We start from the raw sequence: 72,089 nt of genomic DNA, 5'->3' as shown, positions 1-72,089 counted from the left end.
ACATTGTCATCGTCGATAGCACTGCGAGCGTGCCTGTATAGCAACACTGAATTTGTCTCGACGTATAGGATGTAGACACTTAAGTTCTCATGACTTTACTTCTCAAACTTATGTCATAGGATAGCTGCTGACTGACACATGCGCTATTTGCACATTTTCCTGAAAGAGGTCATTAGTTTGTTATATCGTCCGTGTAATACAAGTTACACAACGGTCCTTAATGTGTGCGAAATGATATCTGTCAAATTATACTCATTTTGATCCCATGATAGTCATGTTTTACGGCTTTGTTGGCAGGAAGCGCAGAGAAAAAAATAAAACAATTAAATATGAAATGAGGCAAACGTATCTTGTGCAGAGATAGAAATATTGAGCCGGGTAGCCCTTGTATAACATGCATAACAAATCGCTACAATAGCCACCACTTCCCCCTCCCCCATGCAATATAAAGGACAAGTCCACCTTCCTAGACATGTGGATTGAGTGAATGCCGTAATACTAGTAGAACGCAACAGTGAGAGTTTGAGGAAAATCGTACAATCCATTCAAAAGTTCTGAATTTTTAAGTTTTTGCTCAGTCACTGCTGGACGACAAGACTACTATAGCTTGTGATGTCACGTGTGTACAACTATACTAAAGAAAACATAAGGAAATTCTGTCACTTTTCTCGGATAATAAAAGAACGCTGGACTTTCCTCCTTCAGAAGGCAGGGGGGGGGGGGGAATAATACCCATAACGTACGTCAGTGACAAGTCGAGGAAATGTGAACTTTTTTTTCAAAAAATAAAATTTTGTAAAATTCTCTTTATTTTTTCCTTTATATCGTTCTAACATCATACACTGCAGTAGTCTTCTCACCAAGCAGTGACTGCGCAGATACTTTAAAAATTCATAACTTTTGAACGGATTGTACGATTTTCCCCAAACTTCAGTGATGACCTGTGTTCTACTAAGTTTGCTGCATTCACTCAATTCACATGTGTATGAAGGTGAACTTATCCTTAATTACATTTCGTCATAATCATCATGGAGTACAGTTCTCAATCAGGCCTTCTCAGATGACTTTATCCGAATGGCTTCGTACAAGAGTTGTTTTAAACAGTTACTGTTGTTTGTCCTTAAAAAAAGACAAAAGAGAAAAAGAAAGAATGGAATAATATATAGATATTATTATATTCTTTCTTTTTTCTCTTTTTTCTTTTTTTTAAGAACATCAACTCCTGTTCTTAGGTTTTATCATTTGTTTTCATTTGCCTATTTCGATGTATGACCTGATTAAAAAGAGGGCACAAAATAAAGCAATGTTTTATCCTGTGACTGTAGGCTAGTGGCTGATTGGTCCTGCGCAAATCATACCAATATTTCAAACTCGAGCATTCATTGCATATCCGCTTTGGATGCTAAAAAGTTAGTTTTTTTGTGCAATGTTTTGTTTCCTTTTTTGTTTTTGTTTTTGTTTTCTGCTGCTGTTGCGTTTACACTTGTTGTTGTTGTTGTTGTCGTCATTGTTATGTTTTTGCTGTCAAATAAATGTTATTTTAATCCATCCTTTATTCTTACTGTATCGTATAGATTGTTGGAATTGAGGCAGAGAAACCAATATGGTGAGCGGGGACGGACAGTGTACGAAGTATCTACTCGTCGCCTTTAATGTCCTTTTCTTCGTAAGTAGACTTGGTTTAGTTAGTTAGTTAGTTAGTTAGTTAGCTCTGATCAGGACCATTAAGAGCTGTGTGTATTGGGTTCCTTTTTGAAGCAGATATTATGTTAAGAATGTTTCCATGTCTATTCAAAAACTTGCCAAAGAAATTGCTCCTGTAAGGATTTTCACAGATGTTTCAGGAAGCTCCCAAAAATGTGTCTGTTTCAATGAATACATGTGTTTGACGTACGTGGTACACGTGTATTTTTCTTTGTCATTAATACACTTTAAAGGGATCATATAGATTTGGTTGAGACTTAACTTCAGGTTTTATCATTTTTTGGTGAAATAGTGAGAAACCTCTTATGAAAATATGAAAGAGCATGTAATTCCATGAGGATTTCAATGTTTATTTGATGAAATTTGATTTTGAAATGGCTGAAATATCCGAAACAGAGTGATCCTTATAAAGTGTGGGACCCACATTCTATTACAATTGTTTTGTTTAACTTTTTTTTTGGATGTTTCAGCTATTCCAAACCCAATTTCCATCAAATAAACTTTGAATTCCTCTTAAAATGGTATGCTCTGTACTATTTCATAAGTGTTTTCTTGGTATCTCGCAAAAAAAAGTTAAAGTCCAATTTTCCATCTCCACCAATACTGTACCATCCCTTTAAAGTACGATTATGTCAGATTTTGTTTTTTGTTTACATTGATGGTAGTTGCGTTCCAGATATTTGTGATCTGTCTTACATAACACTAAAACTTTCTGTCTTTTCTTTCCGGGGTTTTTCCCTCTTCATTTTTAACCGTCACACCTTATTTCACCCTCTGAGGCAACCCTGAATTGTCGATGTAATGATATTCATCATAAAGAATAGCAGGATGATACATGTATGTGTCTGTGTATATGTGTGTGTGTTTGTGTGTGTTTGTGTGTGTGTGTGTGTGTGTGTGTGTGTGTGTGTGTGTGTGTGTTTATGCTTGTGAGCATGTGCATGATGATTATGATTGAAAGAATGACTATGTAATGTTCACATTGTGTATCATAATCTGCTTCGTTTTGATTTCGACAGCTGTGTGGAGCGGTGCTGCTGGGTACTGGGGCACACCTGCACATTAAGGAGGGGCCCTTCATGACCCTCCTTCCCAGCATGCCTTTCATGAACGCCGCCAACATACTCATCATCGTCGGAGTCATTGTCCTGGTCGTGTCTTTCGTCGGGGCCTACGGCGCGATCAAGGAGCACTCAAGTCTTCTTTTAGCGGTATAACACGCTACAAAAAAGAAACCTTCAAAACAAAGCTACACAAAAGCTCAACAGAACAAGATACACACTCGACCTCATGCAAACAACCGTGTACATAAGAAAAACACGCACAAAATACACTTCAACAGTATAGATGGACAATTAAAAGATGAATTAAAGACATGCTTGGCAATAAGAAGGAAGGAGAAAAAACAGAAAAATTAAGTTAAGTAGAGTATCTTGTATGGATCACGATGTTAACTATACAATCAAGACTGAGACATAATGACGTCTTAAGGAATGTTTCACGTATGCGTCTCGCAAACGATGTCGTCAGTGAAGTTGAGTGTGTTAATAATAATAATAATAATAATGATAATAATAATAGTAGTAGTAGTAATAATAATGATAATGTTAATAATAATAATGATGATGATAATAATGATAACGATAATAATAATGATAATAATAATAATAATAGTAATAATAATAATGATAACAATAATAATAACAATAATACGTTAAATTAGGTCTTATTTACCCAGGGTAGCCTCTTCAGTGTTGCCACTGCTCTACCAGTGGGCCCTGCCATTATTATTACCCTGGCATTGCTAGGAACCCATTTATACACCTGGGTCGAGAGGAACATGGAGGGTAAAAACATTTTGCACTGGGCGGGATTCGAATTCGAATCCTCCGATTGGGAGTCTAGAGTCTTATCCACTATGCCACAGTTAATAATAACAATGATAATAATAACAATGATAATGATAGTATATAGTAATAATAATAATATTACTACTAATAATAACAATAATAATAGTAATAGTAATGATAATAATAATAATAATAATAATAATAATAATAATAATAATAATATGAAATATTTATATAGCGCTTAATACAAACATGTTTGGAAGTGCTTTTTAGCCGCCATTTAGTTTACAGTACGAATTATGGGAGCACCACGCAAGCATGACGTGATATTCTGAAGTTTGAAACTTTTTAAATAAATTCCCAATGTAAAGTGCAATCACAACAGCCTCGAAACATGTTGCATGTATTTTGGAATAAAAAAAACACCACATATCGTATAAGCTAGAACGTGCACTGGCTGGATGACAAAACAGCTTTGGGATAAGATTGTGAAAATTATCTAGATCTATTGTCTGATAGAGGGGTTTTTTTTTTAAATAACTGTAATACACGAACGTCAGCTTGTCGACAGGGAGAAATTTCCCTTTAACAAGGGTCGAAAGTGTCAAGGTAAGGCAGACCGATACGAAACGTGAAACTAGGAAAAAGTCGAAGGATATAACACTTTGGTTTGCTCTTGTTGCAAACAAATGGTCTGAACTGAATTTTATATCGCATCACTGGAAGTTTCTCTAACCCGTTGCCCACGAAATCTTGAAATTTCTACAGGCTTTGAACAACACATATTCAGTTTCTATAGATAATGAATACATATAGGGGATGAAACATACAATAATGATACACAAACTGATAGGAAATAGCGTGATTAAAACTTTTTCAATCTGATAAGACATGTAAGAGAATGAGAAAGTATAATTAAGACGAATGCACAATCTAAATATTCCTTTTTGTGTTCCTTTTTTTTTTTCTCACAGTATTTCGTTGTCATGGTTGGGGTGTTCATCCTGGGGGTCACAGCTGGCGGTCTCGGCTTCGCTTACCGATGGCAGGTAGCTAAGTACGTGGCTAACGAGCTCCGAGCAGGCGGACTGAACAAGTACAACTCCCCGGGAGAGGCCGGTCTGACCAAGGCTTGGGATAGGATGCAGTCCACGGTAAGACGTACTGCAATCAGCAGTTCAGGATTTCAAGTATTCTATTCATCAAAACAAACTAACACTTAAAACTGAAACTGAAGAAAAGAGTCCAACCAAAGTCAAATCTAGGTTGTTAAAGGGATCGAATAGTTTTGGTCGAGACCTAACATCAGGTTTATAACATTTTTTTTTTTTGGTGAGATAAAGAGAAACATCTTATGAAATATGAAATAGCATGTAATTTTAAGAAGGATTCAACGTTTATTTAATGAAAATTGGTCTTGAAATGGCTGAGATATCCAAAAAAGGAATCCTAATTAAATTGACAGGCCACGACTTTTATGAGGATCTCTTTGTTTTACCTTGTTTTTAGATATCTCAGTCATTTCAAAACCGAAATTCATCAAATAAATTTTTGATTCCCCCTAGAATTGTATACTCTTTAACATTTCATAGAGTGTTTTTTACATATCTCGCAAAACGTTACAAGCTGAATCCTCACCTCAACCAGTACTGTACAGTCCCTATAAAGGGAGAACGAGATGTTGCACAGACTCACGCTGGCTGTTACGGTGTCATCCAATCCAATTGACACACATCTTTGAATTTACTAAATTACGCATTTTTCATGTTTTGAGCGTCCCGATAGAAGCGTTTCCGGTACGCCGAAAATGGTTAAAATAAAATCTTAGCCCGTCTCTTGAATAGGCCGGAATGTGAACTACGAATAATGAGGGAATTGTGAACGACCATTGAACCTATAAAAAAAAAGATCGTACGCACTATGGAATACGACCTTTGCAGACTTTGACTGACGGTTATCAAGTACTCGTATATCAGCTTTAATTACATCTTTGGTCTTTGTAAATGGAGATGGCACATTATGCAACAGCGCCCTCTTCAATCGCTAGTCCACGTTTTGTGCCATGGACTTTCGACAGTGTAGATAATCCATGGTAGTCCGCCATACACTCTACAACTCACGACTATACGACTGACAGACTTTGGATCCAAACTAAACAAGCACGTTAATTCTGAAGCCACTGTGATTCATTTCGGATCCAAAGCCTGCCAGTCGTACAGTCGTCCATGAAAGCGTGTTACCAAGACGCTTCGGTTACTCTCTACGAAAAAATAACTATCTTTGGTGTTACCGTTAGCTGGTTAGTGCGCAGCGGGCTTTACGTTCATCATGCGATCACCTCACCATCCGATACGTTTCTATGTCAGGGACTAAAAATGCACAAAGCAATGTTTTGTTCTTGTTGCTGTTGTTTTCTATAGGCCTACCAATTGGCACTGTAAGAACTCAAAGCATTAATCCAATTAAAGTATAGTGTCAAATGTATTGACAACACGATGAATAACCTTTCCACATAGATCAATTAATTTGTGAAATACATTCATAATAAAATGCGGAGTTATAAATTGCACCCGACTAGAAACAAATATAAAAGGATCTCCATTTTAAAGGACATTGCTTAGTCTTGATAGAAGCCTCTTCTGATGGAGAAGTTTTTACTTGAATATTTGAGTTTTACTCTTTTCGTATCACCTGGACCAAACACAGAAAGGAACGAGCAACAATATGTAGACAAATGGACCTATACATAGCATACTTTCAACATTAAATGCTTTTATAGGCTAATAAACGTGTACAAACTTTTTGCACAAGAGATTTGCAAACTACTTGTTTTGCGATATATTCTGTACAACTTCTCGTTGTATTCCGTTAACTTTACAAAAATCAAGCGGTTGGTTTGGCTGGCATTACTTGTGCAAAGTATTTGATCTATAACTAAACGGTTGTTGGTTTTAACATACAGATAAAACGTCAAGTGCATGTTGTCTACAATGACCAGTTAAGAAAAATGATGTAATTATGATTTATTTTACACTTGACAGGTGGTCATTAGAGCAGGTTTTACTGCATGTCTTTTTTTAGTCAAAACGTGATTAATTCAGGAGGCTAGTGCGTGACATTTTTAAAAAGTACGCAGTTGCAAACACGTTATCAAAAATACGGAACAAAGTCTCCATAAAATTATCATCCTACGTTCATTTCATTTTTTGCCTGTTTTCTCTTTCTGAAATGTCTTTCAAGGAAATGCACTTCGACTTTTATAGTTTCCACTCAAAACTTCAAGTAAAACAAAACCAAAAGTTGATGGTGGTTAATGTCTTTCTCCTTCAGTAACCTACACAATCCCCGAAAAAAAGTTTTAGCTAGCAATGTGACAAATCATACTTTCTTTTCTCTTTTTTTTTTTGTCTTCATTTATCTGATTTATCACGGGACCTGCGGCTGTACAAGCTTGCTTTCACGCAGGCCCCATCATATTTCTCGCATTATGACCGTAGTTCAACTCTTATGTTTACAGACCTTGTGTTCATATCACCTCAAGACTTTTGTACATTCCAGTGAATTTTCATCTAATCTATGGTTTATATAATTTTCGTAGTAATATACTTTATTCCCTTCCCAACAATATTACAACAGCTCAATCTCTGAATTCCTTCAAGAATAAATTAAAATCATTTTTATTGAAATTTTATAATATCCAACCGAGTTAGTTTCCCTTTATATCTCAGTCAAGTCATCATTCTTTTTTACATAAGTCCTCCTTCTAATCAAGTCCCTGTCTGTGTTCTAAATATAACGATGTGTTAATTCTCTTTTTCTCCTGCATTCTTATCAACATAATTACGTATAAAAAATGTTTTGCATTACATCAAATCCAGCTTGTATTTCATCACTTATTTTGAATTATGGAATCTAGATTGCCTGCGTCCACGATGGCACGTGCTGTAGTTTTTCCCCTTTCCCCTTTTTTTCTCTTTTTTCTCTCTTTTTTTTTCCTTTTCTTTCTTTTTCCCTTCCCAATCATCTTGATGTCAGCTGACATCGGTTCGTTTATTTTGTTTTACATTGCTGTCTTGTGTATTTTCTGAGGGTCCCATATCGTAAAAGCTCTGCTTCTTAGTGGGACCCTCCACTTCCATCCTCATCCTTAGTTGACTTGTATAATACGCTTTATGTATATCAACAAAGATGTAATCGCATCTACTTCTCATTTTCATATTAATGTACCTTGTCAAATTATGTTCTGCAAGTATTACAAATATCCTGTACATATGCAATGTATATAGTTTCTTTGTTTATTTGATGGAAGTGAAAATGAAGATGAATTGAATTGAATTGTAATATATGTGAGAAATACTAAAATAAATTGAAATGAAGTAAAATTGATATTATTTGATGTGGTTCTCAATAAAAAAAAAAAAAAGTGCCATAACTACCATGAACGTCTTTCTCCATTTTTCCATCAATGTTGCAGCTGGGATGCTGCGGCGTGTTCAACCACACGGACTGGTGGACGTCGACCGCAAACTACCGGCCGCAGCAGACCCCGGACTCTTGTTGTCTCTTCTACGCCCCAGAGTGCGGCCGAGACCTGGCGTCAGAGAAATTCGTCCGAGTAGGTTGCTCCCGTCTTTAGATCTCTGGATTCCCTCTATCTTCGTTTCCTTTTCTTCTGCCGTCCTCTTGTATGAAAACAGTCTCATGAAATCTACAAAAAGTCCATCAAGTTGGTTTACTGCAAGCCTTCATCTCCGCCTCATAAAGCCTATAGCCTAGTCGAGAGTTATTGAATTTATATTTTGTCAGTGAAAGGTGTCCTGGGTGTTACTTGTCCTTGTGGTGATTGCATCCCAGGCAAGATTGTCCGGGCTTGACGGCGTAAACACAATTCCCTTTTCACTTAGCATATTGCGAAGATTATTCGTAACGTGAATTATAATCAATTATTGAATACGAAATGTCAGATCTCCCTCTCCCCCCCCCCCCCCACCGAGTATCCCCTTTAATTAGGACTAGTTACTCACTTGTCTGCCCCCTCTTGTCGATGGTTGTAGTCTTTTTACGTCTTCTTTGTTCTCCTTGCTATTTTTCTTCTTCATTCTTATTCTCTCTCCTCTCGATCTCTCGATCTCTTCATTTTCTTCTTTTTTAATCTGATCATATATCTTTTCTTTTTTTGTGTGTGTCTTATGTCAAATTTTCTTTTGCCGCATTTTCTTCCATCTTCTTTTCCATTTTCAATGTTCTTGTCCGTGTTCTTTTCCTTTTGTTGCGTTCTTAGGCATCAGATTCTTCTTTATTGTAAACTAAGTCCTTGCGCTTTTAATCTTCCACTTCCTCTATCTATTTTTTCCTCATATTCCTTTCCAGCTTACAGTTTTCTAAATATTTGTCCTTCTTTTGGATTCTTTGGATTTCATCATTATCACCATCATCACCATCAACGATCATCATCACCATCATTATCACCACCACCACCATCACCATCATCACCATCACCATCACCACCACCATCACCATCAACGATCATCATCACCATCATCACCACCACCACCACCATCACCATCATCACCATCATCACCACCACCATCACCATCACCATCACCATCACCATCACCATCACCATCACCATCACCATCATCATCACCATCACCATCATCATCATCATCGTCATCATCATCATCATCGTCGTCATCATCATCACCATCACCATCACCATCACCATCACCATCATCATCATCGTCATCGTCATCATCATCATCATCATCATCATCGTCGTCATCATCATCATCATATTATATAATTTTTTTCTTGAGCTATTCTATCTCCCCTCTTTCTTCTTTCTTTCTTCTCGTTCCTCCTCCTCAAATCCTGATAACATGCATGGATTCATTAATGTTTTTATGCCAATCCATGAAATGAAAGGCACGTACCTACCGACATGATTATTTTGTGATTATCGTTTTTCTCAAGGGATGCAAAGGGGCGGTGATTATGGAGCTGGAATCCAAGGCACACATCATGGGCATCGTTGCCATCATCGTCGCTATTTTCCAGGTGAGACCAGAGGACTAGGGGTGGAATTAGCCATGTGGCTAAAGCACCATTTTAGCGGGTGCTGTTCGTTATTCCGAAGATTCGTTATTCCGAAGGTTCGTTAATCCGAAACACACATTTCCTATACCTAGAGGTTCGTTAATCCGAAAATGAAAAAGGGTTCGTTAATAAGAACATTTGTGGCGTTATTCCGAAGGTTCGTTATTCCGAAGGTTCGTTAATCCGAAAATGAAATAGGGTTGTGTTCTCCGGACGTTGTCGCGACGTTGCCGCGGTAAGGTCCGTTGAAACGGGATTCTAGTCTCACAATGTGACTGACAGGCCAAGGGTGACAAGGGGTAAGAGCGTGGGAGCACCCGGTGGACGGTTCACCCGGGGAACCGTGATTTAAACTCTGCACACTGTGGGAACCCCTTCACTATCTTTATACAGAATTCACTGATGATGAGAATAATCATCAGCGCAAAATATACACGGACTATACAATTTTCTTCTTCTCCGCAAGTGCTTCTGATATGCTTCATTTTCAAAAAGCTACTTCATATCTGAAACGGTGATCAGTAACAATGTTATTTGAAATATACTTTATTCATGGCAAACGTGCGATCTTCTGAATATACCTTTATTATGTGATGGGGTCTGTAGTAGTAGAAGTAACCATGGTAACGCGTCTTGCGACCTACGGAGATCCTGAAGACCTTGAATACGGAGTATGAAGTAAATGGCTATATTTTATTATGATGATTTAGTAACAGCAATAGCTACACCAAGTGTAAATAATAATAGCGACGGCACTACCACTATGACTGCTACATTACTACCTCAGCAACTACTAGTAGTGGTAATGGTTATAAGAAGAATGATCATAACCTATAACAAGTACATGACTTCTTGTTGTTTTGACAACCACATTTTGCTCATTGATGTATCATTTTTGTTTTTGTTATTGTAGCATTGTATTCAAGGACTCTATGAAAAACAGCCCTACTTAGATGATCGAGAACATTAATGTCCCGTGATCGCATAGAGTAGAATGAAACAAAACAAAACAAAAAACAAACAAATACATGAGGTATCATGTAAATTCTTTGTGGTCAGTTGAAATGATAGCTCCTTTCTTTTTTATTGTATTTCAGCTTTTCGGCATTGGTCTAGCCTACTCCATGTGGAAGAGAACGAGTCAGGCAGGAGGGAACTTTGTCTAATACGCCTATATGTTTTCCTTTTTTACGAAAATGTACATAGAATATATTATATATGTCTTCACCCCTTGGCCATCGAGAATGATCAGCTTGTAGCACAGTTAGCAGCAATGATAGCAAAGGGCGCCCTCTCTCACCACTCCTTGTGAAGTTGGCGAAAGATTGCGAAATCGGTTTTCTCGTCCACTATAGATTGTCTAGAAAAAATGATATACCGATATACCCACTTTGTAACCAGACAATGGTACGATTATCCTCCTTTCCAATAAAAGGGATGCGAATAGAAATGGTATCGATGGAAAGGCGACAGTATTTCATGTACAATGTGTATACATATTTTCAATTTGTAGAACTTCCTTAAAAAAAATAATAATTTTAAGTTCCATCTATAATCGATAAATACGAACAGATATTGATTTGCTATTTTAATAGCAGGAACTATCGAGTGTTGCGTAAAACCTAGGTTTACAATCATAAGTCATCATAAGTTGATTTAGTGCGAATTTGTTTCTAACTACATATTGTAGCGTGTTCTATGTGTAAACCTGGATTTAGTTGATCGGTGGCATTGAAGTCACCCAGTTGTAACTTTGTCTAATAGTTCGACGTGTTTAAAAAAAAAAAGTGTCAGCTGTAATGGCAAAACGATTACATTATGAAAAGAATTAGATCAAGTTAATGTTAATCCATGGATAGGAGAAAACAATGGTGGTGTGATAGAGCAAGCAACAGTGAAGTTTCCTGAAAAATCATATCGAAATAATTATATAATACAATGTGGATTTTATCTAAAAGATAAAGTTTATCTAAATATCAGTCGCAGTGACATGCATGAGGTTATAATGTTATGGCCTCATATCAAAGTGTTGCATTCACTTACATTCAGTCATTCTTTTCACAATACGTTTCATAAGAAACGAGAATCGAAATAATAATAATAATAATAATAATAATAATAATAATAATAATAATAATAGTGAGACTCTTATACACTCTTAAAACATCCGAGTCAGAACTGATCCGGAACTGGGTCCGTTGGGGTTACACACCGTTCCGGGTCAAAAATGACTTGGAATTTGGTCATGAAGATCCCGAATAGGGTCACCCTGACCCAATTCATGACTCTGAATGGGTCATATCTGACCCCATTACTTGTCATTTCTGACCCCGCGGAACGGTGTGTGACCCCAACGGACCCAGTTCCGGGTCAGTTCTGACTCGGATGTTTTAAGAGTGTAAAGCGCTCATTTCTACCTAAAAAAGATACTCAAGGCGCTATAGAACAGAGTACATATTGTGTCACGTTACAACAGTATCACAGAAAATAATAAGATAATAAATGAGATGATTGGCATTAGTATATCCCCCAACAGTTTTGAATGATTGATTTTGTCAATGATGTAGAAAAAGGCTATGGACGGTGTAATGTCATGTTTTGGCGAACAAACCAGTGGTTGCGTCGAAAATGTGGGCGATCTATAAATGATATGGATCATTTTATGAAACAGTCATATTATGTATCATATCGGATGTCATACATAATATGACTGTTTTCGTGAAAACATGTCAAGTTTAAAACACTACACCTTTTCCTTTTTTTTTTGTCGTGTCTTAATATTTGATTTATGTCGTTTTCAATGTCCTGCTCCCTGCTAAAAGTACGCCTTTACTCTAACGATATCATATCAACCACGTACGTCCGTTTAAAAGTAGAGTGGATGCTTTAATTTACCACACTTTGCATGTCGTTGCTCATAAGCTGTGTTGTTTGCGAGTTACTCAGACAGCCCGTTTATAAAATCGTGTAGATCATAATCTCAGTCAGTAATGAATAAAACTATTAAAAACACATCCGATGTGTTTCTCTTGTAAAGATAATTATGGTTCTGGTAATGACTGTGCTTGAACAATGGCATGTAATGTTTCAATTACGATCGCAACCAATATCGAACTGTGGTTTATTGTTTTATACTCAATGCATGTAGTTTGTTGATGTTAACACTGTTTCAGGTACCATACAAATTACCTGCCCACACGAACTGTTGACTTTGCTATTATTTCATCGCATTACTACTATGTTCTTACTATGATTTCCTTCGGATGAAGGAATATTTTGTTGGGCGATTGATTTGCATACTGTTGTTGTTGTTTTTTCCCCTCCTATTTATGGGGACGATCTTTTTCTGCAACCATTAATTGGCATGAATACAACAATTGAGTCATACAGACAACAGAGTTGGTTTCTTTCGTGTTGAAGTGCGGACGAATATGAAAGAAAGAAAGATGGAATATTCTATAATTCAGCGTGTCATATTCGTATGTAACAACATCGGCCACCGATTATTATTCAGGTGTCATCGCGTCTCGACTTTCCTATTCGCTTTTGCATCGGCCTAGAACATTACAAATACGCCTCTTTCTGTCGATAATCGTCAGGAACCAGGACTTCTCTCCCAAACTATACCCGCTGGATCGTATACTAACACTTCCAATGTAGGCCTATATTGTAAGCCCTTTTTACACTTGTGTTTCTTAACCCCGGACTTTCTCTGACCCAGGACTATCGTTAGTCCCGTACCAATTTTTTCAGCTTTTTACACTGGCCAATTAGTCCCGTACTATCTCTTGTCCGGGGCTAAGGAGAAAACTGACCTTTTTACACTCGTATTTCTTAGCTTCGGACTTTCCAAACCACATGAATATTCATGATTACGCTGCGTACTGTACACGTACACGCACGCACCGGCAGCACTTGATTACCTCGTTTCTGATTGGTCAGTGAGGGTGGGACTTCGTCTCCGTCGCTTAGCCCAGGATTATTGTATCCCCCGAACAGAGTTCGGAGGATACTATGGATTTGGCCTCGTCGCGCCGCGTCCGCGTCCGCCGCCGCCGCAGAGATTTCCTTGTGAGCGCTCTACCAGCTGCATTTCTTTTCCGATCATCTTCAAAGTTGGCATGAAGGTGTATTATGGTTAGACAAAGACGCCTATCGTTTTTGGTGATGGCGCCCTCGCTGGTTCCGTCGTTATACATGAAAAGGTAAATCCAATAGGGTCTGCTTGTGAGCGCTCTACTGGCTGCAGTTCTTCTTCGATCATCTTCAAACTTGGCATGAAGGTGTATTATGGTTAGACGAAGACGCATATTGTTTTTGGTGATGGCGCCCTCGCTGGTTCCGTCGTTATACATGAAAAGGTAAATCCAATAGGGTCTGCTTATGAGCGCTCTACTGGCTGCAGTTCTTCTTCGATCATCTTCAAACTTGGCATGAAGGTGTATTATGGTTAGACGAAGACGCCTATTGTTTTTGGTGATGGCGCCCTCGCTTGTTCCGTCTTTATACATGTAAAGGTAAATCCAATAGGGTCTGCTTGTGAGCACTCTACTGGTTGCAGTTCTTCTTGGATCATTTTAAAATTTTGACATGAAGATGTATCATGGTAAGATGAAGAGGACTATTGTTTTTGGTGATGGCGCCCTCGCTTGTTCCGTCTTTATACATGAAAAGGTAAATCCAATAGCGTCTGCTTGTGAGCGCTCTACTGGCTGCAGTTCTTCTTCGATCATCTTCATACTTGGCATGAAGGTGTATTATGGTTAGACGAAGACGCATATTGTTTTGGTGATGGCGCCCTCGCTTGTTCCGTCTTTATACATGAAAAGGTAAATCCAATAGGGTCTGCATGTGAGCGCTCTACAGGCTGCAGTTCTTCTTCGATCATTTTCAAATTTTGACATGAAGGTGTATTATGGTAAGATGAAGAGGACTATTGTTTTTGGTGATGGCGCCCTCGCTTGTTCCGTCTTTATACATAAAAAAAGGTAAATCCAATAGGTATGCTTCTTGATGCTGTGGGTTCGGGGGATACATGTACTCGGCTGCGCGATCCGCCGAGCACGAAAATTTCTAGTTTTTTCGTTCTGTTTACACTCACTTGCTTGGCACCGCAATTGCGGTGCTAACCCTGCTATTTTGCAGGGCCAGATACTCGTAGTACCGGACTATCGGTGGGGCTAGCCCACTTTGGCAAAAACGAGTGTAAACAGAAAGTGGGCTAAGGATAGTCCCGTGCCAACGGTGGGGCTAAGGCCCGGCATATTTGGAATGAATAGTTTTTGAATAAAAAAAGTTTGGCAAGGGCATTTTTCACACTTACGTAAATCGACTACTGTAAAATATAATTATTTTCGCGCGACTAATTTTTCTCGCTCAGCCGGGTAAGAAGAGTTTGGCGTGTTTTTAATTCCGTGGAATCAAGACATCAACTACTGGAACATAATATTATATAGCAAGCAGAAATATTTGCATGCTTTCATTTTCGCGCTCCTTTTGGAATACGGATATTGGGTTTACGGTTCACCATGTGGTAGTCCTGAAAAGTACTGATTGGAAGAGGAGATAGTAGATAGTTGATGATGGAGAAGCGATAAAGAGAGTGAAGAGTAGAAATATATTCTTTCTAGGAAATGTGAGAGTCCTGAAACCATAAGTGAGAGGAAGAAGCGGAATACCACTTGTATGGTGAACCGCAAACCCAATATCCGTTATCGCACCACCATGCAAACTTCCTCTTTCTTTTGGGTTGCGCGAAATGCGCGAAAATTTCTACTTTTACAGTAACTACTTCCGTGTAAAATAAGAGTGGTATGCCGAATCATACATGAGTGAGCATACATTAAAGTAAAAAACATGGTCACTCTTCAATACATCAAAAGAAGTCTTTTTTTTTGGGGGGGGGGGGGGGTTGTGAAACATTGCTTGTCTGGCGAATGTTTAGGTGCTCTTGTTTTTTACGCCATACCAACATGAAAAATTGAGCGTGCTTACTCAACCACAGCACAAGGGTGACGAGCTCCCTCTGACGTTCAAACAGCGTGTAGTGTAACATGTTGGTAACAGTATTCCGATGTTTCTTTCAATAGACTGAATGGGTTTTGCAGTTATAAGAGTGTTGTACATGGCCATTTCTCCCAAAGAGTGTGTTGGACTATAAATCTCAAAAAATAAATAAATAAATGAATAAATAAGAGGGTTGCGATAGTTGTGATGGAGTCAAAGGATGGATGATAAAACAACAACAAGAGCACTTCAATTATCACCAGAAACAGAATGTTTCACAGACCCCCCCCCCAAAAAAAAGGACTTTCTTCTTTAATTGTGAAAAGTGACCATTTGTCTTTATTAAAGTGTGTGTTCACTCATGCTTGCTCGGACTTAGAACATTCTCATATTCACACTGAAACCAGTCCCGACATATAGAAATAGCGCTGCAAACTTATTTTCGCTCAAAACGTATTCCTTCAAAAGTCACACCATTTTGTTTTAAGGGGGGTACGGGAGTAACTGTTTGTTGTGTATATTCTCATGGATAGATACATATATATAGAGAGGGGGGGGGGGGGTAGAGAGACAGACAGATAGACACACGCAGAGACTCCAACCCCAACCACCTTCTGATCTGGAGATTCTCCCGCCCGAAACGGCCCCTAGCAAACGGGAGACTCCAAGTTGATGTGTGCGAAGCGCGAAGTTCCTAGGATTCTGTATGTTCTCTGGTGCTATCTAAGGCTTATGTTTTCAACATACGATAGAAATAAGTAAGAAATCCTTTCCACCGGGAGACACAGAGCCAGGGCGGGAGAAATCAAATCTCAAACGGGAGAACGGGAGATTGTGCAAAAATGGGCTTTCGGCGGGAGATCTCCCGTCGAAAACGGGAGAGTTGGAGTCTCTGCACACGTACACACAGACAGACAGACAACGAAAGAAAGAGAGTGAGAGTGAGAGGTTTTTAGGGGGCGACATGGGATGACAAGATTGCAGCTTAAAAAATATCGATGAAAATGGATTTTTCATGTTGTCTTGTGTTGCCAAACTCAGCAGAGAGTTTGAAGTTGCTGACATACAAGTTGTGAGATGATAATCAATATTGTCGTGATAATAAACTTTAAGAGATCCCACTTATTTATGTGTGTGTGTGTGAGAGAGAGAGAGAGAGAGAGAGAGAGTGATGGATTTATAACTACATACACGCACACACACACACACACACACACACGATAGATACCATCATTATAATTATCATAATTATTTTTTTTTTAGGCTTGTCACATGGACCTTGGATTGATCGTGGTGTCACTGCGCAACTGCTTTGCGCCGTTTGACCCGGGAAGTAAAGGTCAACTGCATACCACCAAACATGCCTCATCAGTCACACACAAATAATGGGCAGAGAGCACAACCGCAAACAGCTGGGATTTGACCTTGAGATAATCATAAACGCGTTTCAAAACGCCATTGCGTTTATCTACTCACAGAACGGCGATCGTGGTCTCAAACGTGTTTCAAAACGCCCTTTGAATGGCGTTTCAAAACGGCGTTTCAAAACGCGTTTGAAAACACAGTTGCGTTTGTCTAACCCCAGAAAATGCCTCAAACGCGTTTAGGATCGTGATTATGCCTCAGAAAATTTTTAGATAAACGCAGCCCAAGACCCATCACATTTTCTTGACGAACAAAATCTGGAGCAAATCGGAGAGAGTGATGGGGAGGGGGGGGGGGGGGGTCATCGACACTTACCTATACAAGCCAGAAAAAAAAAAAGAGAAAAAGATTTTACGTGTGTTTGTTGATGGCGAATCCCTGTCCAAAGTAAATCTCATATGGAGGCTGAATAATAGAGGGACTAATAGTTGTTATGGCGTGGCTTCAAAATATAGATGGCAATTTTCTGTGGTTCAAAGTTCGAAGTTCAAGGTTCGAATTTATTTTTTCCAGAATCACCAAAGAAAGAAAAAAATCATACAATGTATAAGCAGAATACATTTGTAATAATTGTAAAACGCAAAATAACAAAATACATTCGACATGTTAAAATGTGTAAAAAAATAGGAAAACATATATATATTTTTTTCAGTATAAGACTACTTATCATATTCATTTTAAGAATTAAATAAGGATGAGATTTGAATTGATGAATCTTTCTTGAAGGACGTACAGCGCCGAGGAATTCGAGAAGAAGAAGAGGAAGAAGAAGGGGGGAAAACCTTCACAAATTTCAGAAATTTAGTGAAATGAATTGGTTCAGATAAATAATGCACGAAAGGAACTGCGTCTAAGTATTTCTAAGCAAATGTACAGATATTAAAACATGTAGCACATGTGTCTGTTAAACAAGGACAAAAAAACCCCAAAGAATTCTCATTATTTACAAGTGCGATACAGTCACCTTGACGACTGATGGAAAGCACTGACTGCCTTTGAAGGACAAGTTCACCTTCATAGACATGCGGGTTGAGTGAATGCAGCAATATTAGTGGAACACATCAATGAGAGTTTGAGGAAAATCGGACAATCCGTTCAAAGTTATGAATTTTTGAAGTTTCTGCTCAGTCACGGCTGGATGAGAAGAATACTATAGCTTGTGATGTCATATGAGTGCAACTATATAAAACAAGTATAAAGAAAATTCAAGATATTCGCACTTTTCTCACATAATAAAAGATCACTCGACTTCTCTCTTTTAGAAGTCAGGGGGAATAATATTACAGTAGTAGTTTATAGTAGTTTATTCTTTAAAAATCACACCCGTCACACGGACGGCCGGCCTAAAAAGGCCATATTGCACGTTACATAAGTCACAAGTCGAGGAAATGTGCACTTTATTCAAAAAGTCAAGTTTTGTGAAATTTTCTGTTTATTTTCCTTATATCGTTGTACGCATGTGACATCATACACTGTAGTAGTCTTCTCCTCCAGCAATGATTGCACATAATATTTCAAAAATTCATAATTTTTGAACGGATTGTTGGATTTTCCCCAAACTTTTACAGATGTGTTTTACTAACATTGCTGCCTTCCCTCAATCCACGAGTATTAGAAGGTGAACTTGTCCTTTAAAGACCGCATGGGGAGTGTAACAATACACCAAGACCAACACAGTGATGTCTCCATCTCGCCCAAGCAATCCCACAGTGCTGTTTACACATACAATATTACATACTGTACCGAGCCATACGTCATGGGTACGTGGCAAACGCCTCCAAGGTCTTGTAACCCTCATGTGCTTGATCTTTGCCCCCACCTCACCCTTCGGGTAACACGATCTTTCTTTGGTTTTCCCCAACAATTCCCTTACGTTATGTTTTAACGAACTTTCTGCTTTTTGTGTATATGTATGTTTTTGTATATATATATATATATATATATATATATATATATATATATATATATATATATATAATTATGTATATGCGTGTTTTGTTGCCTTGTGAAATCGCCACAGCGAGAAACCGCCGCGCCGGTAGCAGACAAGGCACCAAAACACAGGTACGCCTAATACGCTGCTCTGCTTTACAGCATTGTGCACTTTTTATCAATCGTCAACAAACTACATTGTATATTCCCGACGGATATACACCCTACGGATACATACAGACATGTGTGTTTGTGTGTGTGTGTGTGTGAGCACATACATACATACACGCATAATTATCTATGGACCCAGCTTTAGGAAGACATTATATTCATGATTACTATATGGATACACTCGAAGTTAGGGAGACAATTTGTGTTTCCTTAACATTTTTAACTAGGCCTACATGTGTAATCTGTTCTCCCGGTGTATAGGAAATGTGTGCTTAATAAGTACCTACACACTGTGGGAACTGACTACATGTATAGCTTTATTTGATAAAGCATCATGTTAATACAGCCACACTGTAAGTTGAATGCTTCAATCTTCTCCATTACCGTTAATACGCTTTTACTTCATCAACTAAGTTGCGACATCCACTCGTTTGTTTGCAATATATATATATATATATATATATATATATATATATATATATATATATATATATATAATTATTATTATCATTATTTTATTTTTTTTTTTTTTTGGGGGGGGGAGGGAGGAAGGGTCCCACGTCTCCTGCAAATGAATTACCGATGTGAATAGTTGTCAATTGAAACGGTTGATGTGCCTGTGACATCAATGTTAGTAGTCTACTGCATTGGCAGCGAAGTCATAAAAATTATTACCTTCTATACACTGTACTTTCTGCAATTGGTATCTCGCAGGAGCGAGGAAAGGAACATCTGTCTGGAGTTATTTTTCTTCTTTTTTCCCCCTTCTTTCGCAGACTTTGACTAGAGACCCTTCAGCCTAGACAAAAGCCACAAACCATTACAGAACGATGGAAGCTAATGCATGACATAATTTACTTTTCTGGAGTTTTTTCCTAGCTGTTACTGTGTTTGATGATTTTTTTTTTTCTTTTCATTTCAGTTGGCTGTTCCGCGATCTTTGGGATAACATTGAAAGAGAAGTGGCAACGAGACTGTATTTTGATGGGGATTTCCAGACCTGATGAATGGCTTTGTGTATAACAAGGGGGGGGGGGGAGAGAGTAAAATCAATACTTTTCACAATTATACAATTCTATCGTGTGAATGCAGGAGAAACGGGCGTGCCATGATAGATAGGGTAGTTTGAATCGATATCCATGTGTCCTGGGTTTTCCCCACAGCTAAATCACTCTATATTCATCCATATAATGTGTGGTTTCTCAGTTATGGTGGTATACAGTTCTTCATGTCTTTTTGAAGCCCTGGGCTAAACTGGAAGTGATGTTCAGAACACAAAAAACGCTGGTAAAAAGCAAAACACAATAGCAACACACACACACAATAGCACACACACACACACACACACACAACACATACACACACACAAAAAGATAATAATATCAACAAATTAATATTAGCTGTTAAATGGTACGCGTGTGCTCTTTTTGAGGTGTTACAGCACCAAACGAGACACGATATCATTTCTTTCTGTGCGTGTGTGTATTAAGCATGCTCTATGAAAAAAAAAAACAAGTTTGAGGAACCTACTCGTGAAAAATTGACCTCATTGTGTTCTGTGCACAATTTAGCTAAAGCTGGAAAGGAGGTCTTTAGATAAGTACACAACAGTCTAAGTGTAAGCACTATTTTGACATTTCAGTTGTAAAAACTGTGCGGTAGCAAGTTATCACTTTGTATTGTTAGGTTTTGTTCCGTTTTGTCCCTACAGCTAAAAGGAAAAAAAAAACACCCTATTACAATGACATGTGATGAAATTATAGTCCTTTAGATTCGTTATATTCTTTTTTCAATCATTCAGTGTCGTACTACGGTCATCTATGAAAGAATTTCAGTTCAGTTGACCCATTTTATCTTTATATTTCCATCTGTTTTAAAGAAATTACAAAACCATTGGCAGTAATACAACAAGTGAGAATACAAAATGTATACAACCATGTATTTTGATATAAATATATGCCGAACACAACCAAATCGTGATATAAGGTGTCGCAAGGAAGAAACAGAAATACGAAGGGGCTTAACTATATACAAAAATGCTAGCTTGTGAAACTGTAAGTGCTAATTTAATTTAACATTTACATCATCGGAATACCAAATCAAGAGCATTCTCTATTGTCGGATTGAGTGGAAGAATCTTCTTAAGCATTCAACTTGACTCGTCATCATCTCAGTTCGGAGTAAGTTCATTGAATTTAGCGTTAATCATTGTAAATATCTTAAGTGTGTTTTTGCTTTTTGTTTTGTCGTGCCAGTTTAGCTATACAGTTTCATTTCATTTCATTTCATTTCAGATCATTTTCTCACATATATCACAATAAAGTATATTGATACGAAAATCATACAGAACATAATTCAAAGTAGAACTTCACCGGAATGTCCAAAAGTGTGTCTTGGTATAAACACAAGGTCTGTATACATGCGAGTTAAACTGAGATCATAATGCGAAAAATGATGGGGCCTGCGAAAAAGCAAGCTTGTATAGAGCCGCAGGTCCCGTGATAAAATCAGATTAGGGGAAGTATAAGTGCAGATATTTTTTTTTTTGCCACACTATAACTGGGGGATCTGATTAAAACGAAAAAAGATCAGATCAAATTTAAAGACATCATCTCTATTATGGATGAAATAAACTACGTGATGGTTTTACCCACAAGAGTCTTTTTTATCGCACCATTCATTGACTCGTCTGTATTAGTTTCATTTTGCATACCTTTCTCTAGAATACACAAGATTGTAGTCATGGAACGACGCTAAATTTAAGACATACATGTGTATAGATATCGGACAAAGAATATAGGGCGAAGCTAATTGACTCCTTTAAAGGGGGTCATCTCACTAGACCGACACTCACGAGTTATACAGCCCACGAGTTCGGCATTGAAAACAGGTTCATGAGTCATACAGCTCACGAGTCTTACAGCCCATGAGTTTGACACTAGGCAAATAACCCCCATGAGTTCGACACTATAGGTTCGACGGTAAAAAACAGCCCACGAGTTCGCCAGATTCAACACGGGACGTAATGTGTCGGTCTCATGGGCCTAGTTGGCTTAGTGTCGAACTCATGCTCATGGGCTGTATGACTCGTGAGCTATATAACTCATGGGCTGTATGACTTGTGAACTGTTTGACTCGTGATCTGTATTATGACTCGTGGGTGTCGGTCTCATGTCGTGCACCCCTTTAAAGAGCATCGAGCATGTTGGCTGCTATTAACACACATACTTGTCCTTCGCAATATAGGACTGCTCAACCCAGAGTATAGAAACCTCGCAGTTCTCAAACAAAAACAAGGAAAACAAAAAAAAATATTCAGCTCCCTGCCTAATTTCATCGGCGTTGCTTTCGAATTCGTGCATATGGGTTCACTTTCAAAATGTTGTCGAACACACCTTCTCATTTTGAAAGGTAGAATTTTAAATAGCGTAAATGATATTTCTTTTAATTCTATGCTTTTCTCGTCGCATTTGCTTTACTATCTCATATTCCAATTTTGCATTACTCTTTACTATGATATTTGTTTAATTCAGTGGTTGATTAGTGATATTCTATAGGATTTTTTTTTCATTGTCAGAGTTTCCATTTGAAAGTTCATCTTTGCCATATATTTCTAAATATTTCTTTTCATTTTAACATTTCCTGCCAGTGTCACTTTATACTGGTAAAACACTTGCAGAACGGTTAAAACATTTCTCAAACCACCCCTTTATTGCTTATCGACCCCCCCCCCCATGTTCGCATTCGTTTCTATAATATCAACTTAGGCCTGTTCATTCCTATAATGTATAGAGCGTCGTCAGATCTCCTATAGACCGGTCTTGCTGTATATGATGAATGACTGTTTCATCCAACCTTGCTATGTCTATTTGCCATGGTTGCGAGATCAATATTCACATAAAAAAGTCCCGGGGCCGCTCCGTAGTCGTGCATTTCCATAAATGAATATATTTTGTATGAAAGTTGGGTTAAACGGGGCCTTTCACAAGATCGAAACCCACAAGTCATAATATATGGTCTACGAGTTCGACATCGAAAAATGGTCCATCTCTCACGATATACAGCCCACGAATCATACAGCCAATGAGCTCAACACACGGTCAAGAACAATATTGTCAACAGCTGTAGACAAACAAGGCCCCCGAGTTCGACACCAGGCAAGAGAGGACCAGGAGTTCGACATTAAAATAAATCATAACTCTTCCGCAACAGAGTGTACAACATAATGCTATTCCTATGCTATAACGACTTCTAAATAATGAACAATCAAACTTATTAAGATTTCAGACTGGGGTATATGGTTATGTTTATACTCCCTAAAACTGGACATTTCAAAATGTTGTGTACGCCTACAAGCTATAAAAACTAGTTTTTGAAGCGATGTCATTCTGAACTCATTATTTGGATGTTCCTATCGACTGTCAAGAACTATTAATTTGTGAAAATTAGAGAAACCTATCACTTCCCACTACATTGATTCGATTTGATAATTTTTTTAGATATAGTGCTATAAAGATTTTACTCTTTTTCTTTCCAGACTAGGTTTTAATTGCTCAAAATTTTCTCCTTAATGGATACACAACGCTCTCTCATTTGCATATCGGAACTTTTTGACCGATTCAGCTAATTCTTGATGGCATGTGACCTCAAAATTCATAACAGCTAGATTTCGTTATATGTGTCAAATAAAACATTCACCATGCAATTCTTTAATGAGATTTCTCCACTTATCAATGTCGACTATTAAACATGGAGATTCTTAAAAGATTTCACAAAACTCTCCACTAAGATATGACAAGTAATAAAAACACACAACATCACTTTACATCGTACATAATTATGTTATCTAGAATAAACTAAATGTAATCTATAAACGTCGATTGCTTATACATATTGGACTACAATTCACAAACTATATTGTGTTTCTCAACCGCTATATACATGGAGTGTTAAATAGCTTCGCCGTTAAATAGCCAGATTAAACTTCTCTTTCGCGGACACGCAATTTCAGTTTCCATCTTATCTTGTCCTTACAATTTATTTTGGTATCATAAAATTATGTGTCTGATTAATTGCTCGATATTTTTATACATTGAAGTACCATTAATCTGGTTCCAAATCTTTTTTTGGTCCACTGTATTAGTTTTACTTTTCATTTATTCATCATATTCCTTGCAGGACTGAGGTGTCTTGTAGTGAACGTATCAAGGAATCATGTTGCAATGTGACCACAGAATGTCTTCTCAGAGACGTCTCTGTCATAGTCTGTCGCATGTTCAGTATTTTGAGGTTTTTGTTTGTAAAACACGGTTGAAAACAGTCAATTAAAGGGTAAACCATTCATGTTTGTTTTGAAAGTTCGAGAAAATTCACATACAAACTGAAAGCTTCTACTGTCTCACAGAATTTTTTTCGGATGTACAAAGCAGTCACAATTCAGCGACCGTTGGCGGGATTTCTTTGATGTAATGATCGTCGCCGACACATGATTATGCTGTGCATCTTAATGAGTACATTCAGGTGTCTGGACAATAACGTTTGTGTGATCATGTATCGTCACTAACAAAAGAATCGTTTCCCTCATTTCAGTCTTGTTTCGCTGATGTGCCTTTTTTAGACGGAAATGTTTTTGAATAAATACAGATGATGAGGAGCAGCAAACCTGAAATCATGACAAATTTTATGTCAAACGATGGGTAATTGTTGATTCGCACATTTTCGCACACGCATAAGACCTTCAGTTGCCTAACACTCATGGCAAGATATACCTGTTCTCTACCATTACCGTCCATTTTTGCTCTGGAATAAGCTGCTTTATTGCTTATCGAACCCCCCCCCCCATGTCCGCATTCGTTTCTATAATATCAACTTAGGCCTGTTCATTCCTATAATGTATAGAGCGTCGTCAGATCTCCTATAGACCGGTCTTGCTGTATATGATGAATGACTGTTTCATCCAACCTTGCTATGTCTATTTGCCATGGTTGCGAGATCAATATTCACATTAAAATCTCCCGGGGCCGCTCCGTAGTCGTGCATTTCCATAAATGAATATATTTTGTATGAAAGTTGGGTTAAACGGGGCCTTTCACAAGATCGAAACCCACAAGTCATGATATATGGTCTACGAGTTCGACATCGAAAAATGGTCCATCTCTCAAGATATACAGCCCACGAATCATACAGCCAATGAGCTCAACACACGGTCAAGAACAATATTGTCAACAGCTGTAGACAAACAAGGCCCCCGAGTTCGACACCAGGCAAGAGAGGACCAGGAGTTCGACATTAAAATAAATCATAACTCTTCCGCAGCAGAGTGTACAACATAATGCTATTCCTATGCTATAACGACTTCTAAATAATGAACAATCAAACTTATTAAGATTTCAGACTGGGGTATATGGTTATGTTTATACTCCCTAAAACTGGATATTTCAAAATGTTGTGTACGCCTACAAGCTATAAAAACTAGTTTTTGAAGCGATGTCATTCTGAACTCATTATTTGGATGTTCCTATCGACTGTCAAGAACTATTAATTTGTGAAAATTAGAGAAACCTATCACTTCCCACTACATTGATTCGATTTGATAATTTTTTTAGATATAGTGCTATAAAGATTTTACTCTTTTTCTTTCCAGACTAGGTTTTAATTGCTCAAAATTTTCTCCTTAATGGATACACAACGCTCTCTCATTTGCATATCGGAACTTTTTGACCGATTCAGCTAATTCTTGATGGCATGTGACCTCAAAATTCATAACAGCTAGATTTCGTTATATGTGTCAAATAAAACATTCACCATGCAATTCTTTAATGAGATTTCTCCACTTATCAATGTCGACTATTAAACATGGAGATTCTTAAAAGATTTCACAAAACTCTCCACTAAGATATGACAAGTAATAAAAACACACAACATCACTTTACATCGTACATAATTATGTTATCTAGAATAAACTAAATGTAATCTATAAGCGTCGATTGCTTATACATATTGGACTACAATTCACAAACTATTATTGTGTTTCTCAACCGCTATATACATGGAGTGTTAAATAGCTTCGCCGTTAAATAGCCAGATTAAACTTCTCTTTCGCGGACACGCAATTTCAGTTTCCATCTTATCTTGTCCTTACAGTTTATTTTGGTATCATAAAATTATGTGTCTGATTAATTGCTCGATATTTTTATACATTGAAGTACCATTAATCTGGTTCCAAATCTGATCTTTTTTTTTTTTTTTGGTCCACTGTATTAGTTTTACTTTTCATTTATTCATCATATTCCTTGCAGGACTGAGGTGTCTTGTAGTGAACGTATCAAGGAATCATGTTGCAATGTGACCACAGAATGTCTTCTCAGAGACGTCTCTGTCATAGTCTGTCGCATGTTCTGTATTTTGAGGTTTTTGTTTGTAAAACACGGTTGAAAACAGTCAATTAAAGGGTATAACCATTCATGTTTGTTTTGAAAGTTCGAGAAAATTCACATACAAACTGAAAGCTTCTACTGTCTCACAGAATTTTTCGGATGTACAAAGCAGTCACAATTCAGCGACCGTTGGCGGGATTTCTTTGATGTAATGATCGTCGCCGACACATGATTATGCTGTGCATCTTAAAGGACAAGTTCACCTTCATAAACATAAGGATTGAGAGAATGTAGCAATATTAGTAGAACACATCATTGAAAGTTTGAGGAAAATCAGACAATCCGTTCAAAAGTTATGAATTTTTGAAGTTTTTGTGTAGTACCCGCTGGATGAGAAGACTACTGCAGTGTATGAATAACTTAGATGTCACATGCGTACAACAATATAAGGAAAATATAAAGAGAATTTCACAAAATTCCATCTTTTGAAAAAAGTACACATTCCCCTGACTCGTTACCGATAAATGTTATGGGTAAAATTATTCCCCCTGCCTTTAGAAAGAGGCAAGTCAATTGCTCTTTTATTATGCGAAAAAAGTGAAAATATGTTGAATTTTCTTTTATATTTTCTCTATACTGTTGTACGCATATGACTCACAAGCTGTAGTAGTCTCCTCATCCAGCGGTTCCAACACAAAAATTAAAAAAATTCATAACTTTTGCATCGATTGTCCAATTTTCCTCAAACTTTCACTGATGTGTTCTACTAATATTGTTGCATTTTCTCAATCCTTATGTTTATGAAGGTGAACTTGTCCTTTAATGAGTACATTCAGGTGTCTGGACAATAACGATTGTGTGATCATGTATCGTCACTAACAAAAGAATCGTTTCCCTCATTTCAGTCTTGTTTCCCTGATGTGCCTTTTTTAGACGGAAATGTCTTTGAATAAATACAGATGATGAGGAGCAGCAAACCTGAAATCATGACAAATTTTATGTCAAACGATGGGTAATTGTTGATTCGCACATTTTCGCACACGCATAAGACCTTGCCTAACACTCATGGCAAGATATACCTGTTCTCTACCATAACCGTCCCTTTTTGTTCTGGAATAAGCTGCGGAAAAGTGAAATATTGAGATCACAACTGACAATCATCCTGCCAAAATATTAGCTTTCTTCTAAAAACTGCCTGCTTCTCCCAAGGGAAATTGTTTGAGGTATGATTTCCTAACATACACCACAACTGCACATTCACTTTACTTGATGGAACGGTGAGATATTTTCTACTGCGCATTTAGATTTCTCGAATCTCCGTCTTGTTCTTCTCCCGGCTTGCTGGCGGTGACGATCATGGGATCAAAGCAGTGAAGCATGCTAAAAGTGTCTTTGTGGCGCTTTTGAGATATACAGGTTCATGAATTAATTAACGATACGCCATGATGAATGTCCATGTGTACGTCCATAATATCCGCTGACTGGCCCGGGATTCCCCACAACCCCACTGACACACCCCACACTTTCCAGCAATAGACCGATTCTGCAATGTATTCAAATTTTATGCGTACAAGCTTTGTTCACAAAAGTTTTCCTTAACAACAACAATAGACCAGGAGCTGGCTGCTGGTCAGTTTACCCCATCAAGCCCAAAAGGTTTGACCCCTCAAAGTTACTGGGGCCACCCCCCTCATTACAAAACTGGGCGTCAGCCTGATACCTGAGGGCGGGGTCGTCCCCCAGGGACCCCCCCCCCCCCCCAAAAAAAAAAAAAAAAAAAAAAATGGCCCCCGGCGGGTGTAATTTACCCCATGGAGCCCATGGACCAAACCTGGTCTAAAAGAATGGCCTAGGGGTGTACATAATAAAAATATAAAAACTGACAAAATATCTGGTCGGGAAAGGGGTTGCCAGACCGTCCCCCCCCCTGCCCCCCCCCCCCCCCCCCCCCTGGCGGGTGTAATTTACCCAACGCAGCCCATGCACCAAACTTGGTTCAATGAAAGTACTATGGGTGTACATAATGAAAATATAAAAACTGACACGATATCTGGTTGGGAAAGGGGTTGCCAGATCCCCTCACCCCCCCCCCCCCCACCACCGCCCATTACGTCCCTTCGTGGGTTTAATTTAGCCAACAGCACCCATGGATCAAATTTGGCTGGGGGAAAGTAGGCCCCACTATGGGTGTGCAAAAAATAAAGATATAAGCTGACAAAATATCTCACTTACAAAGAGTAATCAGACATATCCCCTACCTTTGCTACCCCCCCCCCCCCCCACATTTTTTAGTGTGAAGGGCCTATACGGTCTGGAGAGGTATGAATGAGCGTGTCATAAAAAGTAATAAATGGAACTTCTTGAATTAAGATGAAGTTATGACAACAGAAGCATTGTGTATGTACATAATTATATCCACATGCCCCATCCCACTCCCCCAAAAGAATGGAGTTATCGATATCTACACTAGAAACATACTGAGACAGTGCAGACCTTTGCCAAGCAGCTCATTTCCACCCATCCACACATGCTAAAAACTGCCAAATTTCCCATATAAAAGCCTTTTGCTTTTAAATGCCATCAACTTCCAGCTGTGTGGTAGTGCATTATACCTTGAGCACATGCCTTTACCTTTAGTGCGCATGTATGCAAACCTCAAATTCATGCAGCTTGAACTCCCAATTCCATTGATCTCATCTGCCATAAGATAAAAATCATCAAAATTTCATAAAGATTCCCGGATCACTACCAAAATTTATATTTATCATCTGTTTTTAAAATGTAATTGTGTTATTATCATCTTTTCATGCAAGTTTCATCCAAATGTGTTCTCAACCTTTCAAGTTGTTTTGCATACAAACAATAATGCAGACAATACTATATATACAATGTAAGTAACATAAAACCTCAAGTGGCAGAAATAATCACAACTGCATCCAACATCCTACAGTTCAGCTGTGTTACCATGCATGTGGAGCAAGCTCATGTACAACAGTACAAGAAACTGTATACCTGTGATACAAAATTGTACATGCAGTGGGTGCATAGGCCATAGTGTGGTTAATTGCATGCATATATTTGTATGCTGTATACATTTTACTTGTTGCATGCAATTATACATTTCGAAGATCGGCAACACGTGTATCATCAGTCTGCAAACAATAAAAAGGCGGTGTTTTCCTGACCTTGGTAAGTGAACTGGGCTTTCCTATTGTAGGTACTATACTGGTAGGCCCCTATGACAGTAGTACATGTATTTCATCACTGGATGACAATTGGTGTCAGTAACAGAGCAAACAAAGAAAGGTAAAGAGTCTAGATCTTGGACTAGATCTAAGTCTCAAATATGCTATGATATGGCTAGATATCAAACGTTAGACCTATATTTCCTATACATGCTATAGCTTGTAGAGTGCCTATAATAGTACTATTTGGCGAAACCAAATGAACTGGAACAGGGGATGGATTATCAGCGAGATGTAGTGTATGATGAGTCATAACTGAGAAACCAATAAATAGAACATCAATGTTCTCAGCCTATATAGGTTTAAGTGTCAAAGGTGTGCATTGCTTTAAATTTGCATAGAACACTTAAACCCTGAATTTGTTAAAGTCACTGCACTTCCTATCATTCATAGCTAGAGTCAAAAAGGCAGAATTATACTACATTTCAATTTCTCTATCTAATAGACAACTTTGACTCTAGAAGTAGAAATAGCCTTATTAACCCGTTCCATACTGAATTCTGAAATGTCCATAGATTTAATACGCATTTCACCAGGTTCCCGTAAGGAACGGGTTAATAGCTATATGTATCATAAGTGTTGAAGATGCAGATGTTCCAGTGAATGAATACTTGCAGAATTGGGTATGAAGATTAGGCAAATAATCTGAAACTCTCTTTAAATATAGCAAAAGAAATAACAAACAGCCTGATTAAAGTTGCAAATATTGTGATACCGATATCTTAACAAGCTACAGTACATGCAGCATGTCTACCATGCCAGAAACATGGACAGAGAGCCTTAAGATTGAAGAGCTGTGACCAAATGAAGCCTCAAATTGCTTAAATTGCAAATCAAAACCATTGGTAGTAAGATAATATTTTAAATACCTGGAGAAATATAGGAATCTGTACCAAAGGTCATTCACTTACACCTCTGTTGGAGCCAAAGCTATAATTGTGCATTGCTACAGTATTTATGCTCAACTCTGAGTTTGTTTACACTGATGTATGAGGCGAAAGTACACATAAGCTTGTTTTCACTTCAGTTGTTTGTTTTCTATACCTTGTGCAGCTCTCATAGTTTACAGGTACAAACCTTTGTTGGTTGTCAATGAGTCTGCACAAAGACTACTACATGCACCACACTGGCACTGTAGCCTCTCCTGGGAGAGGCTACAACACAGGGAATGCAAGTATTCATTCACTGGAACATCTGCATCTTCAACACTTATGATACATATAGCTATTAATAAGGCTATTTCTAATCCTAAAGTCAAAGTTGTCTATTAGATAGAGAAATTGAAATGTAGTATAATTCTGCCTTTTTGACTCTAGCTATGAATGATAGGAAGTGCAGTGACTTTAACAAATTCAGGGTTTAAGTGTTCTATGCAAATTTAAAGCAATGCACACCTTTGACAGTAAACCTATATAGGCTGAGAACATTGATGTTCTATTTATTGGTTTCTCAGTTATGACACATGACACACTACATCTCGCTGATAATCCATCCCCTGTTCCAGTTCATTTGGTTTCGCCAAATAGTACTAGGTACTCTACGAGCTATAGCATGTATAGGAAATATAGGTCTAACGTTAGATATCTAGCCATATCATAGCATATTTGAGACTTAGATCTAGTCCAAGATCTAGACTCTTTACCTTTCTTTGTTTGCTCTGTTACTGACACCAATTGTCATCCAGTGATGAAATACATATACTACTGTCATAGGGGCCTACCAGTATAGTACCTACAATAGGAAAGCCCAGTTCACTTACCAAGGTCAGGAAAACACCACCTTTTTATTGTTTGCAGACTGATGATACACGTGTTGCCGATCTTCGAAATGTATAATTGCATGCAACAAGTAAAATGTATACAGCATACAAATATATGCATGCAATTAACCACACTATGGCCTATGCACCCACTGCATGTACAATTTTGTATCACAGGTATACAGTTTCTTGTACTGTTGTACATGAGCTTGCTCCACATGCATGGTAACACAGTTGAACTGTAGGATGTTGGACACAGTTGTAATTATTTCTACCACTTGAGGTTTTATGTTACTTATGTATAGTATTGTCTGCATTATTGTTTGTATGCAAAACAACTTGAAAGGTTGAGAACACATTTGGATGAAACTTGTATGAAAAGATGATAATAACACAATTACATTTTAAAAACAGATGATAAATATAAATTTTGGTAGTGATCTGGGAATCTTTATGAAATTTTGATGATTTTTATCTTATGGCAGATGAGATCAATGGAATTGGGAGTTCAAGCTGCATGAATTTGAGGTTTGCATACATGCGCACTAAAGGTAAAGGCATGTGCTCAAGGTATAATGCACTACCACACAGCTGGAAGTTGATGGCATTTAAAAGCAAAAGGCTTTTATATGGGAAATTTGGCAGTTTTTAGCATGTGTGGATGGGTGGAAATGAGCTGCTTGGCAAAGGTCTGCACTGTCTCAGTATGTTTCTAGTGTAGATATCGATAACTCCATTCTTTTGGGGGAGGGAGTGGGATGGGGCATGTGGATATATGTACATACACAATGCTTCTGTTGTCATAACTTCATCTTAATTCAAGAAGTTCCATTTATTACTTTTTATGACACGCTCATTCATACCTCTCCAAACCGTATAGGCCCTTCACACTAAAAAATGGGGGGGGGGGGGGGTAGCAAAGGTAGGGGATATGTCTGATTACTCTTTGTAAGTGAGATATTTTGTCAGCTTCTATCTTTATTTTTTGCACACCCATAGTGGGGCCTACTTTCCCCCAGCCAAATTTGATCCATGGGTGCTGTTGGCTAAATTAAACCCACGAAGGGGCGTAATGGGCGGTGGTGGGGGGGGGGGGGGGGTGAGGGGATCTGGCAACCCCCTTCCCAACCAGATATCGTGTCAGTTTTTATATTTTCATTATGTACACCCATAGTACTTTCATTGGACCAAGTTTGGTGCATGGGCTGCGTGGGGTAAATTACACCCGCCAGGGGGGGGGGGGCAGGGGGGGGGGGGGACGGTCTGGCAACCCCTTTCCCGACCAGATATTTTGTCAGTTTTTATATTTTTATTATGTACACCCCTAGGCCATTCTTTTAGACCAGGTTTGGTCCATGGGCTCCATGGGGTAAATTACACCCGCCGGGGGCCATTTTTTTTTTTTTTTTTTTTTTTGGGGGGGGGGGGGGTCCCTGGGGGACGACCCCGCCCTCAGGTATCAGGCTGACGCCCAGTTTTGTAATGAGGGGGGTGGCCCCAGTAACTTTGAGGGGTCAAACCTTTTGGGCTTGATGGGGTAAATTGACCAGCAGCCAGCTCCTGGTCTAAAAGCTTGCCCGAGGATTCACTAGCAACAACTAAAGTGAATTCCTCCCTATGGAGCTTAATGGAAGGGAGCAGGTGAATGAAAGGTTTCGCTACTATATAGCAGTGACTAAGCTGTTTAGGAAAAGAAACATCCATTATCAATGGATGACAGATTTATTCTGTTTATGCCCTAACATTAACAAGAGTTCCAATCTGACAATCGCTGATTCCGATGCGTGGAACCCCAATACTCCAGCCAATGGTTCAAGCTAAAGATCAATACAACTATGAGATATCGGTTTTAATACAGATGTTGCTTTTTTATACAAATACCGTGAAATGAAGTGAGTTGCCTGAATGTACAAAAACATCCCGATATCAAAATAACTGTAAGGGTCAATTTACAGTAGTACTGGCAAGGAGGCGGGTGAGGCACCTCTACAGCAGCTGGTATTAGTAAATAAAATGCTGCCTACAAAATCAAGTCCCAATAATGATTTTAAAAAATGGGTGAATGGAAATGCTGTATGGAGAATGGCTAACCATTTAGACCATAGAGCTATAGATCCATGTTACATTAGACCGGATCGAAAATTGAACGAAAAAAAAGCACAGTAACGTGAGGTCTTGAAACCATGCAGCCAAATGAAAAAAAAAAAAAAATCGTTGAAATGGGGCAGAAGTACTAAAGTTGTGAAATTCCAGAGTTTGACCATTTAACACGATGCTGGGACAGTTATCAATCACTTTTTGACAATCATGGATTGCATAAAATCCCACTACGAATGTGACAAGGTGACTTGTCCCTTTAAATCGATGTACGAGTACAATGTACATGTATAGTACACAGTCTGGTTCTTCGCCTATAGTTCCAGACTGGGCAGTGCACAGCGGGAACGACAAATCCGCGCCGAATCAATCCTGAATGGACCGACAAAAGGAGCACGCATTACACCAGCGGGATTTCAGAGCACTTGCGCAGTATCGTCCTTGCCCACGACCGAGGAAGGTACGCACTAATAAAAGTCATAAGCTACGTCGACCGTCAACGTCTCGCCATGGCTTCATACATCTCATTTATCGCCATTTTCTTGTCTCTGTGCCTTACAGGTAAGTGTAGGCCTTGTTTTTGACACGCCAGAGTCCATTTTACAGGTACTTTCAATTCTGTAGAGGTGAATTTGTTATATTTCGCGGGAGAACTGTAATCATTCATAGATGCGTCGTTACTACGTTTGTCCCCACGTACAGTACACCTGACACAATACATGGGTGCTTTGCGTTCGTCTCTTATTATATAATGTGCGCACTTTCTCCGGATGGTCAGGTGCCTGCAGTTTTGATCTGCTACAGCACTGTGTCGCGATAGAGAGTGCATTTTATCACTTTTTTGAAGGGTTGGGCCCCGAGCCTAAGCATCTGCTAAGCTGTCCAATGTGGTGTACTATTCTGTTATTTTTGATCGTATAGACATCGTAAGCATGAACCACAGTCCCTTAGATCAAGTGGGATTGATATGAAATACAGAGCAGATGCCTGAGGAGGATATTAAAGGTGTTGGGTGCATGCAGGCTGTTCCATATTACGTTTTAGTTGGGCAAGTTGTGTTGTTGCACCTGTGTGATGGGTTTGTTTACAATCGGTCTACCAATACCATGTGCACCATGGCCATGTGAGCGAGCGAGCCCATGTGCACTCTACGTACGTATCGTCAGCCACACCCCACGGCCCATTATATTAATGACGTCACTCGATCGAAAAAGCACGCGAGTGCCTTCATCTGGCCCCTGAGCTGCTGCGTTGAGCGATTGATATCCAGCAGCTTCATCATGACATTACAATCCATCACTCATTTGGAGTTTGCGAGAAAGAAAATTCCGATTCAATATTTGTTAAGAGTATAAATTACCATGCCGGAAAAAAAGAAGCTTCCTTTAGTCTAAAGTACAAAAGGAAAACAGGATCGAGTGACAGAAAGTCACTGACCTCATCAGCATTTTTTTCTATGTTCCTGTTCCGCTTTTGCGACCTTTTGATTTTACACAGGCATCATCGTGCATACGCATGGATTTGCATTCAATTATACCAAGCTGTATTGTGACGTCACTTCCGCTGCAGTCACAACAGCCAGAGATATTGTTATCGCATTGCTAACATGAACAATGAAAGGTTGTGGATGAAAAGAATACCAAGCATTTTATGTATACCTCCATGTATTCCACAGTCTACCCGGGCGTAGTATACGAGTTGGAGATGGGGGGGGGGGGGGGGGGGAGGGGGAAAGTGACATTCCTATGAATGTTTAAGGTGATGAGCTTTGATGAATAGAATAACATCTGATAAACAGTAGTAGAAGTTTCATCACAATCGAGGAAAAACTGAGAATTTTAATGGAATTTCCCGTTCTTATAAAACGTTTGATGATCAGATAGACCCTCCTTATTCCTGTCTAGTTCAATTCAGCAATGTTCAGCGAAAGAGAAATTGGGTGACTACTTCTGTAGGATCCAATATACAGGTTAGTGAGGACAGTTGAATTGGGGTGATGCCCACTTACTTTCCCTCTACATGCCCTACGTGCATTTGTCTCTTAACATGACTGAAGGCCGCTGAAGGCATAAACGCGAACGTCGAGCGACTTTCGTAGTTTCACTTTGGAACAAAATCTGTGTCGGTCTACGAATCTGTTTGTCTTCAAAGTGGAGGGCATGATAACCTTGAATGTGAGAGTTGCCTTCTTTCATTGTATCCTTAGACAAGCATTATTCTAGACCTGCAATACGGAATAAAAAAAAAAAGATATCAAGTTTGTGTGTATGTATGTATTATGTGTGTGTATGTTTCCGTTTGTATCCGTGAAACCACGCTATACATCCGCACAATGGGTACCACACCGGATGCTAAAGGTCCTTTTAGAGGATACTGTGAAAGAAAGAAAAACTTTCGTTAACGATACAGAGCTGTACGCATTTGAACTTTGCGACACACACATCAAGCCTAAGTGTATAGTCTATTTACATGTAAGAATTTCGAGACACATGTACAACGTAAATGAGATAGGGTGGAACATCCTATTACCGGACGCTTTTCTTTGTGGCTTTGAATTCCGTACTCATAGAATGAAATTTCGGCTAAAAACAACACCACTTATTCACAGACTCATGGAAATTACGAATTCAGCCAACTTACGTCATTTCTTCGTTCCAGTTTTTAGAAAATGTGCTTCAAACATACCCCTCTAAAAATAGTGGTTTTTTGCGCGGTGCAAAATCGCATTGTATTACCGGACGCTATTTTCGTAATCGAATAATCGAGGTCTTTCGCACCTAATCCTTGCACCAGAATCACAATTCATCCCACAAATCACCGTACACATTCTCATCGAGCGGATGACACACAAAAAAATCTGCAAATGAAGCTCAAATTTCGTATTTTACAGTAAAATGTCTGTCTTGACCATTTCGAACAGTTCACGCAATAAAACCTTGTGAGAAATCGACAACTGGTTAGAGTATACGTGCTTTGTCTATGGGAGCTGCACGCGCGGGTGATGAGTTGCGTGCCCCTTAGCGCACAACTATTCCGCATCGTTCGCGTTTGAGGACGATAGCTACAGTTTTTCCGATATTGATCAGTGAACTTTTGGTTCTAATAGAATCTTCAGCATTTTTCCTGTATGTGAGTGGGATTTCATAGAATTTCAGTCGCGAAATGTGATTCAAACATGCATAAATATTAACTATAAACGAGGTGCGGGTCACTCAACTATAAATTTGAGGTAAAATGTGAATTTTTTCGTGTTTTTACATTTTTATGCCGCGTTATTTTGCGATTTCGGTCCACACACAGTTCTGTGAGGCTAATCTACGAAGTCTCGCGCGTACAGAATGTCATTAGTACGCAAAAATGTGCGTGTCCGGTAATACCATGGTGTCCGGTGACACCATGCTTGCCCCTACTACTTAGACAGCTGCAGCTTTGGACATTCAACCTATGGCATCGGACTAGCACTTATGGCATCAAAGGATTGCTGAGCTGAGGTGAAAATATGCATGTGACTCTGTTGATTCTGTGTTTGAAGCTGAATACTTACTAACTTAGTAGTGGAGTGCATGCAGTGTACTAACTATACACAGCCCAGTCGCTGTGTATAGTCGCTCGGGCTAGCAGTTATAAGTTAACACCAACGGTTATACGCTTACGGCGCTAACGTTAGTTCTTGATCTTGTTGGACCCCGTGTCTAGGTGTGGTCCGTGTGCTAAACAATGATTATGCTACACATTGTACGTGCGTGCCAATAATAATATGCAATAAAAAAGGAGTTATGATCATTAAGATATGATCATGGTGTGGTATTGTGGTTAGAGTAGATACTGACGCGCAGAGACTAATAAAGTGATAATGAATGGACACGACTATGTCTATGGCATCGGCATCGCACGATGCCGATGGTATTGCTCAATCTGATACTAAACCCTTATGACCGACAAGTACTGGTAGATCTAGTTTATGTCTAATTCTGCGAAAAACTTCTCATTTTAATAATAATGACATTTGCTGGGTCAGTTTTCAAAAACTGACCTAGCAAATGTCATTATTATAAATGAGAAGTTTTTTCGCGGAATTAGACATAAAATTATACTTGTCGGTCAAACTAAACCCTATTAAAACTAGACACATCCCTGTCGCTGTACACAAGTGTAAGTCGCGACTAACTAAACCCCAGAGCAGTCACCAGTAATTTAACTCGTTAGTATTTGTACTGTAACCAGCGTAGAGGTGGATCCAGGCGGGGGTACACTGGGTGCGCGCCCCTCTTTAAATTTTTGTTAAAACAAAAGAAATTAGAAGAAGAAAAGGCGGTGCTCCGCTTTTACGGAATTCCTGGATCCACCCGCCATGTGTTGGTTGGTTAGCTATTCTCGTTGGTGTGGTTAATAAATTGCAATACATGTAACTGTTAGGCCCTAACAGTTAACCGGTTAGAGCCTAACAAGTTAGAGGTTATATGTAGGGCCTGATGTTATGTATACCTTTAAGCAATTTAACTTTAATGATGTATTAGTGCATTGATATAGATTCTAAAGAAAATATTTTACTTGTAGAATGTATGATAGTCGTCTATGAAGGAAATTCCACAAAAATTAATTTTTCATGAAAATTATACATTTCAATTTTTCATCAACTTGCATTATTCCTTTGACCCTGGGGCCCTCCTTGTACACAGTATAGGTCCTAGAGATCTAGTTCCAGTAGTAACTAGTAGGCCTAGTCCTTTGGGAGCCCAAACGCCGAGCGTTCGGGCTGTGTTTCGCAGTGATTATTCCCCTTGCTTTCTGAAAGTGGGTAGTCAAGTGCTCTCATTATGCTACAAAAGTGAATTTTTCTGGATTTTCTTTAGGGCAGTCTATATTGTAATGCTGTCCACACTATAGTCTATACACAGTATGTCAAAACCTCTAGTGTAGTAGTCTCCTCATCCAGCGGTTCCAACACCAAAACTTTAAAAATTCATAACTTTTGCATTGTCTGATTTTCCTCAAACTTTCACTGGTTCAATGTGTTCTACTCTTACTAATACTAATGTTGCTGCTTTCACTCAATCCACATTGCTCTTTGGGTTTGGGTTCCCCTTAAAAAGTCCAAGTTAAAGATCAATTCATTTTACAACAGTCAAAAAGCGTCTTCACCAAGATGGTAATTGTAGTTGGTGTTGTTGATACAGTGGTGGATGTACATGTACTTAAAGGGATGGTACAGTATTGGAGGAGATGAGAATTGGGCTTTTAACTTTTTGCGAGATACCAAGAAAACACTTATGAAATAGTACAGATCATACCATTTTAAAAGGAATTCAAAGTTTATTGATGAAAATCAGGTTTGGATTGACTGAGGCTGCGTTCATGCGAAACTAGAATTGCGTTTCTAAACACGTTTAGTCGCTAAACGTGTTTAGTTGCGTTGCGTTCATGCGATTTTTCCATTTAAACGCGTTTCAAAACGCCGACCTGAAACGCGGAAAAAAGGGCGTTTTGAATCGTGATTCTGCCAGAATCACGATCGCAGAAACCGCATGAACGCAACCGTGATTTCAATCATGATTCTATGACGTCGTGCGCTGTGTGCATGCGTGTCTCATGGGGTATCCCATGCACAGCTTCTAGTTCTGTTCGCGCACTAGTGTACGTCTTATGAATCGTGTGTTTTGGTAACATACTTGCACTTGTTTGTTTACATCAACGCCATACACCGATTCTATGCTAGTATCTAACGTTAACTGTTTAACATAATGATACATGTATTTACTCTCCGATTGAGTTGATAAAAGTAATAGCTGCAGCGCTGTGTCTACCAAGGGAAACTATTGGAGAGACGAAGAATTAGGATTATTCCTCGATCTGTGGGCAGAGCCTGAATGCCACAGCTAATCGGAAAGTATTCACCGAAATAAAAACGTAAAGGCCTGTACAGCTGGAATAAGGAGGTCTGGCTTGAATTGCAGAGACAAGGTCAAACTGCGCAGTGCGCTGCACAGTGGCAAATGATGAGCTGAGCCAGAATCAGCATTGCGAAAGCCCGCATGAACGCTCTTCCGCTGAGACCGTGATTTGAAACGCCGTTTTGAATCATGTTTCATGTTTGTGATTCTGGCTACGAAATTCGCATGAACGCGGCCTGAAACATCCAAAAACAAAGTAAAGCAAAGCGATCATAATAAAGTGTGGGTCCCACACTTTATTAGAATCACTCTTTTTTGGATATCTCAGACATTTCAAAACCAATTTTTATCAAATTAATGTTGAATCCCTCATAGAATTACATGCTCTTTCATATTTCATAAGAGGTTTCTCATTATCTCAACAAAAAATGTTAGATACCTGAAATTAGGTCTCAACCAAAGCTGTACGATACCTTAAAAATAAGTATAAGTACTTGTTGGAGATGAACTTCATTTGCCATTTCATATTTTTTTTTTTGTCCACTGCGCACTGGTGTAGCATGTCGAGATATTTCTACAAATGCTTTCTAACACTCCTGAAATTACACATTAAGAAAAACTACAACTTTTTTGATATTGCATTGTAATACATGACATAATCATTATTTTTTAAACAGACTACAGGTTTTATGTTGAATGGTGGCGTTCGCAGCATTGCCTTGACCCCTTGTGCTCCAGAGTCAACTTCTTCCCCAGCAGCATGTTCTCTTCAGAGATGGACCCCTTTCAAAACATGAGAATGGTCTTGGAAGGGTAAGAAACAAATTGTGTGATAACATTTGCAGAAAATTGGCTAACATTTGGTCCCTCACTTCAACCTGTGCACCTTATAGAGACAAATACAGTTCCACTGCTCTCTGTGAGAATTGGATTTTTAAAATGATATTTCCCAGATATGATGTATGATGAACAGGCAGCAATTATTTGGAAATACAATGTTTTATAATGTTATTTGACATTCAAAGATTGACACCGTTAAGGGCTGGTACATGGTGAAGATGAAAATTGGGCTTTAACTTTTTTGCGAGATACCAAAAAAACACTTATGTACAGAGTGTACTTTAGTACAGAGCCTACTATTTTAAAGGGATCATATAGTTTTGGTTGAGACCTAATTTCAGGTTTCTAACATTTTTCGGTGAGATAATGAGAAACCTCTTATGAAATATGAAAGAGCATGTAATTCTATGAGGAATTCAACGTTTATTTGATAAAAATTGGTTTTGAAATGGCTGAGATTTCCAAAAAAGAGCGATTCTAATAAAGTGTGGGACCCACACTTTATTATGATCGCTTTGTTTTACTTTGTTTTTGGATGTTTCAGTCATTCAAAACCTGACTTTCGTCAAATAAACTTTGAATTCCTCTTAAAATGGTATGCTCTGTACTATATCATAAGTGTTTTCTTGGTATCTCACAAAAAGTTAAAAGCCCAATTTTCATCTCCACCAATACTGTACTATCCCTTTAAGAGGAATTCAAAGTTTATTTCATGAAAATCGGGTGTGGAATACCTGAAACTTCCAAAAACAAAGTAAAACAAAACGATCGTAATAAAATGTGGGTCCCACACATTATTAGGATCACTCTGTTTTGGATATCTCAGCCATTTCAAAATCAATTTTCATCAAATAAACATTGGAATCCTCATGGAATTACATGCTCTATCATATTTCGTAAGGGGTTTTTCACTATCTCACCAAAAAATTATTAAAAACTGAAGGGAAGTCTCAACCAGAACTATACGATCCCTTTACCATAGTTGAAATTCTGCAGAAATCTGCTTTTGGTCTTAACCTGTTGAGGACGGTTTGATTTTGCTACAACACACATTTCCCATAGACACCTGCTCGAGTATACTCGGTACTTGTCCTCAATGTGTTAAGAACACAGTAACAATATAGATTATTGAAGGTTTAAAAACAAAAGTGATTAAGATCACTGTGAGATATGTGATTACTAAATTCCTATAACAGACAATGGATGACCATTGGAAGGGCATATTATTGGAGATGTATGTTTCTTTCACATGCCAAAATAGGCATTTGGGTGAAGGCAGTATACTTTTGATATCTATAGTCTGCATGAATATCAGATGATTATTAGCCATAATGCAATCACATTACTAGTGCAGCAACAGTATGAAATTCTTATATTGTGAGAATTTGACGGGGCTGGATTTAGATGATAGTTTTTTCGTGTAGACCATGGAATATAAGATATTGCCTAGTCTGTCATTGTAATATAATACTTGGCAATCCCCTGGAAGCATAGGCGCCGGAAGTGGGGGGGCAGGGGGGGCGGCCGCCCCCCCAATCCAAAAAGTGGGGGGGCAAAACGCATTTTTGCCCCCCCAAAAAGCCCCCCCCCCCAAAAAAAAAAAAAAAAAAAATGATAATAATAATAAAAATAAATGAATAAACAAAGAAAATAAAATGTATATATATGAATAAAAGGGAAAAAATATGGCTACCAAACGGCAGCTTTTGGACTGTAAAATGTCAAAATTTTAAAGCTCACTCGCTTCGCTCGCTCGCATCCAGCAGTTGAGCCCGGTGCGCCTATACCCCTTAATTTCTAAAGCGAAAAATATAGCTACGACGGCAGTTGTTGGACTCTAGAATGTCAAAATTTTCAAGCTCGCTCGCATTGAATCGTTATGCGATTCTCCTAATGTTGCTGAAAGTAATTGCCAGTAGTTGCGCCCGATGCCCCCACCCCTTAATTTCCAAAGCGAAAGATAAATATAGCTACAAACGGAAGTTTTGGGACTGTAAAATGTCAAAATTTTCAAGCTCGCTCGCTTCGCTCGCTCGCATTGAATCGTTATGCCACTCTCCTAATGTTGCTGCCAGTAATTGCCAGCAGTTGCGCCCGATGCCCCCCCCCCCCCTAATTTCCAAAGCGAAAGGTATAGTTACAAACGGGAGTTTGGGGACTGTAACATGTCAAAATTTTCAAGCTCGCTCGCTTCGCTCGCTCGCATTGAGTCGTTAGGCCACTCTCCTAACGTTGCTGCCAGTAATTGCCAGCAGTTGCGCCCGATGCCCCCCCCCCCCTTAATTTCCAAAGCGAAAGATATAGCTACAAACGGGAGTTTTGGGACTGTAAAATGTCAAAATTATCAAGCTCGCTCGCTTTGCTCGCTCGCACTGAATCGTTATGCCATTCTCCTAATGTTGCTGCCAGTAATTGCCAGCAGTTGCGCCCGATACGCCGCCCCATTAATTTCCAAAGTGAAAGATATAGCTACAAACCCCAGTTTTGGGACTGTAGAATGTCAAATTTTCAAGCTTGCTCGCTTCGCTCGCTCGCACTGAATCCGGCGTTATGCCATTCTCCTAATGTTGCTGCCAATAATTGCCAGCAGTTGCGCCCGATATGGATGCGCCCCCATTTATTTCCAAAGCGAAATATATAGCTACAATTAAAACTCCAGTTTTGGAACTGTAGAATATCAAAATTTTCAAGCTCGCTCGCTCGCATTTTATTGTTATGCCATTCACCTTATGTTGCTGACAGTATATAATTTGTCGATCGTTTCACACCGTCATTCCATAATCCATGTAAGGAAAACTTACAAGGTTCCTCAATGACTGCGTTGTTGAATGTATCACATTCCGTAATGTATTGTAGTCCCATTATTGCTTACGCACACACGCACAAGCATACAGACCGTCAAAATTACTTTATGGTTCCCCCCATGTTTCGACCCACCGTACGCCACTTTACATATATATATATATATATATATATATATATATATATATATTATATATATATATATATAATAGATGTGTGTGCGTGTGTGTGTGTGTGTGTGTGTGTGTGTGTGTGTGTGTATGTGTATATTGTGTAACATATGCATGGTCTAATCTTGAGCCCCCTCCAATGTTTGCCCCCCCAATCCAAAACTGCTTCCGGCGCGCCTGCCTGGAAGTTATATTTACACTGAAGATAATATTTGATTTTGATCACCTGAAGCTGGCATTAGCATTTCAGAGTATTGTGATGAAAGTAGCCTCATGTACAAAGTACCATACATTTTAGACAGCTGTATTTTGCTATAAATGTTTTTCATGCCACTCTCATCATCTATTTCTCGTAAGATGGATTTAAAATCAACCAGCAAAGTTGCAATCGATTGAGGGACTTCCAATTGATGGCAAGATCGATGGCAACACTATAGCAGAGTCTTGATACATCAGGATTTCAGCTGCTAGCAAGCACACCCAGGAACTGCACACAGCATGTAAATGCGAATGATGTGCATATTTTGCGATCAAAGAGTGTGCATATTCTCCACATACGTCGCATACTTCCCACACCCTCACATGGAATGTCCTGTATTTTCATTTTCAAAATCTGGTCAACCTGTTGTACAGTGCCATCAATGCTTAGAGGTGACAGTGTGAAGAAGGTTGACCTTGACATCATGACCTCAAATTCAGTTCTTGTAGATTGTTTTTATGGAGATTTTTTTGTCTAACTTCACAATGTTCCTGTGAGTTATTCCATATTATAGATTTTGTGTATGACAAGCAATATTCATGGAGTTAGAGGCAGGGATACAACATGTGAGTGTTGTGCTTTCTACATAGGCATGGAAAGACAATGTGTACATGTGTCTAGACCACAAAGTTTTGTTTGAAAGGCAAAAATTAGATCCAGCTCATCATCCTGCCATTGATTTGTTGTCATCTAGGCTATCTGACCAGGAAGGGTCGGGCAGCAGTGGTCCGACGCGGTTGACCAGTTCGCTCCAAGGGGCACAGTTTACCATGGAGGAGCTTCGCAGCTTGCAAGAGGCATACATGGCCGAGGCAAAACAACTACAGACAGAAATCATCGACCTAGAGAAGGATTTGGAGGAGGAAAACATGGCTGCTCTTAGCATTCCTAACTCAACCCTACTCAATCTCAGGTATGTGATCTGATGGATGCATGGTACACAGCCACAGCAAACATCACTATAGGACAATGCAGTTCTATATGTGGAGAGACAAAATGAAAATGCTGTGGGATATTTTGAACACAACAAATATTTTCTTGGGTCTTGGGTTGTTGATAAGCTTTTCCTTTATGCATGAGAGATGCAGCATAATCATGTCAGTACCACTTCCAATCCTGTACAAATCATGCCTTCCTAGATTGATGTCTTCTTGTTCCCCATTTTTGCCTCAAAAAGGAAACTCAAACATCCAACACATTGTTGTTGACCATTGGGGTGCATTTATAAGATTTTTCTTTTGGCCAGAAACAGTGTTTTGAAACACTATTTATGGCCAAACAGTGTTTCTAGCAAGAAAAAAAAATCTTATAAACGCTAACCGTGATTTGAAACACTGTTTGTAAACGCACAAAATAGTGCGTTTACAAACAGTGTTTCTGTAGAAACAGTGTTTCAAAAATCATATAAACGCAACCGCGATCTCAAACACTGTTTATGTGACATCACAATGCCTTGCGCGCACCCTGTTTGACCTTTTGCCGAGGAAAAACTGCGCAGAGTGAGTTGCGCAATGGCACAGTTTGAGCGAGAGCCCCAACACGCTCGGAAAAAAAATCTTATAAACGCTCTCCTGACGAAACTGTGATTTGAAACAGTGTTTCAAAACAGTGTTTCAAAACAGTGATTCTGGGCACGCAAAATCTTATAAACGCGGCCCAAGATACATGTACTAGGTAAGTATGTCAATGTAGCATAGTGGCTAAGACTCCTGATGCAGTGGACTTGCGTATGAAAGAAGTCCTCAGGGTGGGCAATTTTCTTTGGTTGTATCAAAATTTCATTATAACCAAACAAATAAGCAGTAACAAACATAGGGTGGATAATGGTCCGGCCTGAATTTTCACTTTGTTGTAAGAGGAATTTCGTTATAACCAGGCGTGCACTGTACTCAATGGGAGGTACTGAGTTTGAATCTTGTACAATGCCCACATCCTTTGACAGGATAATTCCACCCACCATGTCCCTTTCAACGCAGGTGTGAAAATGGGCCACTCGCAATGACAAGGTAATCATAATGGCATGGCTCTCTGGTAGGGCAGTGCCACCAATGCAGAGGCTAACCTGGGTTAAGAAGACCATACATCAGTTTCAGTTTCAGTTTCAGTTTATTTCCACAGTTCAGGTAAAAACATATAAATACACAATCAATCAGTTCTAACACATACATATACAAACCAAAAATTATTTTGGATAAATACATAATCGCAGTTAAAAGTTAAAAAGTGTGTGTTCCAGATTGACATAACAATTAAAATAAATGGTGGAGGAAATCAGCAGTAGGCCATTGGCCTTTCGAGGCTGATCCCCTGAGAAAATATACAATATTAAAACTGTATGTCGTTATACACTGTTATATAAATCATGAGTCGCATAAAAAAGAACTGGATTTGCAATAAATAGGGACAAGAAGAAGAAGAAGAAAAAAAAAAGCACATCCAAAAGGAAGGAACCATGACATACCAAAAACAACCATAAAAAGTTATAACCATACATGTATTATTCATGTTATTATTATTACATTTATTTACTTAAGAGACTCATGACTAACTTGCCCTTCTGCTTTAAATATTCCCAAGGTTTTGTCATAAAAAAAAAATGGAAAGAAGTTTGCAGGTCATAAAATCTAAGAGAAGACAATACCAGCTGTCACCCTGTCAGTATCATATACAATTTTAATTTTACACCTGAACATGTTCTCATTCTAATTTGGCAGGAATATATTAAAGATAAAGAACAACGAACAAGGAATGCAAGACATGGTATGTATCAATCCCCCAAATTGTCAAAATTTACCTGTTCCCATTCTGGTAGATATATATAAAAAATTTTAATTTCATATTCAATGTCACATTATGTTCATGAAGAGTTTGAGTGGAAAAAAAATAAAAACAAGTTTATCAATTTCTGTCAATTTTAGATATTTTAGTTGAAAGCTGTTGAATAACAAAAAAAAATAATTAAATTTTAATATGTGTGATCATTTTGATAATATTTGAATGCAAAAACAAGTTTATCAATTTCTTTCAATTTCAGATATTTTAGCTGAAAGCTGCTGAATAACAAAAATAATTTAAATATGTGTGATGATTTTGATAATTGATATCTTCAAAAACATTTCTTGTTATACATAACCGTGCAGTATCATCCAAAAAAATTATGATTTTCTTTATTTGATGATGGCCTTAGTTATCTTTTTTTAAATTTAAACATAATATGTTCCTTTTGCTATCGTTTGTTCTCATCTCAGCATAAGATGCAGGCTAGTCTCAGTGGTGTCCATCTCACAGACGCCACGGTTAAGGTCCTCTCCAATAACCCAGACCGCATCATTCGCTCCCAGAGGCTAGAAGGCAGCTGCTCGGGGCTGGGTTTTGCTGCCACCTTTAAAGTTGAGGAGACATTGGTAAGAGCCCAAGAAAATAATGGGTCGATGTGCAATGTAGACATTTCCACCAAGAAAAGCAGCGGCTGTGCTGAAAGTTATAATGACAGATGTATTTGAAATAGTATTTGTACTTCTGATGATGGTCATCATACTGCTACTGCAACTACAATTGTACTAATGATGAAAATTATGATACTATACACTGTAATGATGATGATGATGATGATAATGGTGGTGATCTTACCTTAAGATGACTTTTCAGTAAAGCGGCCATGGAGGTTTTATGAGGTGCATTCTGTGAATTGAATATGAACATGTAGCATCCTCATAACATTGTATGTTCATTAGAAAATTTGTGAGTGTAATGTCTGTGCCCTTATCTCTCCTTATTGTTTTGAAGCAGTCAAGACAGACATAGTGTCACATCTTTGGAAGACTGGATGAATGCCATTTTAACAAAAATTTAGTCTCCAGGGCTCTGTACATGTAGTTGCACATGCAAAATGGTGAGAATCATGTTGATAATACAAGTTGTAGTATGGTTACAAAATATGAAAGGCTGATGCTGAAAGATGAGAAACCGAAAATATTTGCAGAAAAACTAAAAATTGTAGTGATATTCGATAAAAGTCCAAAAGTGGTCTTTATTGTGGCATGATATCATGCAAATGGCTTTCGACTGTGTTTTTAGTTGTTGAGTTCTTGTAAGGTATTGATTCAGGGAAATATTTACCTTATAGAATTACCTGTGCGTAGGTGCAGGTTAGAATGACATATTCAGAGAGATATTTGGCTGCTTAGTTTGTCTCTAGGCTTTTTGACCTTCGCAGCACAGCCAGATTGGCAAATGTTGCTTAAAGACCCAGTAGCTTTGGGGGATCAAAGATGGTCCAATTCATTCGCTCCCCACTGGGGAAATATGTGCATTGAAGTGGGCCCTCATTGGTACCAGGTGACTCCAGTCGGAAATCTTGAGCTGTGTGTGTACTTACCCAAATATCAATCATAAAACTGTACACAATTTGTTATGGGATTCTCAGATATATCCGAACCGAGCCAGCCCTCCCACTCCATTGTAAGCCACGCTACCATGTCTTTAAAATGTGAGAAGAGGCCTGTTATACCAAGGAGGTTCAAGCGATGGAGTAACAACAGTGTTATTCCCTTTGATCCATGTTCGAAGCCGCCGCTTAAAAATATTTGAAGCATGTGCCAAACAGGATCTGCCGCGCAGATACGAAGACAATTGACTCGTGTCTCATTGCATAATCACCAGCAACTTTCAAAGGAAAATATGTTTTTGTGATGATAATTACTTTTTGCTATCCCTTAATATAAAAGGTAGCTGGTACAGACACGAAATGCTGAAATGAAGATGAAAATTACTTGACTGGGCATTCGCGAGCACTAAACCAATATGTCTATCAATAAAGATTTATACTTGAAGATTATTCCATATTATTTTCATTTGGGGAAATTAAGTCGAAAAGTGATAAAACCAGCTTTCCAGGATGGTACTGTTTTAAACATTTTCACATGATACAGCTCTGATTTACACTTTTGCGCAAATTTCTGGACAGAATTGACTTTAGTTTTACATGCTTTATCATTAAGTGAAATTTCATTTCTTTTAGTAAATAAATAAGCAAACATTATGGTAATGTTCAAAATGAATCTTCAGATTGCTCAGCAAGACGGCGGCTTCGAACATTGATCATTAAAGGTACAAGTGCACCTGTGGAATTCTTTTGCACATCAATAGAAATCTGACAACTGTTTGAATAATTATAGCCAGTTGGAACTCCATGTATAAAACCTCCTTGGTTATACCAACATTGCATGTTCAACAGCATTTATCATTTCTTAACACCTCCAAATCAGGTCAGGACATCCCCAGAGCAGGATGAGGAGAAAGAGGAGGAGGAGGGAGCAGACGGAGGGGAAGAGCGGAGGGCAGTCATCAGCAGCCTTGACCTGGAAGTAGAACCCAGCAGTCTGGAGGAAATGATGACCTTTCTGCAGGATGCTGAGAAGGGATGTCGGTTGCAGCCCTTCCTCAGGGGTTACTCCCAGTTTGCCTTCTGGTTCCAGCACAGAGCAAGGACCTTTACGCACTTCAAGGTAGGTTGACATTGGTTACTGTAAAAGTGGAAATTTTCGTGGTGTTGACATTTTTCGCGCATTTCGCGCAACCAGAAACTAGCACGAAAATAAAAGCACACAAATATTTTTGCTTGCTATATGCTCGCGAATCTCTTCTTACCCGGCCAAACGCAAAAAATTAGTTGCGCGAAAGTGTCCACTTTTACAGTTCTCCTCTTCCCTGCTGACTCTACTGTTCAGTGGTGTTGTAAATCTTGATTTGTTACCTGGCATCACTTTAAATAGAGATAATGCATCATTCATAGCCAAGCTCAAACTTGCCAGTTAGGCAACAAGAAATCAGAGACCTATTTCAAATTTGTTTGTAACCTGTTCCTTACAGGAACCTTGTATGCCGGATTGCAAAATTTAGATTTCATTACCTATAGATGGTCAAATTGATTTAGAGTGACTATCTTCACCACCCATCTTGTTGCATAATATTTTGTCATATGCAGTCAAGATATTGATCTGCAGAATCAATTTCTAAACAGTTTGATAATTAGCCCAAAAGTTGTCCTTTGAGCCTGATTTTTGAGGTGAGAGTAAAGTCTCAAATATTGGACTTTGCCCATTGTCAGCTGTGGCAACCTCACTCCCCACCATAAGACTAAACAAGAGATATTCTTTCTAGAGGAGTCTTACATGTTCCATGTCTGATGAAGTCAATGTATCATTCTGGTCTCTTTCTGTACTGACAGAAAGATTTAAGAATCAACAACAACATCACAAACACACAGAAACACACACACAAACAATATCAGATTCCTGAAAGAAAGATATTATTCAGAGGGGTGAAGGTTCAGATGCGAGTTTCTTCATTTTGTCTCCCTCTTGGTTAAGATCGCAAGTGCTGATCTGTAAATCAACAAACATGTCGGAAAAACAGAACCAGTGGGACTCGAACCTGTCATCTACTGCTTTCCGGGCAGCGACACTACCACCAGGCTCTCCCTGGTTGCCGGCAGTGCCACGATGAACATGGAACAAATACCCAAGCTCCGACATTGTTATGTTAACCCATTCTGTACTGAATTCAGAAAGCATGATAGACTTAATACATAGACCACCAGGTTCCCGTAGGGAATGGGTTAAGTAGTCCAAGGCGGACAAGGCATATTAAAATAAGAAACTCGCAACTGAACCTTCACCCCTCTGAATAATATCTTACTTTCATTTAATATGCCTTGTCCACCTTGGACTACTTAACGTAACAATGTCGGAATTTCGGAGCTTGGGTATTTGTTCCATGTTCATTGTGGCACTGCCGGCAACCAGGGACAGCCTGGTGGTAGTGTCGTTGCCCGGAAAGCAGTAGATGACAGGTTCGAGTCCCACTGTTTTTTTTTTCCAACACGTTTCTTAATTTACAGATCAGCAGTTGTGATCATAACAAATTTAATTTGTAGAGGGAGACAAAGTGAAGAAACTCGCATCTGAATATCAGATTCCTGTTTGTAAAAATGGCAGTGGTAAAGGGCTTAGGTAGATGACCTGTTGAGTATGAGCTGATTTTGCTACATGTATAACATGCATTTCCCAAAGATACCAGCCCAAATATACTTGGGACCAGTCTTCAACAAGTTGTATGTTTTATCATGGCCCTCACTTTTTAGGCATTGTACCCTGATGCAGTGAGTCTTCCTGGAGGTCCCACCGGTAGAGTGATGCAAATCATTTGTCCTCTGCAGAAAGGGTGAGAATTCAAGCAAATTCCTACAATTCACTCATTTATTTCAGCTGATCATGGCACAAAGATTATGGCAAAACACTGTTAAGCATTATCTTCAGGTACTTCTTTCTCTCTGTTTATGCTAGGAGAAAAATTTGTACATACAGTGCACTCCCGTTATGACGATATGCTCGGGACCGGCTGTTTTCTTTCATTATAACGAAATTTCGTTATAACCGAACAAATACAATATATAACAAAAACAAGGTAACCACCACGCATATATCATATGTCTGTTAATACTGATCATACACTGGAAAGCTATGTGAAATGGGATGATACCTTTTTAATTTTGTTCGGATATTACATTTAAAAGAGAGCATAAAGTTGTTTCTGTCACACAATAAGTCGTATAGAAAATAATAATTTAGGATTCCGTTACAGTTCGCTATTCCAAAGATTTGTTTCTTCCTAAAGTTCGTTACTCCGAAAGACTCTTTGTTCCGAAGTTTTGCCATTCCCGGGAATCCAAAGGTTTGTTCATTATTTTGAAGCTTCGCTCTTCCGACGATTCGTTATTCCAAAAGTTCATAATTTAGATATAAATATATTGTTCGTTTTCCAAAGGCTCGTTTCGTCATTCCAAAGGTTTGTAAATGAAAATATGAGAATGGTTCACTGTTCCGAAGGTTTTTTAATTCGACAATGAAATAAGGTTTGTTGTTCCGAAGAAGGTTGGTAAATAATGTTTTAAAAAATGAGAAAGGTTAGTTATTTCGCACAATTATGAAGTTTGCAATTCCAAAGTTTTGTTGCTGGACACACCTTTTTCACCTTTGGATTAACGAAACTTTTTTTTAATGTTCCGATTAACGAAAGCTTAGAATTCCTATCATTTTCTGACAAACGAACCGTCGTAATAAGAACCATATCTCATTGATGGTTTAACGAACTTTAGTAATAACGAACTGTTTGAATAACGCCAAAATGTTCGTAATAACAAACCCTATTTCATTTCCGAACCGACGGACATTTAGGTGTATAAGAATCTGTCTGTTTTGTATAAAGTACCTTCGAAACAATAAAACGAACCTTTTTGTCCCCGCCGAACGAGTTCGAGCAGGGGACTATGAAACGGGCTCCGTACGTGTGTGTGTCCGTGTGTCCGTCCGTCCGTCCGTCCGTGCGTCCGTGTGTGATCAAAATCTTCAATTTGCTACTTCTCTGTCATTTATGAGCCAATTTTGATTCTGTTTGCTTTATATGATAGCACTACATGGGAGCTTTGAAACTTCTACACAGAATTTCAGTCGTGACCTTTGACCTTGACCTTTGACCTATATTGTACATTTTGCTACAAAATGCTACTCCTTCGCCATTTCTAACCCGATTTCGATTCCGTTTGCTTTATGTGATGGCACTAGGTGAGGGCTTCAAAACTTGTACACAGAATGTTGACCTTTGACTTCTTTGACCTTTGACCTTGACCTTTGACCTATATTGTACATTTTGCTTCAAAATGCTACTCCTTCGCCATTTCTAACCCGATTTCGATTCCGTTTGCTTTATGTGATGGCGCTAGGTGAGGGCTTCAAAACTTCTACACAGAATTTTGACCTTTGACTTCTTTGACCTTTGACCTTGATTTTTTGACCTGTATTGTACATTTTGCTACAAAATGCTACTCCTTCGCCATTTCTAACCCGATTTCGATTCCGTTTGCTTTATGTGATGGCACTAGGTGAGGGCTTCAAAACTTGTACGCAGAATGTTGACCTTTGACTTCTTTGACCTTTGACCTTGATCTTTTGACCTATATAGTACATTTTGATACTAAATGCTACTTCCGGCGGGGACATATTTTACGCACTGCGTAATTTCTACTTTTCCTTGTTTAATTTCAGATTATTGTATTACAATAATGCAAGTCCCCCTCGGAAACTGTGCAGGACACAAGGAGCGAACACCTACACAGTGATGTGAAGCGTTCGCCCATGCAGAGACGCTATAAATGCTTGTTCCGCTACATATTTTCGGAAGCAATTCGCATTTCGTTATAACGGAGCACATTTCTTTTGTTTTTCTTTGTCTGTGGTGCTCAGAAGAAAATTTTGTTATAACCGTGTTCGTTATAAGCGAATTTTGTACCATAGACTTCAATGGCGATAATTTTGGGACCAGAAGTTTTACTTCGTTATGACAAAATTTCGTTATAACCGTGTTCGTTATAACGGGAGTCCACTGTATATCAATTTTGTATCCCCAGCTGTAGCCTGTGAGGCAAGCCCAAATCTTGACGCTCATCATTTTTTGCATCACTCTTTGACATGATTAAGTCACACTTTGTGGCGAGATATACACATGTGTTTTATACCAGTATGTACACTTGGATTAAGAATAAGAGGCTTTGTCGATGTGTAGTCCCTTTGCAATATCAATGTTTAATTGGGGGGGGGGGGTGGAGGTTGGGGTGGGGGCTGTAGTTGCAAAGTTGATCTAGCAGATTATTTCATGTGTAGTTTCCTTTGTTTTGTTTTGTTTTTCATGAACAAACCTGTAGTGAACTTGTTAGGCCTGACATAATTTCCTTGTCAAATTTGCATGTACATGCAGTTGTTACCAGTATTATGTTATCACAATAGTTATGTGAGATTGTGAAAATCTATAGCATCCTTGATTTATGTCCAAATTGAATGAAGCACCCTATTCATCTGAAGTTTCTTCTGTCTGAGTCATTGTGAATATGGGGTGGCTTTTGACTATAATCGACTTTTTTTTTTTAAAATCATTGATACCACTAATATTCTTTGCCTTGCAGAATCGTGTACATGATAATGTGGGATATTGAGGTGTCGAGGAGTGGAAGAGCTACACCAAACATCAGACTCTGTGTCAAATGGGCTCAGGAAGGTATCAGTACTCTCAATCAGTCACTTAACTTTTTTTGAGCTATAGTCCAACTTCTGTTTTCTGGCCATGTCAAAACTGGCCCCAGTCCAGATAAGCAATTTGGCTGGATGTGGGAGGAACAATGTGTATTTACATGTACATGTAGCTGCTGAGCATACACAGTGGTAGCTAGGTAGGTAGCATACTCTCATCTCTGCAACAGTTTTGTAAACTGTGCTGGCATATTCAAATTATAGTCATTTTTTAAAAATGGAAGTTGACACATTTTAATGTAGATTATTCAACATATTTCTGCACTAAAGTACATGTATGTGCTTTGTTTGGGCGACGCGCAACTGGAAGCTGATGACGTAACAGAACGTTTCTATATTGGGAAATAGGGCGATTTTGAGCATGCATACGTATGACTGGGAATCACTGATCTCACCTGGAGAACAAGATCAGTGATGGAAATGAGCTGCTTGGCGGAGGTGGTCTTCGCTCTCAGAATTCTTCTCTAGTTTATTTGTCCCCGCCGAACGAGTTCGAGCAGGGGACTATGAAACGGGCTCCGTACGTGTGTGTGTCTGTGTGTCCGTCTGTCCGTCCGTCTGTGCGTCCGTGTGTGATCAAAATGTTCAATTTGCTACTTCTCTGTCATTTATGAGCCAATTTTGATTCTGTTTGCTTTATATGATAGCACTACATGGGAGCTTTGAAACTTCCACGCAGAATTTCAGTTGTGACCTTTGACCTTGACCTTTGACCTATATTGTACATTTTGCTTCAAAATGCTACTCCTTCGCCATACCTAACCCGATTTTGATTCTGTTTGCTTTATATGATAGCACTACATGGGAGCTTTGAAACTTGTACACAGAATTTCAGTTGTGACCTTTGACCTTGACCTTTGACCTATATTGTACATTTTGCTTCAAAATGCTACTCCTTCGCCATTTCTAACCCGATTTTGATTCCATTTGCTTTATGTGATGGCACTAGGTGAGGGCTTCAAAACTTGTACACAGAATTTTGACCTTTGACTTCTTTGACCTTTGACCTTGATTTTTTACCTATATTGTACATTGGCTACAAAATGCTACTCCTTCGCCATTTCTAACCCGATTTCGATTCCGTTTGCTTTATGTGATGGCACTAGGTGAGGGCTTCAAAACTTCTACACAGAATTTTGACCTTTGACTTCTTTGACCTTTGACCTTGATTTTTGACCTATATTGTACATTGGCTACAAAATGCTACTCCTTCGCCATTTCTAACCCGATTTCGATTCCGTTTGCTTTATGTGATGGCACTAGGTGAGGGCTGCAAAAATTCTACACAGAATTTTGACCTTTGACTTCTTTGACCTTTGACCTTGATTTTTGACATGTATTGTACATTTTGCTACCAAATGCTACTCCTTCGCCATTTCTAACCCGATTTCGATTCCGTGTGCTTTATGTGATGGCACTAGGTTAGGGCTTCAAAACTTCTACACAGAATTTTGACCTTTGACCTCTGACCTTGATTTTTGACCTGTATTGTACATTTTGCTACCAAATGCTACTCCTTCGCCATTTCTAACCCGATTTCGATTCCTTGTGCTTTATGTGATGGCACTAGGTTAGGGCTTCAAAACTTCTACACAGAATTTTGACCTTTGACTTCTTTGACCTTTGACCTTGATTCTTTACCTATATTGTACATTGGCTACAAAATGCTACTCCTTCGCCATTTCTAACCCGATTTCGATTCCATTTGCTTTATGTGATGGCACTAGGTGAGGGCTTCAAAACTTCTACACAGAATTTTGACCTTTGACTTCTTTGACCTTTGACCTTGATTTTTTTACCTATATTGTACATTTTGCTACTAAATGCTACTTCCGGCGAGGACATATATTACGCACCGCGTAATTTCTACTTTTCCTTGTTTGTTTGGTTGTTATGACATTTCGATGCAACGAAAGAAAACTGCTGGTCCAGAGGACTTTGTTATAACGGGAGTCCACTATATCAGATCCCTTTATACTAAGTGTTTCTTTCTGCAGATGACAAATGGGAAGCAGCACTTGTGCATTACAGTGTATATGTATCCTTCCAAATGAAAATGAAGTAATCTCACTGGAATCCTTTGTGATATACAGATATAAATCACGTAGTAATTAAATTGGAGAACCTCATTACAACAAGCTGCCTGGAACCACTGAAATTTTTTTGTTTTATTGGACATCTCATTATATTACGGATGAGAATAAAAGAGTATAAAAGGAATGGGATGTGCAGAACTACGTTGTTATATTGGGTATCTTACTGTATTCCACCTTATAACGAGGTTCCACCATGTTTCGTACCTTCAGAGAGATTGATTTGATAAATGAATTCAAAATAGTGCAGTCATTGCCATCTACCCAGGGGTTTTATTTCCTCTGTCTCTTTGTATGTTTGTATGTTTGCTTGTCTTTGCCTTCTTTTTCATTGGAACATTTGTACCTTTTGTCTTGTTTCCAGTGGCCAAGCTGGATACACGGAAGACACTGCAACGAGCTCCTGAGGAGTTTGGGAAAATGGTGGACACCCTCGGGGTAGAGAGGGCACTGGATGCTTTCCTCAGAGCTGTGTCAACTCCAGCTTGACCAAAAGGCAAAGTGACCGATGACCGATCATACACTGATGCCTCTGGAATTATAGTTGTTCTCCTCTGAATAAGTATTGAGATCAAGTGAAAATTGAGAACAGTACTTGGAGGAGCTATCAACTCCATATGAACATTCCATGAAATAATGACAGAGAGAGGAGTTGCAACAGTGTAAATATATGTAAATGATTCCCTTAGGAGCCCAGTGAGCACTGCAAAATACCCATCCTTCCTTGGGATTTTGAAATCGTTTATGCATTACCCCTCATTTGCCTTGCTTTCACAGACATCCCAAAGCATATTTCTAGTATTGCTAAAATAATTTGACTCGTACCATATTTTGATGGTATGAGAAGTCAGAGTGCCCTTCATGTATTATTTAGCATTCATGGAGGAAATATGTCTGTGCAATCAAGAGAATGTGAAATTAATGACACTATACACAAAACAAATCACAAACATAATGCCACAGGCACATGCCTGCATCAATGAGTGTTAACTTAGTCGTGAGTTAGCTGTTGCTGTTTCCATTTATACAGTGGACTCCTTTTAAAACGAAGGCCTTGGGACCACCAATTTTCTTTCGATACATCAAAATTTCGTTAATATACGTGTTCCTTATAGTGGGGGTACACTGTAGCAATCTTTCCTTTGATGAGGTAGCCAAGCCAGCTAGCAAAGACAGAAAAAATGTGTTTGAAATTACAGGGAAAGCCCATTATAACGAGCTAACTTACAACACGGTAGCACTTTTAATGAGATAAATTCCATCACTGTATTCAGCTGGTCTCTTTTGTGCAACATTTACATGTCCCTTTATAATGAGGTAAAGTCAGCAGCCCAGAGGACCTCGGTTATGACAAGATCTTCCTGTACTTGTATTTGATTACAGGCAGTTACAAAAGATGCAGCCAATGGAGACTGGGGGAGTTCATGTTGGTTCAAAATCTTTGAATTGTCTTCATAACCATAAAATTGATTAATTTAATAAATTTATGATTACATTGTATATCTTTTCTGGTAAACTCTGTGCTTAGAAACACTTGCACTTAAGGGCCAGAAACTCCAATTTCTCAGAGTGGAGGTAGTAGTTCCTCTTTGCTGGGGTTAGAGTCCTGGACCCGTAAGCAATCACTCGAAAGATGCCATCTTGTTCTTGGTAGAGCACGGCACCTAACCCCTCTTGAGACGCATCGGTGTTAAGGACAAACGGCTCATCAAAATCGGGGTAAGTCATGATTGGGGGGTTGAGGAGATCATCGATGAAGCTGTCAAGTATCTTCTGGTGGGTGGTTGTGCAGCTGATTTTGTACTAGATGGAGCTTGGCCCTTCCTTTTCCCTCTTGCTACTGGCTTGGGCTCTTTCCTTTTCTGGGCTTGGTTTTGGTGGGATGGCAGGTTTTCCTGTTTCAGCAGGTTGTACAGCGGTTTAGCTCTTTTGGCGTAGTCTTGGAGGTATCGCCGGTAGTATCCTGTGAGTCAGAGAAGCTTCCGGAGGTCTCCCACAGTCTTTGGGGTCTGGTCTTTGAGTGATTTCAAAGCTTCAGTCTCCATTGGGTCGGCTCTTTACCCTTCGGCTGAAATGATCCGGCCCAGGAATTCCACTTCCTTCTGGAAGAGACTGCACTTTGCCGGTTTCAGTTTGGCGCCATGTTGCTGAATGCGTTGCAAGACAGTGCGCAGGGGCTGAATGTGCTCCTCGAAGGCTTTACTGTACACAATGATATTATCGAGGTAGACTTCGCAGATGTTGTGGTTCAAACCTTCGAGGATGGTCTCCATGCACCTCTGGTAGGCTGCTCGTGTGTTCTTTAGGCCAAAGGGAATTCGTTTCCACTCATGCAACCCCCAAGGGGTCACAAAGGCTGTCAGGGGTTGGCTATCCACAGACATGTACCCTTTGGTGGTAAACCTTCCCCTGATCTAGTGTGGTGAACCATCGGTTGCCTCATAAGCTATCAAGCAAATCCTGCATTCTGGGGATAGGCTGACGGTCAGGGATGGTCTTCTCATTTAGTTCACGGTAATCTATGCAAAGATGTAGGCTTCCATCCTTTTTCCTTACACAGACTACCAGAGAGGCATAAGGTGATTTGGACCGGGTAATCCAGCCCCTATGTAAAAGGTCTTGAAGGTATAACCTTATTTCCTGGTACAGTGGTCGGGGTATGGATTGGTATGTTTGTTGTACAGATTCATTGTCTGTCAGGCGGATCTTCATTGGAGCCCAGGGATAGAACCCATGTCTTTGTCATCTTTCAAAAAACTTGCACTTTCCTGCTCAAGCAAACTCTCCACTGCTGCCTTCTCCTGGTCAGATATATGATCAAGGGAGAAACTTCCCTTTGGCTCCCCTGTCAAAGCTGTAACCTTTGACAGAGTGAAGTTTTGGTTGGTGGCTAGGTTGTCAGTTGGTACAGTAGGTCCAGGCAACACTGATAGAACTTGTAGTAATCGCCCTAGCGAGGTGTGTTTGGGGAGGGTAATGGGTTTGTATGTTGATGCGGCTTGATTTTCCTTGGGAGACCTAGATGAGGCAGTCATCTATGTCAAGTCCTTCAGGCCAAGTGGGATTCACATCTGGCTCAAACAGAACAAGGGTGTTCTCCATGATTGGTCCAGTTCTGGCCCTTACTGTCGGTACAATTCCTTGCTTCTTTGGAATCTCCACGTTGGACCGTCCAAGCCTGACATGACACATCTCATCTGGGTGGTCTGCCCTAAGAGCTCAGACAAGCATCTCTGGTGACTGCATGCGGTTCGGGAAGGATTTCTCTAGGACACTGGTTATGTGGGCTACTCGCTGGTTGGGGACCAATGACACAATCTCTCGGATCGCATTGTAGCCTATTATGGGCTCAGCCACCTTGTCCCTAGTTACCAGGAATGGCACCTTGATCTCATGTTTTTTCTGTCCATCAGTCGCAAGTGTCAAAAGAACATCCACCCAGCCAGTGTATGGGATGACTGTGCCGTTGGCTGCTCTCAAGGTCAGTTCAGTCTGGGTCAATTCATTAATTGAACATAGTGGTTCATTAGGGAGGTGATCTTGGAGAAAGCGTTCACTCAGAACAGACACCTGTGCGCCCACGTCCCAGAGGGCTTGGGTTGGGTGGTTGTTGATTGTGCATTGGACCAGACACCTTTCGCCCACTAAGTTTACAAGTTTCTGGTGCTGTCTGGGTGAGAGATTGTCAGGGAGGGTTCGGCGTTGCGACTTGGAGTTCGGTTGGGGGTTAAGAGGGGACGCTACGGTTGAGGGCTACTCCTGGTCCCCCTGGGTTGCCCTATTTCCATTTCCCTGAGTCTGATTTTCTAGAGGAATTCCTCTACACCCACGAGCGATGTGGTTTTCTCCACCACATTTGAAGCAGTGGCGGCACATGTCTCCCACCCCTTCACTGCGTCATTTCCTACACCCTCTTGGTCTGGTGGTGGTTTCACTTGGTGCATTACCTTTTACCTTGGTAGAATCCTCAACCTTGTTGTGAAGTGCGAGGACACAGGCCTTAAGGTCAGCCACCTGTGCAGCCAGGGCAGTCTCAGAATCCTGCCGGGCTTCTGCAGACTTCTTTGATGGTTTTTTGAGCTCGTCCTCAGTGATCACCATGAGACGAGCGCTGGGTTTGGTGTTGTATTTTAGTTTTCTTTTCATTTCTAGGGATGTGGCAGTGTCAATGTGGCTGAGGAGTGCCTCCTCAGTAATGTCGGAGTGGAGGTGGAGTTTTAGGTCCTGTCGGATCAAAGTACATGTATAGAAAAGTTAACTTCTTGAAGTACAAAATGCCTTTTTATATTAAAATGGTATATCCTTAGTTGTTTTACCATCTCAATTGCTTTAAATGGAATGTTTGAACCTCAATCATGTACTGACCATGCTTTTAGTTCAACAGAAAAACTTCCTTCTTTGTTACTCCTATTACTGTGTACAGTAATGAGCATTTCATTCAATGACACTATCAAACAAAGTTTGATGTTTCAGCTTTCAATCTTCACGTCCATTTCCGTTTACATCTGTACATAATAGAAGGCGGCATAGAACAACATCAAATATCATACTGCATCTTAAGAAAGATACATGTACATTCATATCTGTACAAGAAACATCATAAGTTCTATGGCAAATCTTTCCATACTTCTGTTAAGTACTGCAAAAGTGGAAATTTTCGCGGTGTTCAAATTTTCGCGTATTCCGCGCAACCAGAAACTAGCGCGAAAATAAAAGCACACAAATATTTTTGCTTGCCATATGTGCCTGTGCGTGATGTCTTGATTCCGCAGAATTAAAAACACGCGAAACTCTTCCAACCCGGCCAAGCGCGAAAAATTAGTCACGCGAAAATATCCATTTTTACAGTATCAAAACCTCAGCTGCTGGCATGAAGAATAATTGTCCTCATCTATGTAGGAACAGCTTACATGTACAACAAACTGTGTTCACACAAACACCGACCCATATTTGCTGCTATATAAAAATACCACCATAAACAGGTTGATCACAAAAGTACAAATACAATTACTTTGTTTACTTTCAAGTAAGTGGAATGGATCAAAAAGGGATAGTTTCACAGAGAAATAAAAATAGTTCAGAATAGTACAATAGATAGTGACAGGTATAGGAGGAAGATACAAGTGTATATTAAAACGTATGTGAAAACATGACACCAAGTATCCATTTCTTGGTTTGCAACATTTTGTATGCAACATTTGTCTGTAATATCTCACACCACTGGAGTACAGTTGAAGGTGGAAGGTAGTAGAGAGATAGTTTGATAGAGAATAGAAATAAAGAAAGAGAAAGCATTTAGATATGGATAGAGGAGAGGGAAATGGAACTGACCAGTGTAAAACGTTAATGCAATACATATAATACAACATGTTATATAATCAAGTTTGCACTCACTGAACTGCAATTTGGGTCAAGCTGAGCATGCAGCAATGAAATCTATAGTGTCTTTTTTTCTTCTCTTTTGACACACATGTTACCACTATTACACTTATCGACAACAACAAAAATTGCACTTAGGTTTTTGTTCCCAAAATCTCATCGGCTCAGCATTTACACAACAAAGTACTTCTTACTACATGTAATTATCTTTTGGCAAACCTTCATTGCAGTTCACTGAGTTGTTCCAGTTAGATGGGACGACCTTAGTGTATGTCTCAATGTGGTCAATTTGCTTGACTAGGCAACCACCAATAAAGTAACGGGTGGTAGTCTTTTTTACCACGGACGCAATAGCTGTTTGAGACTTCTGTGTTCCGACTGGTGTGCTGTCAGAATTGTTCCCGTTGTTGCGAGCAGGGGTGTCCTCTTGGTTAGTTGATTCTGCTTCGCTGCCAGAGTCAGCTTCCTGGTCCCGAAGTTGCTCCATCGTCCACCGCAGTTTCCCACTGGATGGGGTCCTAGGGACTGACGGGGCTGATGCCGGGAACTCACCGATAGGGGATGGCGCATGTATAGACAGGGCAGGCTCAAGGGGGTCGTTGATGGTGTCGGTGTGGGGTGGGGACGTTATGTTGGCTTTCGGGATAGATATTGTCAGAGGCGGTGTTGGAACATTCAGTGGCGATGGGGTTGGAGTGTGGTTCATTGCTGGTTGATGCTGAGAATGGAGGGGAGACCGTGATTTGGAACGGGATCGGGAACGGGAACGGTAGTGGGGATGGTTGGAGGAGGCGCCCGGGTGGTTCGACCTTATGTGCCGTTGAAGATTGCTGGACTTAGAGGCGTCATAGTGGCACAGTCTGCATTTGTATGATGGCCCCCGCTGGATTCCATGAATCCGCCGAAGATGGAAATCCAGACTCCGTCGCTCTGCATAGGAATTTCCGCATCGCCTGCAGACATGTTGCCTTTTATGTACTATCTACTTGAGAGTGAGACTGGATAAAAACAATCATGACTGCCCTGTTTGCAAGTACTTTATTCTCCGCTAGCTACAACACATATACACTGTACAACGATTGGTTACATAATCAAAACCTTGGGTGGCATGAGGAGGGAGTGTGGAATGGGATTGGAATGACCATATGGTGGATGCTTATGTCGAGAGTAATGAAGCATGGTAGTGGTCAGAGAAAGGAATGTCAGGTTGACCGTGAGAAAGATAGGATAGAGTGACCAAAGCAGTGATGGTGGAATGAAAACGTGATGGTACAATTGTCTCATAGTTCAACGATATGTACAAAATTTACAAACACAATATCCGAACACAATATCCCTCCCTTGTTTTACTCAACAATAGTTACGTTCAGACGGGAGCCCTTAACCTCGAAGTTAGGAAACTTCGAGGTTAGAGCTTGTAGTGAGGGACCGTGAAGACGCACTCGTAGTTAGCAAACCTCGAGGTTTGCTCGATGTTTCGAGACACGAGAAATCTTATGGTTAGCGCTCTAACCACGAGCCGCGGGGGGTCCCCACTTGTAGTTAAGCACCATGTGGACACAAAAAACAACGAACTCGAAGTTAAGAATGACCTCGCCGTAAACTCCAGCCCCCACAATTTCCCTCTGCTTCCGGGTCAACCTCCCAAACGTACACCACAAATACACTACACGTGAAAAACCTATGACGCACGACACAACATCATCTTTTCTTCCCATGCGCTTGATCTCTGAAACTGAACACATCGAACTCGCTACTGTATTCTATATTCTTCTCCGATGCTAAAAAAAATGTTTTCGACGAATATCTTCATAAAGGCATAAAGTCATCAGTGCAGTGCTATCTCTGCATACCATGACAGAGAAAATGAGTACCCGACAGGGTTGGACTACAGAATAAATAGACGCCTTGTTAGCAGTGTGGCTGAAACTTCCGGTTTTGTGGTTTTAACATCAAGTGGGACCCACTCATAATTACGGGGGGCAGAAGTTAAGATTCGTCGTGTGGACACACGTCGTAGTTAGGGGGCAAAAGCTAAACCTTGAGGTTTCCTAACCTCGAGATTAGGGCCTGCCGTCTGAACATAACTATTGAGATCCTCACTGAAGGCTTGCAATTACTGAATCTCATTTTACAAGATCATTATAGAACCATTTGAACGAATTTGAAGGAAGAGTTTGTACAATGAATAAATAATGTTTCTTTTTAACTCATCAAAATGGGTTGCCGCAAAAAAAAAAAAGAAGTTTTGTTGTTTGTGTTTTGCTGGCAATCATAATGAATATATAGCACACATTAATGAGTCTAGTATAAATTATTATACATCAATACGTTTATGAAAGTGTATAGCCAGCGAGAAAACAAGAGGAATAGAAAATGACAGAAGAAGACAAGGAAATATTGAATATAGAGACAGAAAATAGAGATGAATTGGGTAAACAAGAATTTTGACAACATTCGTGGTACTAAAAACTTTGAGTTACTGAAGACATGACATTATAACAAACTGATTTGAACTTTCAATTGTGACCATGCACCTCAAAACGAACATAAAGTCGCACACACTGATTTTGCGTGAGGACTGAAAATAAGTGAAATGGGTCAACCTAGCCGAACTTGACTTTTTCAAATTTTCTGAAAGAGCGGGTCTTCCTTGACATTATACGGAAATTTGCTATCATAAAACGGGCCGGAAAGTGTGTTTTTTTAGCAGTTTATCTAGAACATTTTTGGTAGAATAGTGTGATTACGTGTGCCTTTAGAATCTCTTTTTCATTTCTGAAAAACCTTGTCCAAACTCTTAACTTTCAACTCTGATAACTTTTGAAAAGATAGTGCTACTGCTTTGAAAGTTGGCATTGATTATGGACAGAATGTGTTAATGAGGCATGCTCAATTTCACTTTAATTCGATAATCTCTTCATTGTTGTTACTCTGGTGGTTTACTTCCTGTTTTTTGTCCCATTCATCGCACAGCCAGCACGGTTTGGTAAAGATTAAGCGCTTGAATAGACACTGTACTTCAGAGCCTCTTTTCTCAGTTCACGCTTTTCCTGAGTTTGTGCTTTCTTTCCAATATTTTGATAGGTTAGGAGAGTCCATATGATTTGAGTTATACATCATTTTAAAGCTTAAAGTCTGCTCTTTCAGAATATGGTCTTAACTAAAAATTCATTTCTGGCGACTTTTTGTTTGTTTTGAGGTGCAGGGTCACAATTGATACTTGCAATACACATAATAATTACTTTCGAAATAACTTTTACCTTAATAATCTTAGATCCTCACAATTTGATCACAGGATCCAAGTCACATAATCTCTACATGAAGCTTTTATATTTTACAGTTATTTACAAATTAAACAAACATTATAAAATCATCCTGGGGGTCAACTAAACAACATGTTAGCCTCTCATCCAGCGTATCCTTTACGTTCTATACATGCATTTACAAAATAATAATTACAGAAAATTAGTGGAAAGTATAGAAACAGAGTAGGAGAATAAAATGAGTTTAAAGAGACTGGAAGAAGTAGACACATTAGTGCATATTTAACTCTTATTTTGATGAGAGTCAAACATCAAAATAACTAGATTTTGTCAAAGTTTTGAATAACGCAAATTGAACACAATTATTGCATGTAACAAAGAATAAACAGTGGCAAACAAATAAAGAATAAACATTAATACATTGTATACAAATAAATCATGTTACGGCAATGATAACACAAGGGAATAAACAAATGAAGAAGAATAAAAGTTCAATGTCCAAATCTGACAAGTCTTTCATGAGTTCACTCCGTTCATTGTGTCTTTTGTTTCTTTTCTTTTATTGCTTAGTATTTACATTCAAAGCAGGTCCACCATGGTAATAATGTAAGCGTTGAGGTGGTCGACCACGTCTGGTCGATCTACGCAGACGGTCTGGTTCTCGGGGAGGAGGGGTCCTCGTGCTCTCTCGATTGGAGTCATCGTCGATGACGTGCTCGTCGTCGCGTTGGTCAACGATTTTCTTCGCTTGAGACAGGTGTCTCGTTGTTTGCCCATTTCTCGTTATAATTATGCTCCCTCCCTTTCTGGCGAGGACTTTCCATGGAACTGGGTCAAATCTGGTGTCTAGCTTATCGCGTCGCGATCGCAGGATGATCACGCTATCTCCTGCTTCGATGTCGCTTTCTTTCACGCGAAATTTTCGGTCGGTGTTTTCTTTCATCTTTGCCTTGTATCCCGCGTCTCACTTTGGAATTCTTCAGTTGACACTGAAACTGTAAGAATTTGCTCTTCGTGTCTTCCAGCTCCAGCTGCAATTGAAGGAGATGAGGGGGGAGTGGGGCCTCATCTTGTTGGCCTTGCTGACTTTGGTCTGACTGTGCTTGAGAATGAGATGAATCCTTCTCCTGAAGTCCAACATTGCCACTCTCCCCCAGCATGAACGAAACAGTGAGTCTCCATCCTGTACACAAAATTAGAAGTAAACAGAACATGTAATATGGGATATTCAAGGCTTTCCACAACATTGTGGAGATCTACGTTGCCGCACTGGGTAACGCCTTTCTTCTGCGTTACGTGCCTCCATGTCCCTAGTTTGCCTTACGTCTCGACCGCTTTTGCTAGCTATCTTAGCATTTACATTTTCGGCTTCAGTAGTCCGTGTAGGGCTACTTTGTGATGGTACTGGATGGACAGGGGTGTTTGCATTCGATTGAATGACTTCAGGGGCCTTGTCATCGTGAGGTGGGGCTGGTGGTAGAGAGATATCCTCTTCTAGTATGACAGTTGGCTGTTTGTAGTTCCATGCTTTTCCATCGTCTCCACGATAGGGCTTGAGTCGATCACAGTGAGTGACGATCGGTTTTGCCCTTTCTGAGGCTTGCACTCTGAAGGTTACGTCAGACAGCCGAATCACGATAAGGTAGGGACCCTTCCATTGGAGCTGTAGTTTTGGAGAGATGCCCTTTTTCTTGGAATGATCGTATAGCCACACAAACATTCCTTCCCTCAGTTCTGGGCTGGCTGTCCGCCGGTCATATTGCTTTTTCTGTTTGACCGCACTCTTCCCAGAAGTTTCGGCCGCAGCTTGGTACACGTTCTGGAGGAGAGCCCTCAAATCTTCTGCAAAATCACAAATGACCTCACCACTTTCTTCTGGTGCAGAGGGCATTGTCAAGTCTATGGGGAGGTGAACTTCTCTGCCTAACATGAGCATATTTGGAGTCTCACCCGTAGATTCTTGCATAATGCTTCGATATGCACTCGTAGCGTCAGCAGTTTCTCATCCCATTCTTTGCTGTGTTTGTCCTCCTCCAACATCATTGCAACAACATTTACCAAAGTTCGGTTGAACCTTTCGACAAGGCCGTCTGATTTTGGGTTATAGGCTGTTGTTCTTGATTTGTTGATTCCAAGAAGCTGACAAGTCTGTGCAAATACCTGTTATTCAAAATTGGACCCCTGGTCCGAATGCAGCTCGTGGGGGACTCCAAACCGACAAATGAACTCCTCAAGTTTTCTGGCCACGGTTTCGGCTTTTGTGTCGGGGAGGGCATATGCCTCCATCCACTTTGTGTGGTACTCCCCTACCACCATCACCCATTGATTTCCCTGCTCTGTTTTGGGTAGCGGTCCTAGCAGGTTGACAGCCACTCGTTCCATCGGCACACCAACTCGATATTGTTGCAAGGGATGTCTTCTTTTCTTCGGCGGGGATTTCCATCGTTCGCAGAGATTGCATTTTCGCAGGCAAGATCTCACATCTGCAGTTTGTCCTGGCCAATAATACCGTACTTTAATCTTCATTAAAGTCTTCTTCAGCCCGAAGTGCCCACCTAACGGCCTGGCATGCAAGTCATCAATTGCGTTTTCTCGGAGTTTCTTTAGCAACACTATTTGCCTCCGCAGAGATCTTCCATCTTCTTCCTCCCAATGCCTACATAGCACGCCCTGATAGGTTTCCAGCTGCTTCCACTGGGCCCAACACGTTTTGGCCTCCGCAGACATGTGTGAGATTTCCTCCCATGCAGGTCTCTCTTCTTTCCGCTCTTTTGCCTCCAAAATCCACCGCAGTGTTTCGTCATCCTGCTGCGCTTGTCGGATGTCTTGCCAAGTCATCGTGGGACTGGATGAAATGCCCCTGACTATCCTATCACTCTCCTCCCCCATTAGTGATCTGGGATTGTCAGAATGTTCAGCATGTTCATCTGTGACCTTTTGGTGATTCAGGTGCTGTGATGTTACCTCTGTAGGTTGTACTGGTTGGATGTCATCTCGAGTTGTTGAAGGAGTGGATAAAGTGCCCCTGACTATCCTATCACTCTCTGTATCGGTAATTCTATTTCAATGTCAACAAATTTCACAAGTGCCTTGCTAATGTCACTACTCCAATAAAAGTTGCTACTCTTCCCACTCGTATGTCATAATAGATATCCACTTGAACATACTACTGTATCAACATCTTCGTTGAAGTCTAAGTATTACAACTGTCATAATCATACTTCACTGAGAAGCTAAAAATCAGTAGCTCATGGCTCATGACTCATGGTTCATAGCTCGTGGCTTATGGCTCATGGTTCGTGGCTCTGGTTCATGGCTCTGTGGCTTGTGGCTGATGGTTCGTGGGTCTGGTTTGTGGCTCATGGTTCATGGCTGTGGTTCGTGGCTCATGATTCATGGCTCTGGTTCATGGCTCTGTGGCTTGTGGCTCATGATTCGTGGCTCTGGTTCATGGCTCGTGTTCATTCAGTCAATAAATACAAACACACTGGGATGTATTACTGCCAAGCTAATTTCCCTGTTACAGATCATGTACATGTAGTTCTATGGCTCTATGCATCAGTTATGAGCATTTGCCTCCGTAAATTGGTTTATCGTGCGTCAGTACAGAGCACTTGCCTCCCTCGTTGGCATATCATGCGTCAATTCTGAGCATTCGTATGTCTAGAAGTTACTTGGTCTATATGCATCAAATCTGAGCTTTTGTCGTCATGGCTACTGAAATAAGCATCAAATCTGAGCATTTGTCATCATGGGATCATGGTAGGTCGAAATACATGTAGAAATATGCATCAATTCTGAGCATTCATTCCCTTTGTAGGTCTGCCACAGTCACATCACATGAACAGCACAACGAGAAATGTGAAGTGCATAAGATCTTCGTCCTCCACTACAATTTGATTTATCGAAAGGGATTGGTGCACAATATCCCACCGCTGCCACCATTTGTAGCGTATTTTTGTGTCCTGAAAGAGTTGTGCCTAAGTGCTTCACTCCAACAAGCACACTATCCCGAGGAAACACGATGTAAAATCTGCTTGGGTTGGTTGCCAAAGTATATGGCTGAAAAGGCACCCCCTTTGTTCTAACTTGCACAGCACATTCATGACAATCATGCCACGCACACAGTCATGTACTCAAATTACCATCACCAGTACCCAAATCACCATCACCAGGAACTAAGTCATCTCAGAAGAGACTTAAAGGACAAGTTCACCTTCATAAACATAAGGATTGAGAGAATGCAACAATATTAGTAGAACACATCAGTGAAAGTTTGAGGAAAATTGGACAATCGATGCAAAAGTTATGAATTTTTAAAATTTTTGTTGGAACCGCTGGATGAGGAGACTACTACAGCTTGTGAGTCATATGCGTACAACAGTATAAAGAAAATGTAAAGAAAATTCAACATATTTTTACTTTTTTCGCATAATAAAAGAGCACTTGACTTGCCTCTTTCTAAAGGCAGGGGGAATAATATTACCCATAACATTTTGTCGGTAACGAGTCGGGGGAATGCGTTCTTTTTTTCAAAAAATGAAATTTTGTGAAATTCTCTTTATATTTTCCTTATATTGTTGTACGCATGTGACATCTAAGTTATTCACACACTGCAGTAGTCTTCTCATCCAGCGGTTACTGCACTAAAACTTCAAAAATTCATAACTTTTGAACGGATTGTCCGATTTCCCTCAAACTTTCAATGATGTGTTCTACTAATATTGCTACATTCTCTCAATCCTTATGTTTATGAAGGTGAACTTGTCCTTTAATAAAGTAGGTCGCAAGACAAGTACATACCGTTCGCTGTTGATTTTATTCAGAGAGAGAGAGAGAGTGTGTCCACTCACCTGTTACTCGGACATTAGTGACCGATGCAACTTTTACCCTCCCTCCATCTCTTTCTGTCACTCTGTCTCTCCCTCTCTCTCACTATCTAGCTAGTTACATAATCTTGAGCATACACAGCCCTTGCACCAGGGAGGTGCTCCCTGCCTACGCCCAACATCCCTTCACCATGCAAGGAAGATACCCCTCTCTTGTCCACACACACACACACACTGCTACAGTGTACAGTCTAGCTTTGGGTCAGGGAGTATACAGTTATGTATGTTATGGTGTTCCATTCCTATGGAAGGAGTACCGGTAACTCTAAGCATGATCTATGCTTTAGGTCACTTTTGTTACAATACATGTACTAGATACTGCTTTGTACATATCCTCTGTGAAACATTTGTACAGATATATATTGTGTACATTGTATAATAATAAAAAAAAAACTTATTTCATTTTCTGTAAAGTTTTTATTGTCAGTTTCCTTTTTTTGTGATGATGTTCTAAAAAGATAACCATCATGGTTTATGAGACTGATTGATACAAGTTTTGTCATATTATATTATGTGTCTGTACAAGTGAAGAGTTTGAATGCAAAAAAAAAAAGACAGTGAAATGCCATTTTCATGTCTTGATTTTTTGTCCCCACCGAACGAGTTCGAGCAGGGGACTATGAAATGGGCTCCGTACATGTGTGTGTCCGTGTGTCCGTCTGTGCGTCCGTGTGTGATCAAAATCTTCAATTTGCTACTTCTCTGTCATTTATGACCCAATTTTGATATTGTTTGCTTTATATGATAGCACCACATGGGAGCTTTGAAACTTCTACACAGAATTTCAGTTGTGACCTTTGACCTTGACCTTTGACCTATATTGTACATTTTGCTACAAGATGCTACTCCTTCGCCATTTCTAACCCAATTTCGATTCCGTTTGCTTTATGTGATGGCACTAGGTGAGGGCTTCAAAACTTGTACACAGAATTTTGACCTTTGACTTCTTTGACCTTCTACCTTGATTTTTGACCCATATTGTACATTGGCTACAAAATGGTACTCCTTCACCATTTCTAATCCGATTTCGAGTCCGTTTGCTTTATGTGATGGCACTAGGTGAGGGCTTCGAAACTTCTACACAGAATTTTGACCTTTGACTTCTTTGACCTTTGACCTTGATTTTTGACCTGTATTGTACATTTTGCTACAAAATGCTACTCCTTCGCCATTTCTAACCCGATTTCGATTCCGTTTGCTTTATGTGATGGCACTAGGTGAGGGCTTCAAAACTTCTACACAGAATTTTGACCTTTGACTTCTTTGACCTTCAACCTTGATTTTTGACCTACATTTTATTGTACATTGGCTACAAAATGGTACTCCTTCACCATTTCTAATCCAATTTCGATTCCGTTTGCTTTATGTGATGGCACTAGGTGAGGGCTTCGAAACTTCTACACAGAATTTTGACCTTTGACTTCTTTGACCTTTGACCTTGATTTTTGACCTGTATTGTACATTTTGCTACAAAATGCTACTCCTTCGCCATTTCTAACCCGATTTCGATTCCGTTTGCTTTATGTAATGACACTAGGTGAGGGCTTCAAAACTTCTACACAGAATTTTGACCTTTGACCTTTGACCTTGATTTTTGACCTACATTTTATTGTACATTGGCTACAAAATGCTACTCCTTCGCAATTTCTAACCCAATTTTGATTCCGTTTGCTTTATGTGATGGCACTAGGTGAGGGCTTCAAAACTTCTACACAGAATTTTGACCTTTTACTTCTTTGACCTTTTGACCTTGATTTTTGACCTGTATTGTACATTTTGCTACAAAATGCTACTTCCGGCGGGGACATATATTACGCACCACGTAATTTCTACTTTTCCTTTTTTTTTTAAGTAGGGTCATCGTCAAATAAAGAAAACTAGAAATGTCGCTATGGCGACTGGTATGCCTGCGCCATATTGCATGATTCTCCTAATAAGTCTAGATAGTACATGTGGACAATGTGTGATTACATTTTCACAAAATTGGCAAAATATCAAAATGACAAGTTTGCCACAAATGTGTTGAATGTTCACCTTCCTTGACCTAGGTTTAATTGGATGAATAGGAGAGGTGGCATGTATTTGGGGATTTAAGGACTTTAACTTGACTTTGACCCATTCATACGTTTATGCATTGAGTAATTTTCAAGGTATGGAGAAAAAGTGCATTTTCTATATTGAATAGTACAGTGTTGCCATTTTCATCTGGCCTTTGACCCTATAATTCATAAGATAATCACTGTCAGGCAGAACATGCATAAATATGTAGTACGTTTCAAGATAACTTGAGCCACTTCTGAGATATGAAGGAAAAACTTAGTTCAGCCGTTCCATTTGACCTTTGACCTTTGAGGCAAAAACAAAAGGAAAAAAATTCCTGAGAATCTCTAGTAGGTTATACATGCATACATCAAGTGTAAAAAAAAAAATCCTGCTGGCATTGCATAAACATGAAGGAAATAGTAAAATTACGAAGTGTTGCCCTTGACCTTTGACCCCTTGAACCCTAAATTCTCTAGATAATCACTGCCAGTCAGTACATGTATATCTATACTATGTTCCATGAAGATACCTTGAACAATTTCCAAGGTACAGAGAAAAAAGGTAAAGTTTTAATATTTTACTTGACCTTTTGACCTTTGACCTTTGAACTCATGACCCAAACTTTCACCAGAGAATCTTAATCGGCTAATACAT

General features: G+C 39.5%; 2 protein-coding genes across 2 annotated transcripts in view; both read left to right on the top strand.

The window, feature by feature from the left end:
• The window catches only part of LOC139721927 (tetraspanin-4-like), a 14,946-nt gene extending 4,130 nt beyond the window's left edge, over positions 1 to 10,816 (top strand). Inside the window, exons 2-7 of the mRNA XM_071633251.1 lie at positions 1,575 to 1,666; positions 2,724 to 2,915; positions 4,529 to 4,708; positions 8,029 to 8,169; positions 9,528 to 9,611; positions 10,748 to 10,816. Of these exons, the coding sequence (XP_071489352.1) occupies positions 1,604 to 1,666; positions 2,724 to 2,915; positions 4,529 to 4,708; positions 8,029 to 8,169; positions 9,528 to 9,611; positions 10,748 to 10,816 (729 nt within the window). The 5' untranslated portion in view covers positions 1,575 to 1,603. The remainder of the gene's footprint in view (positions 1 to 1,574; positions 1,667 to 2,723; positions 2,916 to 4,528; positions 4,709 to 8,028; positions 8,170 to 9,527; positions 9,612 to 10,747) is intronic.
• A 29,497-nt stretch (positions 10,817 to 40,313) lies between these two features.
• On the top strand, positions 40,314 to 56,358 carry LOC139721926 (centromere protein P-like). Its single transcript, XM_071633250.1, has 8 exons — positions 40,314 to 40,365; positions 44,318 to 44,536; positions 46,338 to 46,383; positions 46,872 to 47,027; positions 48,891 to 49,130; positions 50,768 to 50,847; positions 53,642 to 53,733; positions 56,223 to 56,358. The coding sequence occupies exons 1-8, from the start codon at positions 40,328 to 40,330 to the stop codon at positions 56,345 to 56,347; spliced, it is 996 nt and encodes a 331-aa protein (XP_071489351.1). The 5' UTR covers positions 40,314 to 40,327; the 3' UTR covers positions 56,348 to 56,358.
• The last annotated feature ends 15,731 nt before the right edge of the window (positions 56,359 to 72,089 follow it).

This window comes from Diadema antillarum, unplaced genomic scaffold (genome assembly GCF_040938485.1).
Source record: "Diadema antillarum isolate AM-2024a unplaced genomic scaffold, OU_Dant_1.0 scf00000152, whole genome shotgun sequence".
Lineage (NCBI taxonomy): Eukaryota > Metazoa > Echinodermata > Echinoidea > Diadematoida > Diadematidae > Diadema > Diadema antillarum.
This window is presented reverse-complemented; position numbering and strand designations above follow the sequence as displayed.

What these genes read in the sequence shown, in the direction of transcription:
- LOC139721926 (XM_071633250.1), top strand. Translation starts at nt 40,328, where the DNA reads ATGGACCCCTTTCAAAACATGAGAATGGTCTTGGAAGG. An exon ending in TCAACCCTACTCAATCTCAG is followed by an intron (nt 44,537 to 46,337) that starts GTATGTGATCTG and finishes CTAATTTGGCAG; the next exon opens with GAATATATTAAAGATAAAGA. An exon ending in AACAAGGAATGCAAGACATG is followed by an intron (nt 46,384 to 46,871) that starts GTATGTATCAAT and finishes TTCTCATCTCAG; the next exon opens with CATAAGATGCAGGCTAGTCT.